The sequence below is a fragment of the Neofelis nebulosa genome, chromosome 5 (genome assembly GCF_028018385.1).
Source record: "Neofelis nebulosa isolate mNeoNeb1 chromosome 5, mNeoNeb1.pri, whole genome shotgun sequence".
In the NCBI taxonomy this organism is placed as follows: domain Eukaryota; kingdom Metazoa; phylum Chordata; class Mammalia; order Carnivora; family Felidae; genus Neofelis; species Neofelis nebulosa.
Genome location: NC_080786.1, coordinates 82510722 through 82582810, shown reverse-complemented (window position 1 = coordinate 82582810; position 72089 = coordinate 82510722).

Below are 72089 nucleotides of genomic sequence, written 5' to 3'. Positions count from 1 at the left end.
GATATCACTTTTTGTCATTATTGTGATTTTGTTATTTTCCTAAAGGAAATTGCATTTATAAACACACACACAGACACACACACACACACACACACACACACACACACAATTGGGTCCAAATAACAATTTATAACTCAGAAAAAATCCTTATGGGCATTTTATAGGAACTTACAGAATTCCAATTTGCTCAAGTAAGGTGGATTATTCTCAACAAAACACTTATATTCTAAGACCATGCAAACAAAGAAGATCAGAAAAAATTCTGCAATATACTAACTATCCATAGGCAGATTAGGTATCTTAAATGTCTTTTGAAATTTACTGATAGTGGCACACAGATACAGAAACACACACACACACACACACACACACACACACACACATTTAAACCTGAACAACAGAGAGAGAAAGAGAGAGAGAGAGAGAGAGAGAGAGAGAGAGAGAGGGTGGGAGGGAGAGAGGGAGAAGCAGGAAGACGAAGAAGAGGAAGGTAGAGAAGAGAGATAAACAATTTTTTTCACAAAATGATACTACCATTATATGTAATGCACCCTGATATTTTCTATTATGTTCCATTTTATTCTCTTTGACTCTATTTTTCAAACTGTTGGTTATGACCTCATAAATTGTTGCATGATCCACAATTTGATCTCAATCTGCAATTTGAAAGAGATATAAAGAATTCTCTCAGGGCACCTAGGGGGCTCAGTCTGTTAAGCCTCTGACTTCAGCTCGGGTCATGATCTCAGTTTGTGAGTTTGAGCTCTGCATCAGGCTCTGTGATGACAGCTTGAAGCCTGGAGCCTGCTTTGGATTCTGTGTCTCCTTCTCTCTCTCTGTCCCTCCCCCTCTTGTTTTCTCAGTCTCTCTCTCTCTCTCTCTCGCTCAAAACTAAACATTAAAAAATAAAAAAAAATTCTTTCAACTAAAACAAATAAAATACTTAATCACATATTAAAGATAAGTACATATTTCTGTATGTGATATTCCTGGAAAAGAAGCAAGTACCAAAGCTGACTTCTACCTTGAGTACATATGTATAACCCCACAGAATTGAGGTTTTATTTATATAAATTTTCAGGGTATAGATATCAGTGAATAATGCCAAGTGCCAGTAACAAGTGACAATAGAAGGTAAAATAAACCAAAAAGAACTTTGGATACTGGGTTGTTTTTTTTTTTCTTTTCAGAGCTGTACTGTAAGGATAAAAATATGATAAAGACATGAAAAGAAAGGTTCAAACCATGACCAGATAAAAGAAGATTTGAAAAATAATAATTTAGAATTTCTGGAAGTTAAATATATACAATAAATGTAATTTTAAAATTTACTGGGTAGATTAACCAGAATATTAGACAAACCTGAAGACAGAATTAGTGAACTAAAAAATAGATCCAAAGAAAGGATTCAGAATGCCAGCAGAGAGTAAAAATTGAGTTGGAAAATATGAAAGATTAAGAGACATAAATGTTAAAATGTAGAGAATGAATATATGTAATCAGAGTTTCATTTGAGAAGATAAATATAGGAATGGGAAAGAGGCAGTATTTGAAAAATTAATAGATGATAATTTTCCATTGATGTAAAGTACCAGTCTACAGACTCAAGAGGCCCAAGAAAAATACATAAAATAAAACCCATCCCTAGACAGAAGAAACTAAAATTTAAAAATAGGAAGACAGGGGGGGAGTAGCCAAGATGGCCAAACAGCATGGAAGTTTTTTGTGTGTCTTGCGTCCATGAAATGCAGCCAGACCAACACTAAATCATCCTACACACCTAGAAAACTGATTGAAGGATTAACACAACAATCTGCACAACCTGAACCACAGAATTCAGCAGGTACGCAGCGAGGATGGGGGGGGAGAGGGGGAGGAGAATACGGGAAAAGCACCCCTCCCCAAAAGCAGCTTGAGAGAAAGTGGAAAATTGGAAACAGCTGCAGGGACTAAACTAAAAAGGGATAAAGGAGAAAGGAGAGAAGAGAGGGTTTAAATTCCATTAAGACTGTAAGCAAGGGGACCGTAAAGTCTGCAACTGCTCAACTCCATAACTGGAGGTGCTCTGGAGGGAAGGGCGAATCCCCAGGAGCAGAGTGGCATCCAGGAGGTTCTTGGGTCATGGGGAAAAGCGGTTCTACTGCTGGAAGGACATTTGGTAGAGATTGTTGAAGCCACCTGGTCCCAGAAGGCCCCAGAGAACGGCCACATTCGCTGGTGCTGGAACAAGGTTGTTGACGGTGAAGCCTGGTGCCAGATGTGTGTTGTGATTTTCCATAATCCCCGAAATGCTGCTGCTACACTATCTCACAAACTTTTTCTGGGGTGGGCTGGTACCTGGCTGCAGTCTTGGGGCACCAGAAGCAGCAGGGTCTAGCAAGCGTTCCTGGGTGCGGCTGACATTCAGCCATAGCTCATTCGGCCATTGCTCGGTGAGACTCTCCCTCAGAGGGGTGGAATGGGTCAAAGCTGCAGTCCTTCAGAAGTAAGGGGCCGGGGAAAACAGCCCCATCTGAGACAAAACTCGGGAGAGAGGTATTGCTTGGGGCCTGATCACGGAGAGTGAAAAAGCGGGAAGTGGACGAAAGCTGAAGATGGAGGACGGGTGTGCAATTGCTGATCAGAGAGAATAGAGTTCCCATACTGGGTAGCTGGGTGACGCCATTTTCACTGCTCCCGCTCATGCACGTACGCACTTAGGAGCTCTACAGCACTCCACCCCAGTAGGCTAGCAGCGCCATATAGTGGAGAACGGAGCCGTTACAGAGCCCACCCAACTGGGCCAACCTTGCTCTTCAAGAACCCAAGTCTCACCACCTGCTTAGTTTATGGACTATAAAGTGCTACATAGTCTGACTTCTAGGGGAAAATGAAGTAATTTCAGTCCTATTTCAATCTGTTAGCAGGTCCATCTATTCAATATTCTTTTTCTTTTTTTTCTCTTTTTCACTTCCTTTCTTTTTCTTGAATACAGAAAGAAAAAATTCATTATTTTCAATATTTATTAAAAATATTTTTCTTTAATTTTTTACTATATTTTTTACTTTTGTGTAAAGTTTTTCAAATTCTATTTTACTTCCATCATTTTATTTTAGTTTACTTCAGTGTATTCACTTTTTCAAATTTTCAAATGATTTCCTTTTTTCTCTTTTTCGTTTTCTTTTTCTTGAATAGAGAAAGAGAAAAACTTCATTTTTATTTTCAATTTCTATTAAAAATATTTTTCTTGGGGCGCCTGGGTGGCTCAGTCGGTTGGGCGTCCAACTTCGGCTCAGGTCGTGATCTCGCGGTCTGTGAGTTCGAGCCCTGCGCTGGGCTCTATGCTGACAGTTCAGAGCGTGGAGCCTGCCTCGGATTCTATGTCTCCCTCTCTCTCTGCCCCTCCCCTGTTTATGCTCTGTCTCTCTCTGTCTCAAAAATAAATAAACATTAAAAAAAATTAAAAAAATATATTTTTCTTTAATTTTTTCACTACATTTTTTACTTTTGTGTAATTTTTTTCAAATTCTATTTTACTCCATCATTTTATTTCAGTCTACTAGAGTGTATTCACTTTTTCAAATTCTCAAATGATTTCCTTTTTTTTTTCTTTTTTCCATTTTTCTTTTTCTTTAATACAGAAAGAGAAAAAAATTCATTTTTATTAAAAATATTTTTCTTTATTTTTTTCTACTATATTCTTTACTTTTTTGTAGTTTTTCAAAATCTATTTTACTCCCATCATTTCATTTTAGTCTACTTCAGTGTATTCATTTGTTCAAATTCTCAAACGATTTCCTCCCTCCCCTTTTTTTTCTGTAATCTATTAAACCACTTTCAACAGTCAGACCAAAACACACCTAGGATCTAGCATCATTTATTCAATTTCTTAATGTGTGTGTTTTTAAAAATAAATTTATTTATTTATTTATTTATTTATTTTATATATGTGAAATTTATTGTCAAATTGGTTTCCATACAACACCCCAGTGCTCATCCCAACAGGTGCCCTCCTCAATACCCAACACCCACCCTCCCCTCCCTCCCACCCCCCATCAGCCCTCAGTTTGTTTTCAGTTTTTAAGAGTCTCTTATGCTTTGGCTCTCTCCCACTCTAACCTCTTTTTTTTCCCTTCCCCTCCCCCATGGGTTCCTGTTAAGTTTCTCAGGATCAACATAAGAGTGAACCATATGGTATCTGTCTTTCTCTGTATGGCTTATTTCACTTAGCATAACACTCTTCAGTTCCATCCACATTGCTACAAAGGGCCATATTTCATTCTTTCTCATTGCCATGTAGTACTCCATTGTGTGATAAGACTCGTGACGGATCTCTCTACTGAAACTTGGCAGGCCAGAAAGGAATGGCAATGAGAAAAATTTTTTTTAATTTTAATATTTTTTAATTAAAATTTTTTTATTTTAGTTTTTCTACCTCATTAATTCCTTTTCTCCCTTGAAAATGATGAAACAAAAGGAATTCACCCAAAAACAAAGAGCACAAAGAAATGACAGCCAGAGATTTAACCAACACAGATACAAGCAAGATGTATGAACCAGAATTTAGAATCACAATAATAAAAATACTAGCTGGAGTCGAAAATAGATTAGTATCCCTTTCTTCAGAGATAAAAGAAGCAAAAACTAGTCAGGATGAAATAAAAAAATGCTATAACTGGGGCGCCTGGGTGGCTCAGTCGGTTAAGCGGTGGACTTCGGCTCAGGTCATGATCTCACGGTCCATGAGTTCGAGCCCCACGTCGGGCTCTGTGCTGACAGCTCAGAGCCTGGAGCCTGCTTCTGATTCTGTGTCTCCCTCTCTCTGACCCTCCCCCATTCATGCTCTGTCTCTCTCTGTCTCAAAAATAAATAAATGTTAAAAAAAATAAATAAAAATAAAAAATAAATAAACCCTAAACTTATTTAAAAAATGCTATAACTGAGCTGCAATCACGGATGGATGGTGCAGTGGCAAGGATGGATGAGGTAGAACAAAGAATCAGCGACATAGAGGACAAACTTATGGAATATAATGAAGAAGAAAAAAAAAGAGTGAGATTAAGGCAAAAGAGCACGATTTAAGAATTAGAGAAATCAGTGACTCATTAAACAGGAACAACATCAGAATCATAGGGGTCCCAGAAGAGGAAGAGAGAGAAATAGGGGTAGAAGGGTTATGTGACCAAATCATAGCGGAAAACTTTCCTAACCTGGGGAAAGACACAGACATCAAAATCCAGGAAGCACAGAGGACCCCCAATTAGATTAAACAAAAACTGAGCATCAACAAGGCATATCATAGTCAAATTCACAAAATACTCAGGCAAGGACAGAATCATGAAAGCAGCATGGGAAAAAAAAAAGTCCCTAAACTACAAGGGAAGACAGATCAGGTTTGCAGCAGACCTAGAAAGGAGTGGCAGGATATATTCAATGTGCTGAATCAGAATATGCAGCCAAGAATTATTTATCCAGCAAGGCTGTCATTCAAAATAGAAGGAGAGATAAAAGTTTCCCAAACAAAAATTAAAGTTTTTGACCACTAAACCAGCCCTAAATGAAAATTTAAGGGGGAGTCTCTGAGGGGAGAAAAGATGAAAATATATATATATAATATATTATTATAAATAATATATAATTTATATTATATATAATATATATAATATATATAAATATATATATTTATATATTATATATATTATATATAATATATATAATATATAAATATATATATTTATATATTATATATTATATATAATAATATATATAATATATAATATAATAATATATATAATATAATATATATAATATATAATAATATATATATATAATATATAATATAGAATATATATATATAATATATATATAATAATATATAAATAATACATATATTATAAAAATATTATGTATATATATATGAATATATAAATAAATACCAAAACCAACAAAGATTAGAAAGCACCAGAGAATACCACCAGAAACTCCAACTCTACAAGCATCATAAGGGCAATAAATTAATATCTTTCAGTACTCACTCTAAACGTCAATGTACTCAATGCTCTAATCAAAAGATATAGGGTAACAGAATGGATAAGAAAACAAGATCCATCTATATGCTGTTTACAAGAGACCCACTTTAGACCTAAAGACACCTTCAGATTGAAAATAAGGGGATGGAGAACCATCTATCATGCTAATGGTCAACAAAAGAAAGCTGGAGTAGCCATACTTATATCAGACAATCTAGACTTTAAAATAAAGTACTTTCTGTAACAAGAGATGCAGAAGGGCATTATATCATAATCAAGGGGTCTATCCACCAAGAAGACCTAACAATTGTAAATATTTATGTGCCAAATGTGCCAGCACCCAAATATATAAATCAATTAATCACAAACATAAAGAAACTCATCAATAGTAATACCATAATAGTAGGAGACTTCAACACCCCACTCACAAGCAATGGACATCATCTAATCAAAAAATCAACAAGGAAACAAGGGCTTTGAATGACACAATGGACCAGATGGACTTAACAGATACATTCAGAACATTTCATCCTAAAGCAGCAGTATATACATTCTTCTCCAGTGCACATGGAATGTTCTCCAGAACAGACCATACACTGGGACACAAATCAGCCCTATGCAAGTACAAAAAGACCATCCATATTTTCAGACCACAACACTATGAAACTTGAAATCAACCACAGGAAAAAACTTGGAAAAGTAACAAATACTTGGAGACTGAAGAACATCCTACTAAAGAATGAATGGGCTAACCAAGAAGTTAAAGAGGAAATTAAAAATTCATGGAAGCCAATGAAAATCATAACACCACAGCCCAAAAATTCTGGGACACAGTAAAGGTAGTCATAAGAGGAGAGTATATAGCAATCCAGGCTTTCCTAAAGAAGGGAAAAAGAGCTCAGATACACAACATAACCTTACGCCTTAAGGAGCTGGAGAAAGAACAGCAAATAAAACCCCAAACAAGCAGAAGACAGGAAATAATAAAGATTAGAGCAGAAATTAATGCTATTAAAACCAAAAAACAGTAGAACAGATCAATGAAACCAGAAGCTGGCTCTTTGAAAGAATTAACAAAATTGATAAACCACTAGCCAGTTTGATCAAAAAGAAAAAGGAAAAGACCCAAATAAATAAAATCAAGAATGAAAGAGGAGACATCACAACCAACACAGCAGAAATAAAAACAAAAATAAGAGAATATTATGAGCAATTATATGCCAGTAAAATGGCAATCTGGAAGGAGTGGACAAATTCCTAGAAACATATACACTACCAAAACTGAAACAGGAAGAAATGGAAAATTTGAACAGACCCATAACCAGTAAGGAAATTGAATTAGTAATCAAAAATCTCCCAAAAAACAAGAGTCCAGGGCCAGATGGCTTTCCAGGGGAATTCTACCAAACATTCAAGGAAGAGTTAACATCTATTCTCTTGAAGGTGTTCCAAAAAATAGAAATGGAAGGAAAACTTCCAAACTCTTTCTTCGAAGCCAGCATTACCTTCATTCTAAAACCAGACAGAGACACCACTAAAAAGGGGAACTATAGACCAATTTCCCTGATAAACATGGATGCAAAAATCCTCAACAAGATATTAGCCAACCGGATCCAACAATACATTAAAAAAAAATAATTCACCACGACCAAGTGGGATTTATACCTGGGAAGCAGGGTTGGTTCAATATCCACAAAACAATTACCATGATTCATCACATCAATAAAAGAAAGGACAAGAACCATATTATACTCTCAGTAGATGCAGAGAAAACATTTGACAAAATACAACATCCTTTCTTGATAAAAACCCTCAAGAAAGTAGGGATAGAAGGAGCATACCTCAAGATCATAAAAGCCATATATGAATGACCCAACATTAATATCCTCAATGGGGAAAAACTGAGAGCTTTCCCCCTAAGGTCAGGAACAAGACAAGGATGTCCAGTCTCACCACTGTTATTCAACATAGTATTGGAAGTCTTAGCCTCTGCAATCAGACAACACAAAGAAATAAAAGGCATGCAAATAGGCCAGGAGGAGGTCAAACTTTCACTCTTCACAGATGACATGATACTTTATATGGAAACCCCTAAAGATTCCACCAAAAACCTGCTAGAGTTGATTCATGAATTCAGCAAAGTTGCAGGATATAAAATCAACACACAGAAATCAGTTGCATTCCTGTACACCAACAATGAAGTGACAGAAAGAGAAATCAAGGAATCGATCCCATTTACAGTTGTACAAAAAACCATAAAATACCTAGGAATAAATCTAACCAAAGAGGTGAAACATCTATACACTGAAAATTATAGAAAGCTTATGAAACAAATTGAAGGAGACACAAAAAAATGGAAAAAGATTCCATGCTCCTGGATAGGAAGAACAACTATTGTTAAAATGTCGATACTACCCAAAGCAATCTACATATTCAATTCAATCCCTATCAAAATAACACCAGAATTCTTCACAGAGCTAGAGCAAATAATCCTAAAATTTGTATGGAACCAGAAAAGACCCCAGATAGCCAAAGCACTCTTGAAAAAGAAAACCAAAGCAGGAGGCATCACAATCCCAGACTTCAAGCTACACTACAAAGCTGTAATCATCAAGTCAGTATGGTACTGGCACAAGAACAGACACTCAGATCAATGGAACAGAATAGAGAACCCAGAAATGGACCCACAGATGTATGGCCAACTAATCTTTGACAAAGCACGAAATAATATCCAATGGAATAAAGGCAGTCTCTTCAGCAAGCAGTGCTGGGGAAACTGGATGGTGACATGCAGAAGAATGAACCTGGACCACTTTCTTACACCATACACAAAAATAAACTCAAAATGGACGAAAGACCTCAATGTAAGACAGGAAGCCATCAAAATTCTCGAGAAGAAAGCAAGCAAAAACCTCTTTGATCTTCCCCGCAGCAACTTCTTACTCAACACGTCTCCAGAGGCAAGGGAAACAAAAGCAAAAATGAACTACTGGGACCTCATCAAAATAAAAAGCTTCTGCACAGCAAGGAAACAATCAGCAAAAATAAAAGGCAACCAACAGAATGGGAGAAGATATCTGGAAATGACATATCAGATAAAGGGTTAGTATCCAAAATCTACAAAGAACTTACCAAACTCAATACCCAAAAAACAAATAATCCAGTGAAGAAATGGGCAAAAGACATAGACACTTCTCCAAAGATGACATCCAGATGGCCAACCGAGACATGAAAAAAATGCTCAACATCACTCATCATCAGGGCAATACAAACCAAAATCACAATGAGATACCACCTGACACCTGTCAGAATGGCTAACGTTAACAACTCAGGCAACAACAGATGTTGGCAAGGATGCAGAGAAAGAGGATCTCTTTTGCATTGCTGATGGGAATGCAAGCTGGTGCAGCCACTCTGGAAAACAGTATGGAGGTTCCTCAAAAAACTAAAAATAGAACTACCCTACGACCCAGCAATTGCACTACTAGGCATTTATCCAAGGAATACAGGTGTGCTGTTTAGATGGGACACATGCACCCCCATGTTTATAGAGGCACTATCAACAATAGCCAAAGTATAGAAAGAGCCCAAATGTCCATCAATGGATGAATGGGTAAAGTGATGTGGTATATATATGTAATGGAGTATTACTCAGCAATTAAAAAGAATGAAATCTTGCCGTTTGCAACTACGTAGATGGAACTGGGGGGTATTATGCTAAATGAAATTAGTCAGTCAGAGAAAGACAAAAATAATGTGACTTCACTCATATGAGGACTTTAAGAGACAAAACAGATGAACATAAGGGACTGGAAACAAAAATAATATAAAAACAGGGAGGGGGACAAAACAGAAGAGACTCATAAGTATGAAGAACAAACAGAGGGTTACTGTAGGGGTTGTGGGAAGGCGGATGGGCTCAATGGGTAAGGGGCACTAAGGAATCTACTCCTGAAATCATTATTGCACTATATGCTAACTAATTTGGATGTAAATTAAAAAAAATAAAAAACAAAATTAAAAAAAGTAAGTAATAAAAAAATAAAAATAAATAAATAAATGTAAAAAGTACATATAAAAATAAAATAGGAAGACAAATGTAATGCTAAATATGGTCATATCTAAAAGAAATAGTAATTTCTAGGCTATACTGAGAAATTAAAAAATCATAAGGGAAGACTTCTAAAAATTTTTTAAAATTTTTTTTAGAGAGAGAGAGAGAGAAGAGAGAGAGAGAGACAGCAAGCAGAGAGAGGCAGAGGGAGAGAAAGAACCTCAAGCAGGCTTCACACTCAGCACAGAGCCCAAAGTGGGACTCGATCTATGACTGTGAGATCATGACCTGAGCCAAAATCAAGAGTCAGATGTTCAACCAACTGAGCCACCCAGGTGTCCCATAAGGCAAGATTTTTAACACAGTTATTTCAGTAATATATACCTCAAGCAGTGAACAATTTAGTAAAGCAACAGAAGATGTGAAAGCACAAAAAAAATAAATTTTATATAATTCACATAGATATAATATTGCACCAAACAACCTGGAAATTTTGCATTATTGTCAAGCTTATATTAAACATAATAAAAATTGGCCATGTGTTAGGCAACAAATTTCAAAACATGGTGAATTTCCGATAGTATTTTCTGACCACAATGCAATTAAGACAGAAATCAACAGCTTAAACATAACTAGGAAAAAATCTAACACATTTGGCCCATCTTATTCATGAACAGAAAGCAAAATCCTTTAAAAAATAGCAAATTAACCCAACAATATACTAAAAAGTTAGTACATTAAGAATGAGCTGGATTTATCACAATACAAACTGGTTTTATGCACTCTCATTCTATTGGGTTAATGTAGCCATTATATAATCTTATTAAAGTGACTTAAAGTCTCTAATCATCTGAAATGTTGAGTTAGCTCTGTTCCACCTCTATCTCAGACGATAAAGATGATCAGATGAAAAGAACTTTAGTGACTGCAAATGTGGTTTGCAAACTGAAAAACACTATAATAATGAGATGTTATTTTATTATGCACAAAAATGTTAATTTTTGCATCTCAGCTCATGTCAAAGTAGTTCATGAGCTATATTAAACACTATTGTTAATAATGTGTTCCTAAAAGAAGTAGGTGAAATGCACATGTAAAAGGGTTTATAGATTTATATGTATAATCTGAAAATAATTATAAACAGCTTTTATGCTCCATCCAGAATAATGTCATCCTCAGAAGCCTACTCTGAAACTTCCTTGATCATACCCCTTTGCCTTCTACCCAAAGTCAATCATAATTCTAAAATGTGTGTTAATTATTTGCTTGGTCTTCTTTATAGTTTTACACCCATGGCTATATTCCCTAAGTGTATGTGTGTGTGTATAGTTTTACTTGTTTTTGAAATCAAAATTTGAGGAATTGTAATACACATATATCTACATGACTTGCTTCTTTTGTTTAACCTCATTTAAGATTTTTCAACTGTGGCATCTATAGGTGCAATTAATTAATATATTCTGGTTTTTAGAGTTCCCTTATATAAATATACTCTTGTGATATCTATTTTAATGGTAACAGACATTTGGGTTATATCAAGTATTTTATTTAATTGTTTCAAACAGTGTTACTGTAAGCATTGCTGTCCATGTCTCAGTGTACAAGGGTAAAACTTTATTTAGATTTTACTTCTAAGAGTGAAATCACTATATTAAAAGTACATACATTTTAAATATACTATGAAATTCTCAGCTAAGGAGCTTGTACCTATTTGCATTCCCATTTGCAGTGGATGTGCCTTTCTGATATATTACATTCTCAAAATTCAAGATAGAATTCATCTTCTCAATTTTTGTTGCTGTGTTTGACTTGAAATGATTTTTTGAAATTTTAGTTTGCATTTCCCTTGTTATCAGTAAGATTAAGTTTATTTCCTTTGTATTTATTGTTTATTTATTTTCTTTTCTGTGAAATGCCTCTTCATGTCTTAAGAATGAAAGAGGAGAGATCACAACCAATACCACAGAAATGCAAACAATTTTAAGAGAACACTATGAAAAATTATATGCCAACAAATTAGGAAGAAATGGACAAATTCCTAGAAACTCACAAACTACCAAAACTGAAACATGAAGAAATAGAAAATTTGAACCCATAACCAGCACAGAAATTAAATCAGTAATCAAAAATCTCCCAACAAATAAGAGTCCTGGGCCAAATGGCTTCCCAGGGGAATTCTACCAGACGTTTAAAGAGTTAACACCTATTCTCTTCAAACTGTTCTCTAAAACAGAAATGGAAGGAAAACTTCCAAGCTCCTTCTAGGAAGCCAACATTACCTTGATTCCAAAACCAGACAAAGACCCTACTAAAAAGGAGAATTACAGGCCAATATCCCTGATGAACATGGATGCAAAAATTCTCAAGAAGATACTACCAAACTGAATTCAACAGCCCATTAAAAGAATTACTCACCATGATCAAGGGACTTATTCCTGGGCTTAAGACAATTTTATTTTTAATCACTTCTTATTAAATACTGATAGATACAAAATAATATTTAAACAATATACCGGAGATATAAAGAATTACAATTCAATGGACACTGATACACTTTAAAGAAAAATAAGTTACCTTTTGTGTGTATCCTTGCTCATCCTATTCCCCTTCCTCACCAATGGATGTACCCACAATACTAAATCATGTACTTATTGGCTTGTTTTTGGTTTATCACTCTTTTGTATAGTTTTACATTGTTTTACTGCATATATGTCAGTTATAAACTTTTCACCTCACCCTCATGCTCAATATTTTCCCAATTAGCATTAGCTGGACTAGTCAGCATGACCCAGGAGAGTGATTCAACTGTATAAAATAAAATGCGGCTAGATTTGCCTTTGTGAGCAGCCACTTAACTGCAAATCATAGCTTGAAATTCAAAACACTAGTCCCTTTGACTTTCAATTTTGGGGTTATGTGTGGACTGACTAGGTGTTTTATTCTCTCCCCTTTGTATTGAAGAGGATATTAAGAATCATGTCTCTCATCTGATTAGTATACTCACAGTTTATCTCAGGTTCATCGAAGCAATACTGAGATAGATGTGTATTCCATTCATGTTATTTTATATTAAGGTTGCCGAAACAATTGTCACAGAACCAATTTACAATGCTACTTCATTAATTTCTATAATGTAAGAACACAGTTTCATAAAATGTATATGTAGCTAACACTTCCTCATCCTTTGGTTTCCTATGATTATTCTGTGATTGTACTTTCATTATTCTGTAATAATTCTGGTTACAGCAAGAGAACTCTTAAAAAAGTCTTCTAGTAGCTTTTATTCACAAAACCGTTTCAGTAAAAGCATCTAAACTTCCAGGAGTTCTATTTTTCTTAAGTTTATTTACTTATTTCTGAGGGGGAGAGAGAGAGAGAGAGAGAGAGAGAGAGAGAGAGAGAGAGAGAGAGAGATTGCAAGCATGAGCTGGGGAGAGGCAGAGAAAGAGGGAGAGAGAGAATCCCAAGCAGGCTCCATGCTGTCAGCACAGAGCCCAACACAGGGCTCGAACTCACGAACCATGAGATCATGACCTGAGCTGAAATTAAGAGTTGGCTTAACCTGACCAAGCCACTCAGGTGCTCCCTAAAGTTCTAGGAGTTCTAGTGCCACTATGGCAGAGTAAGCACCCTATAGCCCATCCTTCTTGCCAAATACAGCCAAAAACTCTAGAAAAATACAAAATTAGCAAAGTGAGGATGAGGAAAAATGAAAACAGGATGACTATAGAATAAAGACAAAATATGAAGTCACTTGCATCAGAAGGACTTTCTTGTCTTGTTTCACTTTGTTTTCCTCTCATGGCTTTGCGCTGAGTTTTGAGTCTGAGACACAGAATTGGTTGGTGGCATTGAAGCAAAACTCAGATAGAAACTTAACTTCTTGGCCAGGGGAATTGGGAAAAGGCATTCCTGTGGGCCAGAGAGTGAGGAGAGAGTCCCAGAGGAAGAGAGCTAGTAAAGGAGAGACCTTAATCCTAGGTATCAACCCTCCCAATTCTCAAACCCCTGAGTCATATGTACATGGGACACTCATAATCCAATGAATCAACAGCTTAAAACTGAACTTGGTTTTGTGCAACAAAAAGGAAAGTAGAAATTATGCCCTCTAAATACCTGGCTAAAATAAAAACAAAACATTCTTCAGAGGATTCTACCCACCACATATTTACAATGTCCACAATTAATCCCAATTATTCAACAAATAACCAGAAAAATATGATCCATTCTCAAGACAAAAGACAATCTACAAATGCCAACAGAGAGATGACCCAGAGATTGAAATGACCAAAGACTTTAAAGCAGCTGTTATAACTATGCTCCAAGAAGTAAGAAAATATACTTGAAATAAATGAAAAGATAGAATAGAATATAGAAGCAGAGAAATAGAAAGTAAATTAAAAAAAAACAAATGGAAATTATAGTACCCGATATAAAAGAATGGATTATCTCACTAGCAGAATGTAGATGAGAAAGAAAAGGGTCATTGAACATGAAAATAAATAAAAATTATCATTTTTTTCTTTCAGAGAACTTTATATAGTTAGATATGCTAGTGATGAGATCTTTCAACTTGTAAATGTCTGAAAATGTCTTTATTTTCTCTACCTTTAACACGTTTTGCTAGCTATAGTTTCAGGTTGATGGCTTTCTTCTTAAGTAGTTTTAAAAGTCAGTGGTCCACAGACTTCTCATTTGCTTTATTTCCGATATGAAATTTGTTATCATCCTTATCATTGTTCTTTTGTAACTAAAGTAACACATGTTTTCTTCTCTAGTGTTTTTTTAAGATTTTTCTCTTCATTAGTGGTTTTGAACAATTAGATTACGAAGTACCATTTTTCCCTCAAGCGTTTGTTGAGCCTCTTGGATTTGTGGGCTTAGAATTTTCATACAATTTTGAAAACTTCTGGCCATTATTTCTTCAATTATTTTTGTCTGTCCCGACTTCTCATTCCTCTCATTCAGAGATTCAAATTAAATGTACATTAGCATGATTGAAGTTATCCAACTGCTGCTCTGTTCTATGATTATTAATATTCTGTGTTTCTGTATATATCTCAATTTGATAGCTTCTATTGCTATTGCTATGTCTTTAAGTTCAATGATACTTTTTTTTTCCAATGTCCAATCAGCTGTTAATTCTCTCCAATGTACTTTTCATCTCTAGAAGTTTGATTTGAGTCATTAAAGAAAAAACTTCCACATTTCTACTTAACTTCTTGAACATGTGGAATAGAGTAATAAAAACCTTTTTAATGTCTTTGTCTTCTAACTCCAACATCTGTGTTCATTCTGAGTGGGTTTCATTTGATTAAGTTTTTCCACATTGGACTAAGTTTTTCCACATTGGCAATTGTTTCCACAATTTTCACATGACATTGTGAATGTCACCTGACTGAGTGGTGATAGTTTTGTATTTCTATAAATATTCTTGATCTTTGTTCTGGGATGCTGTTAAGTTACTTTCAAATTGATTATCCTTTCAGGCCTTTCTTTGATAATATGTGAGGCCTGTCCAAAACAAGGCTCAGTACAAGGTTAATTATTCCCCAATATTGAGGTAAGACCTTCCTCTGCACTCTACCTAATTGCCAAGGAATTATGACTTTGTGGCAAGTGAGAAAAGACATTCTTCCTACTTCGAGTGCTGGGCACTATTCCATCTAATTTTTAATCTAGGCTTTTCCCCAGTCTTGGGTATTTTCCTCACACACATGTGCTAATCAATATTCTACTTCACATTTGAGGGGGACCGTTTTCAGACTTCCAAGATTCTCTATATGTGAGGCATTCTCCTCTCTGGCACTCTGTCCAATAAACTCTAGCAGCCTTGATTTCCTTGGACTCAGCTCTACCTGCTCAACTCAGGGTGTCTGTTGGGTCCCATCTCAGTCTCTTCTCACTGTGCTGTGGTCTGAAAACACTCTCAAGGCAATACATGGGGCAAATTTAGGGCTGATCTCATTTGTTTCCTAACACTTTGTTGCCTGATGTCCAATATATTAAAACATTTTTTAATATACATTGTTTGTGTGTGTGTGTGTGTGTGTGTGTGTGTGTGTGTGTGTGTGTGTTAAATTTGTGGGTAAATTCAGTCCTTGTTATCCTATCTTTACCAGAAGCAAAAATCTTTCTATTCTGTATTTAGATTTTAAATTTGTTTATTTTGAGACACAGAGAGAGCACAAGCCAGGGGGTGCAGAGAGAGAGGGAAAGAGAGAATCCAAAGCAGGATCTGAGCTGTCAGCACACAGCCTGATGTGGGGCTCAAACTCATGAAATGTAGATCATGACCTGCACTGAAATCAAGAGTCAGATGCTTAACTGACTGAGCCAGCCAGGTGCCCCTATATTTTGATTTTAAACATACCTATTTAGAAATCTCTTTCTGACAATTATATTTTCTCCATATCTTACAGTACCATATTATTTTTTTTTACTCAATATTTGTAACTTTCCCTGTTGGTGGTACATTTCTCATATAACCAGTGCTTCTTACTACTGCTTCTTTTTGTTTTAAATAGGGATTCCATATACCTCGAGGTGTGGAAGTGTGGTATTTTAGTAACATACCAATACCTATGTTTCATATGTGCTTCTGCTGAGTTCCTATTAATTTCACTCATGTAGTAGTCATTCCCATTTCTAAGTTTGAAATTCATGTACCTATATGTGAATAGCATGCATTTGTATTTCACCCTCACCTACACTGGAGGCTTGTGCTTCATATTTAACTGATGATTCTTTTCCCATCCAAGTCTCTGTCTTCCGTTTTCTCCTCCCTCTCCATTCTCTTTCTCTAATTCCAAACTACTTGCTTATATACAATAATATAGTAATTCCTGCTTTAATGCAAGTGTTTTCTCTCATGGTGAGAATTAAATGGGTTGCTGAGTTGTAACAGCTCTTTATACATTCTGAATCAGGTCCCTTATTAGATATAGGATTTGCAAATAATCTTTCCCCTTTCTGTGGACTGTCTTTCCACTTTCTTGATGGTGTCATCTAAAAAGACAGATGTTTTTCATTTTGGTATAGCCAAATTTATCTTTTATTTTTTATTTACTTAATTTTTATGTATCATCTGTACTTTTAGAGTCATATCTAAGAAACCACTGTCTAATCCAAAATCACAAAGATATACTCTTTTGTTTTCTTCTAAGAATTTTAGCTTTTATATTTGGGTCTACAGGCCATTTTAAGTTACTTTTTGTATATAGTGTGAGTTAGGGGTCTCATTTCCTTCTTTCAAAAATGTATATCCTATTGTTCTAGCACCATTTGTTGACATGGTTATTTTATCCAAAGTTGAATTGTTGGCACCCTTGCCAAAAACAATTAGCCATAAAATATGACTTTATTTATGGACTTTCAATTATACTCCATTGATCCATAAGTCTGCCCTTATGTCACTACCACATAGTCTTGATTACTGTAGCTTTGTAGTTAAGTTTTCAAATCAGGAAGTGTGAGTCTTTAATGTTCTTTTTCTCTCTCAATAGTGTTTTACAGGGTCCCTTCCATTTCCTTATGAGGTGTGAAGTCAGTGTTTCCTATACCTTTCCTGAGCAGATGATCATGCAAGTGGCCTTCAAGGTTCCCAAGAATATGGCAATTTTTAAAAATATCTTATTTATTTATTTATTTATTTATTTATTTATTTATTTATTTATCTTTATATCTATCTTGAGAGAAAGAGAATGAACACATGAGCAAGCAGGGGAAGGGCAGAGGGAGAACGAGAGAACAAATCTTAACCAGACTCCATGCCCAGGGCAGGCCTGGCAGGGGGTTCCATCTCACAACCGTGAAATCATGACCCGAGTCAAATTCGAGAGTCAGATGCTTAACCAACTGAGCCACTCCGATGCCCCTAGGGCAAAGATTTTCGAAGCACCTTATGGACATCTCATTCCTCAGCTTTTTTCTATTTTCAGTCAACCTCTTGTCATCCCCAATGGACAGTACCACCACAGGCAACTTCAATGTTGAAAAACTGCCAACAGATGTTTCTGAAAAATCCCCTGGGAATAGGGTTGTTCACACAGAGTTAGTTCTGACTAAGGTCAAATAAGGAAAAATACCTGGAAATGAAGCTTTTCAGTGAGCTTCCAGACAGGTCAAAAAGTGACACTTTTTTGGGGATCTTCAAACCTGTTCTGTTCCCTCCAGCAGCTGCTAGGCTGCTGATAATGCTGTTGATTTTCCAGGCTTCCATAGATTTGGGGAAAGGGGATAGAATTAGGGCAAGTTAAAAGCACTGCAAGCTCGGTGTTATTACTGAGATATAGCTTTTTTTATGACACTTTTTGAAATGTATCAAGGATTTGCTTAATTTCCAGAGTTCTGAAACAGTGATTTTGACAGATTTTGTTAGTATAATGATTGCTTTTATAAAGAAGCAGATTTTCTGAGGTCTTTAATCTGCTATTCAGGAGTGCTTCTAACCCTGACATAATGTAAAATCCCCATTTCCAGCTAGTTGTGGTTCTATCTAATCTAGACTCCCCACAGGCTTTTTTCTTTTAGATTCCACCTGCTAATCTTATGCTCCTTCATTCTAGGATTTTCTTCAAGGTAGAGATTTGGTTGGTTGGTTGTTTTCAAGGTAGAGGGTTTTGTTTGTTTGTTTGTTGCCTGTTTGTTTTAATTTATCTTTAATGTGCAAGTCTATGTATTTCAGTTGGGAAAGGTACTTTTCTATGTGAATTCCATACACAATATTGGACAGAAGTGTAAAAACACTTTTTAAAATTATGGCAAGTATTTGGTAACATGAGATGATCTGAAGACCAAAAAATGTAGTTTTTACAAAGACTTAAGTGGTGGTAAGAGATAAAATCCATAACAAAGATGATGACATAAGTCTCAGTCAGGAAAAAAGCCAACCCCTTTCCTAAAATGGAAAGAATTAATAGGAATAGGAATGGCAGCATTCCAGGAAGTGTAGGATTGAGGAGGCAAGTGGATAAAGAAGTTTTTATTGCAGATATATTTTCTCTGTGAATGGAATGTAGAAAGGTTGGCAATGGTAGGATAAGTTCTTAAAAAATATGGAGACATGTTGACAGAACAAACGTGGAGGACGAGGGAGAAATCTAAGGTTTCAGAGAATAATGTTTCTCAGTTTTGAGAACATAGTAAGAGTGAAGATCATAAATCTGTAATGCCAATAATCTGCACCACGATGTGATTCACTATAACACTGGCACTCTACCAGTTAGGGCTTAAGTCATGTGAAATCACTTCCATTTCTACAAATACATCAGCTCTTTCATACCTTCATGCCTTGTTCAATACCCTTCTCCAGTTCTCCATGATATATAGCATCTAGTCTTCATCTGTTGTGTACTTCTCTCCAGGAGATAGATATCTATGCCTTACCTAATTAATAAGTTGGATAAAAAGCCTTTATGCTAACTATATCTCAGGTCACCCTTCTGGTGTAGAACCCTACTCTGGTGAGGCCCATTCATAAGAACAGGTCCTTCCTGACTTGTATGGAAAGAAGCAGTTCTTAGCTTCTTTCTAGAGTACTTCTTAGACTGTGAGTGTTTGAATAAATCAATTCATTTTGCAAGTTGGTAGTTAAGAAGCACATTTTTATATCTGACCCAAGCTCCATTCTCTAATAAATATTTACCAGACATGAAAAGACAGGTTGATTCCCATCTTAGTCAGTTGAAGGTGCTATAACAAATTGCCATTGAGTGGGTGGTTTATTGATAACAGAACTTTATTTCTCACAGTTCTGGAGGCTACAAAGTCCAAGATTAAGGTGCCAGCACATCCAGTGTCTGTTGAGAGCCCATTCCCTGGCTCATAGACCCTGTCTTCTAAGAGTGCTACCCTAACATGAAGTGGAGAACAAAGGAATTCTGTGAGGTCTCTTTTATTAAGGATACAAATCCTATTCATGAGGGCTCCACTCTCATGACCTAATGGCCTTCCAAATGTTCCATGTCCAGATATCATTACATTAGGCATAGGCCATCAACATGTGAATCTGAGGGGGATACCAACATTCAGCCCATAAATATCCTCTTTTGTTTATTTCAGCTGACACATTATTATCATCCTCAAATATGAGCAGGGCTTCTTTAACAGAAATTTTAGCACATCATCAGTCTTTTCTATGAACATATCTGTTGCTCTGTCCTAGACTTTAAGCACTTGGAATGCAGCAAACATGACTGTCACTACTGAATACTTAGCACCTAACCAGGGGACCAAATGTAGAAGACAAACTATAATTATTGATCGAAGTGGAAGGCAATTTCCTTATAACAAAAGGAGGAAGATTGTAGAGATTTCAGAAGCAGGCCTTCCACTTCCTATTTTTTAAATGAGTTTCTGAAAGAAACTGCTGAATAAAGCAGTATATTGTGAAAACAAGCTTAGAGGTAAAAAATAGGTACAGCACAACAATAGATACAGTTTTCTTCCATGACTAAATAAAATGTAAGCCTTTGAAGAGCCTTTAAAAAGCATGCATTCCAGTTTTAAAACATGAATAATATCCTTACATAGTTCTATGCCATGATCTCTCAGATATATTGAAAGCAAATAAATAAGGGAGAGAAAATCTGTGTAATATGCTACTACTTACATAAAAATTGTAAATATGGGGCACCTGGGTGGCTCAATCGGTTAAGTGTCTGACTCCTGATCTCAGCTCAGGTCATGATCTCATGGTTTGTGAGTTCAAGCTCAGGCTCAGACTCCACACTGACATTGCGGAGCCTACTTGGGATTCTGTCTCTCCCTTTCTCTGCCCCACCCTCTCTCTCTTTCTGTCTCTCAAAATACATAAACTTTAAAACAAATTGGTAAATATGCATATATGTCGACATACACTTTTATTAACAGGATACGCAATAAAAACTTGCCAAGTCAACATGTAATCATTATCCAGTTAACTTAATAAAGGATAAGTTTTCCTTACCTACAACCTTTGGTGGCTTTATGTTTTCCCCTCAAATGTACATGCCCCTACAAAAGACATTTGGAAAGAAGTCATCTTTTCTGATCACATTATTATCAACAAGGAATGTGTGATCTTCTCCTTGAAGAGTGCAGGTGTTTGCATGTGAGATTTGACACTTAGGTTGCTAGGGTAACAGTCTGCTCCTTAATAATGAAAAAGAAATCAGCACTAGAGTAAAAAGATGTGCTAATGGACAAGCTAAAAAGTCCATTTGGAAAAAAAAAATAGGGTTTATTCCAATATTGAATTAAACATGGGCAAATCAGGAAATGGGAACTCACACTCATATTTTTCATCTTCTTCCAGCATCTGAGAGAGCTCTCCCAATCTACTTGTCCTATGTTCTTGGTAGCCTCCTGCTTTCTCCCTCTCCCCTCAGATGAAACTCACTCTCTTATTTGCTTAAAGTGTGATTATGTATAGCTTGCAAAGTGTAACATTTCCCCCCAAAATGGTTATCTTCCATATTAAAAAGGGAAAAGGGAATTCACCCTCACACTCCCTCTCCCTCTCTCCATCAACCCAGGACTTTTCAAGAAACACTGAAATGGTATCACTTAGATGCTCCAATACAGACAATTAGTTTATTGGTCCCATAATACTGTTGCCTGAATATTACTATTCCAAAATCATTCTTCCTGAATTTGGAACATACACTCTGAAATGAAGAATATAATTTCAAGAAACATACAAAATTAAGTTAAGAGATGAATCAACAGAGTCCTAATATCCCACATTTACTAATAATGACTCGTTTAATCAAAAGCAACCCAATACTTTTATTTTTTATTATTATTTTTTAATTTTTTTTCAACGTTATTTATTTATTTTTGGGACAGAGAGAGACAGAGCATGAACGGGGGAGGGGCAGAGAGAGAGGGAGACACAGAATCGGAAACAGGCTCCAGGCTCCGAGCCATCAGCCCAGAGCCTGACGCGCGGCTCGAACTCATGGACCGCGAGATCGTGACCTGGTTGAAGTCGGACGCTTAACCAACTGCGCCACCCAGGCGCCTCAAAAGCAACCCAATACTTTTAAAATTCAGTTCAATCTCTGAATTGAGTTAGAAGGTGGAGAAGTTAGATTAAAGGTTGTTCAGTGTGGTGATCACGTGTATTTTCTTGAATACGTTATTTTTAGTCTTCTCAGATTTTCATTCAGACAATGTGAACTTGGTATCTTCTGAGATATTTTTGCTCTAGAATTTTGTAAGTCACTTTTTACAGCAACTTCCTTTTTAATTAAAAAAGAAAAACACTACAGGGCACCTGGGTGGCTCAGTTAGTTAAGTGTCTGACTCTTGATTTCACCTCATGTTATGATCTCAGGGTTCATGAGTTCAAGCCCCGAGTTGGGCTCTGCACCAATAGCACAGAGCCTGCCTGGTATTCAATCTCTCTCTCTGTCTCTCTCTCTCTCTCTCTGCCTCTCCCCTGCTCATGCTTGCTCTCTTTCTCTCAAAAATAAAAAAATAAATAAACATTTAAAAAACAAAAATAAAACCACTATGATGTGATTTGCCCTACATGATATTAAGATATATTTGAAAATCAAATAATTTAGGTATGATATTAGATCATGAAAGTTCTAATGGCCCAAAGCAGCAAAATTTCAATGCAGATGTTGACTTTAGTTAGTGTAGAATTCAGAAACCCACTAATAGGACAGCAACAAAATTAAAAAAGGAAATAAATCCATAAATGGTCTGAGATTAGAAGAGAAGGATACCAGAAATCCAATAATTCTTAGAAATTTTTGGAAGACTTTGGGAGCATAGAATTGTTCTGAGAGGTGAAATGGAATTAATTAGTGAACAATAATGCCTTCTTCAAAGTTAAATATAATTTGAATTAAACTTCTCATTATCAACATTAGACAAAGAAATGGCTTCAAAGCAAGTATTAGAGCATAATGTTTTCAAATGCAATAGCTTAATAAAGCTTCTATATTAAAAGGCAATCTCCCCATCCCCAAATGTTTCTATCATGCAACATTTAGGTAACAATAGTCAATAACTATCATACCTTTTTAAAATGACATGTAGATTCTTACACCATTCTTGTTCAGCATCCTTCCCTCAGCTTTCTTCTTCTGTAATACGCAGTGCACAGTGCAATGAGTGATGCCTAAAATGCATGAGAGATGATGCTATTAACATGACGGATCATGCTCAAATTCTCCAAAGTCTTCCCAATATCTATGAATTAAAGCCTGGACTCCCTAACATGGACTACAAAACCGACATGAACTGGTCACCACTTGGACCTAGCCTTGTCTTTTCCCATTTAACTCCTTTTTCTCCAGTTTCATGCATTGTGCAGTTTCACATTTAGGTCATGCCCCTGGGCCTTTGTACAGATGACTCTCTTTGTCTGAAACCTTTCCCATGTTTCTACCTGCTCCCCATTGCAGCTGGATCAAAACAGAATATAATACAAAATATTCATCCCATGTGAAGGCCCCACAAGAGCTAGTTCCTGCCCAGTCCTGCAGTCTCATCTCAACCTATTCTTCTTGTTCCCTAGTTCCAGCCACATCAGCCCACTTCATACCCCTGTAGGCACCGAGTTCTTTACCACCTCCGGCTCTCCACATATGCTATTCTGCCTGCCTAGAAATATGTTTCTTTTCTCCATTTTTCACCTACTTAACTTCTATACATCTTTCAAGTCTCATTTCACATACCATTGCTTCAGGAAAAATCTCCTCAAATTCATTCCCATAATGGACCAAGGACTCTGTCTAATGTTAGCACAGCACCCTATACTTTTTCTTCATAGTTCTTATTACATTTTCTAATCATATGCATTCATGGGTTTCTTTTTTTTATTTTTTTAATGATTATTTATTTTTGAGAGAGAGAGAGAGAGAGAGAGAGAGAGTGCATGAGCATGAGCAGGGGAGGGGCAGGACACTGGGAGACAGAATCCAAAGCAGACTCCAGGCTCCCACCTGTCAGCACAGAGCCTCATGCCCGGATTGAATTTACAAACTGAAAGGTCATGACCTGAGCCGAAGTCGGATTCTTAACCGACTGAGCCACCCAGGCGCACTGCATTTATGTGGTTCTTAAAAATTAATATTCATCTTCCACTATGAGACTTTAAAATCCATGGAGGCATGGTAATTTTCCTTGACAAGAAATTGAATCTTTCTTCTAGACACTTCAGCAGCTAGCAGAACACCAGATATACCAGCTATTTGATAAACCACTGTTTAAATGAGTTGTACTGGGGCACCTGGGTGGCTCAATCGGTTAAGCGTCCAACTTTGGCTCAGGTCATGATCTCACAGTTTGTGTGTTTAAGCCCTGCATCAGGCTGTCTGCTGACAGCTCAGAGCCTGGAGCCTGCTTCAGATGCTGTGTGTCTCTCTCTCTGCCCCTCCCCCACTCATGTTCTCTCTCTCTCTTTCAAAAATAAAAAAAAATAAAAATAAAAATAAAACATTAAAAAGATAAATATATGAGTTGTACTACTAACTTGTAGTTAAGGAAATTATTACCTGATAAGAAAAACATTGCCATACATTGTACTTTCTCATCACAAAAATATACAGTAGACCAATATGCTGCTTGCTTTCACAAAGCTCATTGGCAGATTAAGTGACTAATACATGTAAACACGTAGACTGGCTCAGTACTCAGCACATGATTGGAATTCACTTCTCATCACTTCTCCTGAGTCATCTGCTTTCACACGATGTAACATAATGAAGATTTTAATAAAACAGTCACTCTTTTCATTGTAATTGTGCATAAAGCGTTGTTGGTAAAGGATTTAGGAAAGGATAATTTAAAACATTCACTTGTCTTACCATAATTTTTCTCCAAAAAAACTAGCCATATTCAGAAAGTGATGAAAATCAGAATTTTGGTCTCCAGAATCACTGAACAACTTTGGCAAACAATTTTTCTATGAATATCAATTCCTACTATATTTGAAGATGATCAGACCCACAGGTTTAACATTTACATTTAATTGTTCTCTATGGAAGTCATGTGCTAAGGAATGCACAGAGCCTCAGGGTTTCATTTATGCAAGTACATGTTTCCCTCTGTGATTTTCTTGGGAAATTGTATATTTGAATGTGCATGCTACAAACACATTCTCTATATTAAATGCAGACAACTACTTTATTTTCATAGAGATAATAGCTCTCCCTCACATCAGTACTGTTTAAGAATATATCTTTTCAGATTCATACCACAGAATTCTGAATATTAATGTTAAGTCTTTAAAGTATTTTGACACTTATCGTTTTGGATCTTCAAAAATTATCAAATATTGTTGGACAGGATACAAATTTCTATCTGACACATGAAGAATTTAAAGTCAGAGGGACTGATTTGCAGAAGGTTGTTTTTGCAATATAGAATATAAAGTTGAGAAGTAGATTCTTATTTTCTGTTCCATGATATGTATCCTAAATTGTGTTACAAATTATAAATATGTGCATATATATTTCAAACAACACAAATTCCCTTCTCTATAGAGTGTGGGTCTTTTAAAAAAATCTTGCTTTCTTCTGAAATATAGGGGGAAAATGATGGTTTGCGGTGGGAGCATTTTCTTTTGTAGCTTTTACAAAACCAAATGTTTATTTCTCCTTCCACTGACATGTAGGCTGTGGTTCATCTGTAGTTTTGCTCAGTCTATAGATATACTTCATCTCTACCCTTCAAGTTTTCTTATTCTGAGTTCCAGGCTAAAGGTTCTTCTCCCTTGCTGGCCAGGTATATTCTCTTGCTAATGGACCAAAGAGCAAAATGATTGGCAGGAACTTGGAATGCCTATAAGAGCTTCTGTTGATCTGTAGAGTACATCATATTTGCTCATAAACCATTGGCCAAAGCAGCTACATGCATAAACTATGTCAATATATTGATTATGTAAACTCCTCCCATACAAGGTATTGGAAATTAACACAGCAATTTGTGAACAAGAATCCTCTTCCAGAGAAGAAGTTAATGATTGGCAAAAATAATGTGATCTATCAAAGACCTCTCTTGATCACAAATATTTTCTTCTTTTTTCTTATTCTATTTATTTCCCCAAAAAAGATACCCTAAAATTTCATCCTATCATGTTCTCAGCCTTGAAGTCCAAGATCTCATGATAGTCTTTAGATCAGATCCTGGTATAAGCCCCTCTTGGTCCTGAGACCTGTGAATTAAAGAGATAAATTTTCTCTTCCCACGTACACTATTGCCCACTGCGTTTTGTAAAGGGGAGAAGGGAAACATCCAGAAATCTTTCCATCTCAAAAATTCTTAAATTCCATTAGGCAAATATTATTAAATGCCTTACCCTGAGGGTTGGTAATGTACCTTGACTGGCCCCAGGTCCTACTTCCTATAACTGACTCCACAGTTCATTATTTCCCATAAGTTTTTACTCTGACCTCTGAGAGTTCCTTTATTTTCCTTGTCCGAACCAAAAGAAAGCAATGAAGAACATGACCTACATAGAAATTGAGCAATTGTCTCAGCCTACTTTATGCCTGTAGATATTTGAAAACTAATTGTTTCACACCACAGTCACAATCTCTTTTAATACAGGTTTGATTTCAGTGAACTGCTTACAGTACTATCCACACACACATCACTTTTCAAACACTGCATCTCCCAACCCCCAAGATTTTCTCTAGGAAAACACTTTTAATCTCTTCTTGAGCCATCATGTCCAACCAAAGAAATGTACTGGGGCCCATTACTAATCTACAGAGATATCTTAACAAAGGGAATCATGGTTGTGTATCTTTGATTTGGTTTATGCCTTGAGATTGAATGTGATTATTTGAATAACTACTCTATTTGCTATTTTATCTATTGGACATGAGTAGGAATTTCACATCTTAGTCCCATAAGATAAAGGATTTCTGGATTCTTTTTTTCCTTATATCTCTGCTTACATATGGGCCAATTCTTTTCTGAGCACATATAGTAGTACTTGTCCTGTTTTATTTGCCTAAGGTAGCTAATAAATACAAGTTGTAGTAAAATTTTGTATCACTTTTGTTTCATAAAACTTACTCTCCTAAATCCACAAGCTTATTAGGTATACTGTTTGCCTTTCAAGTTTTCAATACCTTCAGTGTAGAAATGTTTACCACTGCTGATATTTACTGACTTTTTTCCACTGTCCAATAAAAGTCCCATCATTGGCCTGCTATATATTTTTAACAATATAGCTTGGGGTATTCGTTAGGGCAGCACCCATTTCTAGTACCACTTTATTTGTATACCACTCAACTTTGCTGTGGAATAGCATCAAAACCTCAGTGGCTTACAGTTATAAACTTTCTTAATCATATTACATGTAGGTTGACTCTGGCTGCTATGGTTTTGCTTGTCTTGGCTCCATAAGAGTTTTCATCCCAAGAAATAGGCTATAGAAACAGCTTCTGTCTAGAAGAACATGTCCTCCTTTGGAATTGTGCAGTTGTTTCAACCTACCTTATGTCTGTAGATATTTGAAATACCAGTGATTGTTTCACATCACAAATAGTCACCATGTATCCATTCTCATGGCAGAGGAAAAGAGCAAGAAGTATCATAGCATTTTAAGCAGAAATGAATGTCTTAGTATGCAAGTTAGAGTCCTAGATTTTTTTTGAGCATGTTTTTGTGCTATAACAGAAGTCCTTGTGTTATTACTCTGAGTCCTCTACTGCAGTGAGGATCTGTAGTAAGTGACTGTGAGCTGTTTTGCTGTTATTCATCAAATCTTACATTTGTTGGAGCTCACAGACCCTCAGAGGATAAATAGGCAATCTTATTATTACACAAATGGAGACACCAAAGGCTAAAGAGGTGTCTTTCAAAGGGTAATGGCCATTGAAGAAGGCACTTGTTGGGACAAGCACTGGGTGTTGTATGTAAGGGATGAATCATGGGAATCTACCCCAAAACCAAGAGCACACTGTATACACTGTATGTTAGCCAATTTGACAATACGTCATATTAAAAAAATAAAAACACATGGGACAGAATTTGGCTCTTCTCACTTTTAATATAGAGTTTTGCCCACTACTTTACCCTTCCTTCTTCTGAGGGATCAGGAACTTTAGTGAAACGGGTGGGGTTTTTTTGTTGTTATTGTTCTGTTTTGTTTTGTTTTTGTTATTATTGCTTTTTGTATTATCAACGTATGTAATGAAGGACTATGTCTTCAGCTCCTTTTTTTTTCAGCCTCATATTCACATGTACTATGTCAGCTTACGCTAAATTATGTAGTATGTCTATATCAGTTAATTTAGGTTAAATTATGTCCTAGTAACAAATAACTCCAAAATCATAACCGTAAAGCAACAAGGATGTATTGCTCCCTCACATTCATGTGCATTTCAGGGTGGGCTGTAATTGTTCCATGGCAGTAAGAAAGTTGGCAGAACCATGCAATAGCTCTAATTTTTTCATTGGGAAGTTATCCAAATAACTTTGCCTATGTATCATTGGCTAGGACTGATGTTGATGGGATTGATAAAATAATCTTTGCATAAATTAAGGTTCAGAGCAGAAGGGAGGGCAGGAAATAATTTTTTGACCATGGTACAATTTCCATGCACATACAATACCTCAGAGAAAGTTAATTTGTCTTTCTTCATTGCTTTATTTTATTGGAATAAGAAGTTTTCAAGGATGTTTGATTGGAAAGGGCTGAAATATGTGGAAAATGGAACTCTTTTTGGCTTTATCACAAAATGTATACCAGCATTCTGCTCCTAGTATATATAGAGAGGAGTAAGCTCCTAATAAACCAATCTTCACACAAATAAGAGCTATTGATTCTCAGAAGACAACTACTTGAGGGCCCTGGAGATGGAAGCTAAACAAGCATCCTCAGAAGAGGAATTGAAACTTGGAGCATGTACCCAGCAAGAAGGAAGTACATTGGGTTTTTTTTAGCTGCTCTACACAGAAAGAGATAACAAATCACAGCAGCGGTTACTGGGCATAGGGTGGCTATAACTCTGATACAAGACAAACAAACAAACAAACAAAAAATGCCTCACCCTCTTTTTGTCAAAAGAATCAGGGAGAGAGCCCAGGGAAACTAGGCCTTCTTGAAAGGAAAAATCCAAAGAGGAATACTGAAAACCTGAATCCTCGACCCTAGAAGTATGCATGCATGGGCAAGCTGCAAGAAACTAGGAGCTAAGGTTTAAAGAGCTAAAGTACAGTCTGAGCCTCTGCAACGACAGGTGTGCAGTCTTTACTTTGAACCGAATTTTCTTCTAAACAAAACCATCAACAGTATTTAAATCACCATAACAAAATTAAGAACTTACACAAGATAATATTCATAATGCCCAAATCCACTCCAAAGTCACTTCATTTACGAAGAGCCAGACACAATGGACCTACTTTGAAGGACAAAGAAAATCAACAATTGTCAACCCTGGGAAAACAGATTTTAGAATTATCAGGCAAGAACTTTATTTTTTTTTCAATATATGAAGCTTATTGTCAAATTGGTTTCCATACAACACCCAGTGCTCATCCCAAAAGGTGCCCTCCTCAATACCCATCACACACCCTCCCACCCCCCATCAACCCTCAGTTTGTTCTCAGTTTTTAACAGTCTCTTATGCTTTGGCCCTCTTCCACTCTAACCTCTTTTTTTTTTCCTTCCCCTCCCCCATGGGTTTCTGTTAAGTTTCTCAGGATCCACAGAAGAGTGAAACCATATGGTATCTGTCTTTCTCTGTATGGCTTATTTCACTTAGCATCACACTCTCCAGTTCCATCCATGTTGCTACAAAGGGCCATATTTCATTCTTTCTCATTGCTATGTAGTACTCCATTGTGTATATAAACCACAATTTCTGTATCCATTCATCAGTTGATGGACATTTAGGCTCTTTTCATAATTTGGCTATTGTTGAGAGTACTGCTAGAAACATTGGGGTACAAGTGCCCCTATGCATCAGTACTCCTGTATCCCTTGGGTAAATTCCTAGCAGTGCTATTGCTGGGTCATAGGGTAGGTCTATTTTTGATTTTTTGAGGAACCTCCACACTGTTTTCCAGAGTGGCTGCACCAATTTGCATTCCCACCAACAGTGCAAGAGGGGTCCCGTTTCTCCACATCCTCTCTAGCATCTATAGTCTCCTGATTTGTTCATTTTGGCCACTCTGACTGGCGTGAGGTGATATCTGAGTGTGGTTTTGATTTGTATTTCCCTGATAAGGAGCGACATTGAGCATCTTTTCATGTGCCTGTTGGCCACCCGGATGTCTTCTTTAGAGAAGTGTCTATTCATGTTTTCTGCCCATTTCTTCACTGGGTTATTTGTTTTTCGGGTGTGGAGTTTGGTGAGCTCTTTATAGATTTTGGATACTAGCCCTTTGTCTGATATGTCATTTGCAAATATCTTTTCCCATTCTGTTGGTTGCCTTTTAGTTTTGTTGGTTGTTTCCTTTGCTGTGCAGAAGCTTTTTATCTTCGTAAGGTCCCAGTAATTCATTTTTGCTTTTAATTCCCTTTCAGGAAAGAACTTTAAATACAATTATTATAACTATGCTCATTGAGATAAAAAAATAAAATAAAATACACACTTGCAAGAAATAAAAGATAGGAATTCTCAGCCTAGAAATAGGAAACATGAAAAGAAACAAAATGGAAATATTAGAATCAAACAATACCAGATCTAAAATATGAATTTTTCAGGGGGGATTCAGTAACTGCGATGACAAAAGAATCTATGTGAACCTGAAAACAGATGAATAGTAGCCAACCAGCTTGAAGTGAAGGACTGTGAAAAAATATAACCTGGGCCTTAGAAAGCTGGGGGTAATTTCAAAAGATATTACACATAGGTAATTACAGTCACAGAAAGAAAGGAGCAAGGATGAGGCAGAAAGTTTTTGAAAAAATAATGACCTTAAAGTTCCCCTAAATGGTAAAAGACATACATTTAGAGATTCCAAAAGATCAGCAAACCCCTCAAAAAGACAATTTGAAAATAATCATACCTAGGCACATCATCATAGTCAACTTGCTGAAAGCCAAAGATATGGAGAAACTGGAAAGTATTCACAAAATAAGAACACTTTACATACAGGGTAATAATGATCCAAATAATGGTGGATATGACATTGGAAACCATTAAGGACCAACAACAGAAGAAAAACATATTTGAAGTCTAGAAAGAAAAAAAACAATGGTTAACCAATAATTCTGTATTGGGTAAAAATGGAAGAGTTTTTTTTTAAAAGAACATTTTCAAATAAAATAGAACTATGGAAAATGCAAATAAGATTATTTAGGCTCAAACAGAATTCATATCAGAGGAAAACTCAAATCTTTGGGAATGAATAAGGTTTAAATGAGTAAAGATTAAAAATAGTAAATATAGAAATATAAAAATAATTTTCTCATAATTTCCTTAATACATAAGGTTAATATAGAAAAATCAACTCCATTTTACATACTTGCAGCAAACACATGGAAAATGAAATTTTAAAAATTCATTTGCATTCACCCATAAATCATAAATTTCCTAAATAAAAACTTAACAAAATATGTGTATGAAATTTACACCATAAACTATGGAGAATGAGAGAAATTAATAAAAATTTAAATAAATGGAGCGATATTATACATTTATAAATCGGAATTTATTAAGATGTAAAATCTCTCCAAAGTCATCTATAAATTCAATTAGATGTCAAAAAAAGTCTAGAAATTTTCTTTTACAGATATTTACAAGTTGATTTTAAAATGTATGTAGATCTTGTATTAGTAGGTACCTTTGTTAGAATTAATAAACTAATATTGATACATCAAATAAATAAATAAATAAATAAATAAATAAATAAAATCTATATAGAAATGCAAATGACCTAGAATAGTGAAAGCAATGTTAAACAAAAGAAAACCTGGAAGACCGACACTATGAGACCTTTGAAATTACAATAACACTGTAATAATCAAAACAATGTAGTATTGGCTTGAGGACAGATATATAGATCAATAGAACAGAACAGAGTATCCAGAAATAGATTCAAACATATACGATGAATTATTTTTCCTTTTTTTTTAATGTTTTTATTTTATTTTTGGAGAGAGATAGTGGGGGAGGGGCAGAGACAGAGAGAGACAGAGAGAGACAGAGAGAGAGAGAGAGAGAGAGAGAATCTGAAGCAGGCTCCAGGTTCTGAGCTGTCAGCACAGAGCCCAATGTGGGGCTTGAACTCATGGACTATGAGATCATGACCTGAGCTGAAGTTGGATGCCCAACCGACTGAGCCACCCAGGCACCCCATATGATGAATTCATTTTTAACAAAGGTGGCAAACCAATTCAATGGGGGAAAATGTATTTTCCAAAAATGGCACTGAACAACTTGATGTTAGTTTGAAAAACTGAAATACAAATAATTTCAACCTTAACTCACAAAAGTTAACCCAAATGGGTTACAGACCTAAATGTAAATGCTAAAACTCATAAAACACCTATATTAAACAAACAAAAAAAAACCCCATAATCTTGGAGATTTAAAGGCAGGCAAGCACATCTTAAACAAACATGTATGCATAATTATAGGGGAGATATATACATATATATATATATATATATATATATATATATATATATATATAACATAAAAGACTACATATAGAATATATATGTCAACTTTTATTTAGACAATACAAACAACTCTTACAATTCACAGAAGACAATCCATTTTTTTAATATTCAAAAGATCTGAATAGGTAATTTACAAAAGAAGATATATTACTAGTCAATAAATACACAGAAAGATACTCAACATCATTAGTCGTCAGAAAAAATGCAAATTAAAACACAATGAGTATATGTACCACCGGTTAGAAGGTGGAGGAGGGACAGTAAAGTATCCTCCAGACTGAGAAGACACTTTGAGACTGAAAAACAAAGCAAGCCACTCCATATATCATTTACACAGACTTTTATTCAGGGCAATTTACTGACAGTGAGATCAGGCAGGCAACCATCTGGGTGCTATGCGGCCTTCTTTGCCCCCATCCAGACCTTAATTAACAGCTTTTATAGAGCAAGAAGCATTGTGGTGAGGTCACAGTGTGCCAGAAGATCAGAGGATCTCTACTAGTTACCTAAAGTGGCACCATCTGTGTGCCAGTCATCTCTACTAGTTATCAAAGTGGCACCTTCAGAACAAGCTTCTCTGAATTCTGGGTCAGTGCAAACATTTATCTCCATGTGGCCTGGAACATGCAGCCCAGAGAGAAGTGGCTGTGTCAATATGAACAAGATGGAGTCAGTGTTGTCAGCACTCATACACCACCCATAAAAATAGCTAAAATTAAAAAGACTCACAATACCAACTGTTGGCCAGGATGTGGAGCGACTGACAATCTCATAAATTTCTGATGGAAATGTAAAATGATGCAACTGACAAAAACAGTCTGTCAGCTTCCTATAAAGTTAATAATATGCTGGCCCTATGACTCAACCATTTCACTCCCAGATAGTTACATAAGGCAATAAAATCCAATGTCCATGCAAAGATGTATACATAAGCACTCATAATATCTTCATTTTCAATACCCCAAAATTGAAATAGCCCAAATATTTACCTTTAGGAGAATCAATAAAGTAAAAAGCAAGTGTCATCCATTCAATTGAATAGTACTCAACAATAGGAAGGAATAAACTATTGATACATACAACAGTACAGATGAATCTCAAAATAATTTTGCTGAAATATGCCAGACCCAAAAGGTAATATGATGATTCCCTTTATAAAAATGCAACCTAATCCATGGGGACAAAAATCAGGTAAGTAGCTGCTTGTAGCAGAGGGCTGAGGGAAGGACTGACAGCAAAGGTACAGGAAGGATCTTTTAGGGATGATGAAAATGTTATATATCTTGATGATGACAGCAATTTTATGACTGCATACAGCTATCAATACCCATTGATTATACACTTTAAATGAATCTGATTTCTTGTATGGACATTTTTTCCTCAAGAAAGTTGATATGAAAAATATATTTATAGGTACCACCAATTTTTGCTTTGTTTTGCTACCACAGAGCCTATGAGTAATCATTTCTATTCCTGGTAATGGTAGCCTAGACTAGTGACTATCAACCATTCTTCCAAGAATATCTAGAAAACATGAAAATAATGTTTCAAAAGGTCTACTTGAAGTATAACTGTTATCTCCTAAGTCATTAGACTTGCAGGACCAATATGTTAGAAAGGAGAGAAGCCCAAAAAGTTTGGGCACAGCATTCAGCACACTGACTTTTTTCTTATGGAATTTGTTGATATGAAAGCTCCTCATGGAGGCTGAGGCAGTCTAATGGGATTCACCAGGTTACATACATACATACATGCATAATCAAACCACCAGGTAGGTCTTTAGTAACCACTCTTGGTTTGCTTATTTGGCAAGACAATTAACATGTACAGAGACAGCAAAAATGACAGTATTAATAAAGATACGATAATTCTACTTGGAGAGAAAACCACATATAATAGATGATATTGATGCTAAGCTTTGAATAGGAGTTGTATTTTTCTCACTGGAGTTGTGGAGATGATCTCTCTCTCTCTCTCTTTTTAAATTTATTTATTTATTTTGAGAGAGAGTCAGAGAGCAGAAGTCAGGAAAGGGCAGAGAGAGAGGGGAGAGAGGATCCCAAGCAGGCTCCATGCTGTCAGCGTGGAGCCCAACACAGGGCTTGATCTCATGTTTTGTGAGATCATGACCTGAGCAGAAATCAAGAGTTGGACACTTAACCGATTGAGCCACCTAGGCGCCCTAGAAATGGTATCTCTAAGCAGAAGACATAACAACTAAGTCCTTCATAAAATTCCTCAGAGAGCTTCCTTCTCTCAGCACAGCACACAGCAGGAGGACAGACAACAGGTAGGTTCAGGAGGATACTGAGGAAGTCTCAGCCTTTTTTCAGAAGAGACAATGAATCTCTAATTGATTGGTTTCTTTACCATAGTCAATCTACACTCTTCCAGAAGCAGAGTAAGTCCTAGAGAGACTGCCATTTTCAGTGTGTAATAGCTATTCAATATGTAATTTTAAATACCAAGACAATGAGCATCCCTCTTTCAGAAACTCTTTATACTTAATCTATAGTATACTGCTTTGATACATTTCAAATTGTTTTAACTTAAGTTGTTTTGATCCACTTGTTTATGACAAAGATTAAAAAAATGTTTTTAGAAATAAAGTTCTGATATAAGAATAAAGTAAGCTGTGTCACCATGTCATCTGTTCTCACTGATAAGAACTCAGTATCTCAGCTGCTGAGGGGTCCCACTGGGGGTCTGTCAATAAAAACATATGAAGAAGCCACCAATTACATTCTAAAAGACATTTAGACTATAAATATTGATAGCTTGTGAATACCATCCAAGAGTCAGTCTGGGCAAGGCTCCACTTTGTTGATCTAAATAGCTCTCTGAAAACCTTGAGACAATTAATGCCTGCCACAGTAAAGGCAACCCTTTTACCTACAGTGGCAAAAACCATGCAGTGGTCCTGCAAAGATCATCTTGTCCCTCAACATAGGCATCGTTGTACCCTAGCAACATGCTGTAGCAACAAGGGACTTTTACCTTTGTGCTGGCAGCTAGACATCAGCTCTTGGTTGGCTAAGTTGTCTCTTGTACCAAGTCCTACAAGGATACACCTCAACAAAATTTGGACTTCATTCCTTTCACCTCCCCTTGCCTGGAACAGTACTGTGCACAATCTATCATTGATTTGGAGTATTTTATTTCCTCAATGGTTTATTAAGAGACATTATCATGTATGCTATTGGCTTGTGAAACTCCCACAGTGAACCAGTGTTAAATAAACTATTGGCAAAGACAATCTGAGTCTCTGAGCATCAAACTGCTTTCCCAAAACAAACAAAAACATCATTCTTCAGAATGACCTAATTTTCAGGTAAATATTGAGCAGGAAAAAAGTCATTAGCTGGCTTTTTCCAACCTCAATGCTGAGCTTGCAGGTCAAAAAAATGAGGTTTTGTTCTTGTTCTGCTTCAGGTATGATCTTGACCAGTTATTTCACCTCTCTGAGCTTCAGATTCTGACAAAGTCATCAGACTAGCATATCATGCCATGAATGGAATGCCTAAAATGTCACAAGTAATCTTGATTACAATGCCAATCAATCTATTTGCTCTATACCATGATGAATGCAATAAAAAAAAAAACCTACATTCTGCCTACTGTGTGAAAAGTTCCATCCTAAGCATGCTATTATTAAGGAGTTACCCAGAAACATTGCCTATATCATGATAGTTCCTGCGAATCTTAAAAGACTGAAGGTTTTCTGTATTAAACATTGGGAACATGTACAAAGGGAACAGCTTCTCATTACTTTTCTTCTCAAACTTCATCATTAACCTAGCTCTTTCCTTCCCTGGATATAAAAGCAGCAGAGGCAAAAGGGCCACATTTATGGTACGGTGATGAGTTTTACAGAATCATTTTTTTTTTTTAATTTTTAAAACGTTTAACTTGGAAGGCAAGAGAGGCATGCGATTAAAACAAATTACAACCAATAACAATTATCTACAGGAAAAAACATTCTCCTGGTACTTCCGGTATTGTACATCTCTTGCAAAACCAATTCCAAGTTCCTTTGCATTCACTTGTTATCTATAGATTTTCTGCTGTTAATATCCTCCTACAACAGGGAAGCTTTCCTGAATCCCTTGAATCCCTTGGCAAAGATCAATTTTGTGATATCAATCTTGAGCCATAGGTTACAGTTTGTTCTAATTTCAAGTTTCCAGAATTTTGAGGCATTTCATTAAAAATTTCTAAGTGACAGTCACAAGTACATGTAAACATACACATCCATACAAACATATCCACCAACCACAGATATATCCTTTAGAGTAAGGTAAGAGATGGTGATTGCCATCTCTTCTGTGTGTCTGTGTTTTCAATTCTTTACATTTTAACCCAATACATGATTTCCCTCTTAGTTGCCTCCCGTAAGACATCAACTGCAAATCCTCATTTAAAAGTTGTGGGAGGAAAATGAAAAGAGGTAATTTCTTTCATTAACTCCTTTGCAGGGGGTGGAAAATTGATCCAATGAGAAATAAGGAGCTATCAGTCTGATTGGAGCTTCCTTGGGGGAGATTTTTCGGTCTGATAAAGAAAAGCCCCTGCTTAATTGGCTTGGCCTGCTCATCCTGTCTTGAATACAGGTATGTGAAGTCTTGCTTCCTGAAGCTGATGTAGCCATTAGGCAATAAACTTAAAAAAAAAAAAAGTCAACATTCTTAGTATGGCAAAATAGAAAACCAGTAAAGGTCCAGGCAGTTGCTATCATCGAAGGTAATCCAATCTGGAACCAACTACTTGAAGCTATTTTGTTATATTAAGTTAACAATATATGAATAACAAAGTTGTGACAGCTTATTAGGTTAAGCTATAATATCTCAGGTAGTCTGACACCTACAGTCTAAATGCATTCTAGACACACCCTAGACAAAACATTATTAACCCATTATATGATCTGATGTCTGAAGAGCATTAGACGTATGCCTGGCATACAGTAAGGGCTATATGATTTTTTTCTTGTTTTTTTAAAATTTTTTTCTTAATGTTTATTTATTTACTTTTGAAAGAGAGAGAACAAGCAGGGGAAGGACACAGAGAGAGTGGGAAACATGGAATCCGAAGCAGGCTCCAGGCTCTGAGCTGTCAGTGCAGAGCCTGATGCATGGCTTGAACTCACAAACCAAGAGATCATAACCAGAGCCTGAGTTGGAAGCTTAACTGACTGAGCCACCCAGGCGCCCCTCTTCGTTGTTGTTTTATTACCTGAGATGAAAATACTTATATCCACTCAACCTCTTCATTTGGATATCTAAGCATCTCAAATTTAGTATATACAAACTCAAATTCCTGATTTTCTAACTCCAACCTTACTTCTCCCTGTTTCCCTCACCATTAGCACTGTGGCTTATGCCAAAAACCTGAGACATTTTCTATTACTCCTTTCTCTGAATCCTTACATCCAACAAATCAATATACAATTGTTGGAACTACCCTAAAAATCCATCCAAATCTGATTATTCTCCATTATCTCAACTGCTATCACCCTCATTCACGCCTCTACTATATCTATCCTGACCCCTGCGCTATTATACCTACTTTCACTTTTTTGTACTAAATTGCATGTTCCACAAAGGAGCTAGAATGATCCACTGAAAACAAATCAGATCATATCAGATCATCCCTATTCAGATTCCAATGCCATTTTCACTGCTTTTAGAATATAATTCAAGCACCTCCCATAATCTGAGGGACTACGCAATCAGGCAGCTGCCCATGTCTTTAACTTTCTCTCCTTCCATGTTTTTTCTCTCTCTTTCATCTGACTTCAGAGACATGACACTTACTGGTATTCCTTGAAGACAATTCTTCCCTGACTCAGGGCCTTTGCACTTGTCTCCTCACCCTGACGTGCCCTTTACCCACACCATGGTATGGCTTGCTGCTTCATTTCATTTGGTAATCTGCCAAAATATCATTTCAACAGATGCTGTCCCTCAATGGCCCTATTTAAAATAAGATGGTAGAAGCAGGAAGTAGTAGACTTGGGTTAAAGTACCACAAAATCTTGAGATTTGGTTAGTATTTTTTTTTTTCAGTGAAGAAAGGATTTTACTCTTTTCAATAAATTCACCACCCCCTGAATGTTATGTAACTTAATCAATTTAACCTCTTCCCACTAATGGGACAAAAAATGTCACCTGTTTTTTGCAGATACAAAAGAATAGCAGCAAAGACCACATCTGTGCTTGTACTTTCGGTGAGAATGTTCATAGGATAAGTTCCTGGCAGTGCAAGTATTTGGTCAAGGGCAAATGTATTCGTTTTATTTGTTTCATTTATTGAGGTAAGGGCAAATGTCTTTAATTTTAACAGTTATGCCAACTTGCTCTCCAAAGAGGATGTGCCAATGGATGATCCCATGAGCAAAGGACAAAACTCACATACTCATCATCACTGTTATCAAGCTTTTTAGTCTGACAATCTGACAGGTGAAAATGGACTTTCATTGTTACTCTTACTGTATTTCTTTGACTGAGGCTGAACACTTTTTTTTTTCATATTTGCCATATGATTTTCTTTTTTTCTGTCTTTTTTCTTCCTTTTTTTTTTTTTGTAAGTAATCTACTGGTCAAATTTTCCAAGTCCAAATCTTAGCTTTCTTCATCCTAGCTATGTGACCTTGGGTCATTTACTTAAATTTGTTGTGCTTCCATCTTCTCTGTTAAAATGGGAATGATAGCACACACTGTGCTGAAGAGCTATTGTGAGAACTTCATTGATTAATAGATGCAAGGTGCTTAGGACAGTGGCGGGCACCTGTACAAGAAGTATTCTTCAAACAGTAGCTCATATTATCCATATCCACTGCCCACTTTCCTGCTGCATTATCTTTTTCTTATGGATTCATATATTCAGGAAAGTAGCTTGTTGGCTGCCATTTATGCTGTTTTCTTGTCTTTCACTATTTGACTTAAAAAAGAAACGTATTACATTCCCTGCAGAAATGTTAAATGGTGTTTGTTATGATTACAAACATTTGAATTCCAAGATAATGAAAACAAATCATGTGTTTTTTCTTCTTTAGAAATCAGAGCCCCCTGGGGCACCTGGATGGCTCAGTTGCTTAACCATCAGAACACTGAAAGTTCTGAAAGTGCAGCAGGGAGCCAAAAGAAAGTCTCTTGCACCTCTGGAAATGGGCAGCCAGATCCTCCTGCGGGGACTGTAGGACCTCAGTGTCTGCCCTGAGGACCTAGGTCTGCTTGTTGGTTCAGAGCAGAGGTTCAAGGGTGTGGTAGGATCCCAGCCAATCTGGGGGAGGGCCACTGTGGGTTTGTTTGGTGTGCTGGTGCATCATTGAACACTGCAGAGATGGGGCAAGCACTGGGACAGGAAAAGGACAGCTGGGAAAGGATGTGAGGATTAATTTGTTTTGAGATTCTGCCCAGAATGTCCTAAGGGGATCTCTGTGAGGCCAGCAGAGACATGAGCTGGGGTGGCAGACTGAGTTTACATGACCCTCTGTGCTGTGCACTAGTGCAGGCAGGAATGGAATCCTTGGCTTGTTGGTGTTGATGGGAAGCATGTCATGAAGCCCTCCAGAGGGTGTTTTTGTGCACAGCCTGGCACAGCGGCATGGGCTCCTGGTGCTGGCCAGGGTAAGCCGATCTGCCTGTGCCTAGCAGATAAAAGCAGCTGGCTGGCCAGAGGTCAGCGAGTTTGGCCCCTCGCACCCTCCGCTAGGTCCAGCCCAGTCCAGCCTGCCTGTGCATCCACTTAAGCTCATGGGTCTTCACCTCCTGCTCTGCTGCCTTCCCCGGGTTGCAGAACCTGAGCTCCATGTCCCCACTGCCTTCAGCAGCAGCAGCAGCAGCAGACCCTGTGGAGTCCAGATTTGATTGCTATTATTGAGAAAAATCACTGAAGACTTTTGCATCTCACTTTTCTCATCAGTCAAGTGGGGAAAAATAATGCATGATCATAGGGTGTGGCAAAATTCTGAGGACATATCTGCATGAAAATGGCTCATTAACTGCATAACAGTAAAGATGTAAGATTCTATTTTATGAGGGACTGTAAATAATTGAGAGCAGTATTTGACAGTGCGTCATGGCAAAACCATATATACACCTATATTGGTATGATGCTTTGGATTTTGTAATTTTGCAAATGGATATACAGTGATCCTCAAAACCATTCTATAGTAATGTAAAAGATATAAATATATATAAATAAATTTATATATATTTATATACATAAATATGTATTTTTAAGATATATAAATATGATATATAAAGATATCTATATTTATGTATATAAATATATATTTACATATAAAGATATAAATCTATATTTATGTATATAAATATATAAATATATCTATATTATATAAATATATATTATATATAAATATATAGATTATATATATAAATATATATAAATAAATATATATATTTATATAATATTTACAATATATTTATAAACATATAAAATATAAATATATTTATATAAGTATATATTTATAAATATAAATTATTTTTATCTGAGAAAACTGAGGCCCTCAAGAGCCAAGTAACTTCCATTCACATCCTGCGAGTACTGGATGTTATACTTATTTCAACATTTTTACAACCAATAATTTAGTACATTTTGCATAACACCATACGACAGATTCAAATGCCAAAAGGGAAGATATAAATCTAAACAGTCTATCTAGTTAAGATCCATGCTGATGAATTATCCAGTAATTTCTAATGTGTTGATACAAATACTGAACCATTCCTGCTTACACGAGAGAGAGATCTTTTTTCATTGCTACAGTTATAAAAGCAAAGAAATTGCAAAATACTTTTGAGAGATTTAACAATAAATACTCAGAGTGTCAGAGTTCCTCACCACAAATGAGAAGCTCTAAAAGACCACATTATTAACTTCCTCCATTACCAACTGCCCAGCTGCATGACAAGACAACCTCACATATTTGTTAACTGGATGAAGCAAACTTGCTATGTTTTTCATTCCTCCTCACTAGCAACACAAACTGTGTTAAGCTTTCCAAAGGAAAACCCCCCTTGACAAGATTTGTTCCTGACAAGCTGTCAAAGCAGCATAGGGCTAAGGTTCCAAGGTGTAAATATAAATGAATATTGCCACTTTAAACACAATATGCTATCAGAAGATTTCTCCAGGTCATAAATCCTTAAGGTATATGCTTCAGAGATTTTTTAAAATACATTAGTATTCTAGACATGAGAAACATTGTGGGGCTGCTCAAACCTTATTAACAGTTGTCCAGGAAAAATAATACTTTAAGTACAATGGTTCTAGAATACCCTTTTCATGATCATGAATTCAAAGTTTAGTACATTATAATCAGAGAAATCAGCACACCATGCGAAGTTTTCAGCTCAAAGCTGTATGTCTTGGTTCATTGTTTAAATATTTATTGATTCCTACTATGTGCTAGGTTCTGTATCCGATAATGAGGAAAACACAGAGTGTTGTTTTCTTCTTCGTAGTGGTTATGGTCTAGTAGGAGCGATAAGACATTTATGTAAATAACCATAGCATAAAGATGAAGTAAATCATGTCTGTCAAAGCAGAAGAAAGTATCAAGTTTGGGGAATTTGGAAGAATGATGACTCGTGTCATAGATTCTAGGTTTTAATCTGGAAGATAAAGATTATTTAGTTTATTATCCTCATTTTTGATATGAGGAAATCAGAACTCTGCATGAAAAAGTAACTTATCCTAGTTCACCTAACTAATTAGTAACAGACCCAGGAGAAAAGTAAGTTCTGTAAGTTCCCTGTCTTTTGATACTTAAAGGAATCAATGTTCACAATGGTTAAGAATAACAGCCATGGCAAGGGAAACAAACACAAAATTAAACTACTGGGACTACACCAAAATAAAAAGCTTTTGCACAGCAAAGAAAACCATCAATAAAATGACAAGGCAACCTACTGAATGGGAGAAGATATTTGTAAATTATATATCTGATAAGGGGTTAATATCTAAAATACATAAAGAACTTCTACAACTCAACAAACACACAAAAACAAATAATCCAATTAAAAAGGTGGGGAGAGGTCCTGAATAGACATTTCTACAAAGAAGACATAAAATGGCCAACAGACATGAAAAGATGCTCAACGTCACTAATTGTCGCAGAAATGCAAATCAAAACCACAATAAGATATCATCTTATACCTGTCAGAATAGCTAAAACCAAAAAGGTAAAGAACAACAAATGTCAGCGAGGATGTAGAGAAAAAGGAACTCTGTGCACTGTTGGTGGGAATGCAAATTGGTACAGCCACTAAGGAAAACAGTATGGAAGTTCCTCAAAAAAATTAAAATTAGAATTACAATATGATCCAGTAATTCCACTACTGGGTATTTATCCAAAGGAAATTAAAACATTAATTCAAAAAGATATATGAACCCCTATGTTTATTGCAGCATTATTTACAGTAGCCAAGATATGGAAGCAACCCAAGTTTTCATCCATAGATGAAAGGATAAATAAGATGCAGTGTGTGATATCTATCTATCTATCTATCTATATATTCCATTATATTCATATATGTGTGAAAATATGTAAATATATACACACACACACACACACACACACACACACACACAGGAATATTAATCAGAAATAAGAATGAGATCTTGCCATTCGCAACAACATGAATAAATCTAGAGGTTATAATGCTAAGTGAAATCAGTCAGAAAGACAAATACCATGTTATTTCACTCATATGTGGAATTTAAGAACAAAAACAAATGAACAAAGAAAAAATGAGACAAACAAACAAACAAAAACCCTTAACAGAGAACAAACAAGTGGTTGCCAGAGGGAAGGTGGGTAGGGGGATTAATGGAATAAATAAAGAGGATTAAGACTATACTTACCATAATGAATACTGAGTAATGTATGGAATTGTTGAATCATTACATTGTACACCTGAAACTAATGTAACATTGTGTGTTAATTATACTTCAATTAAAAAAATTATATACACACACACACACATACATACATATACATATATATAACAGCTTGGGGCTCAGAAGAATTGAACACCTGTATGTATTTAATGTCAGGGAGCTAACTAGTTGCCACGTTCACTGTTTAGAGTTTTGGCCAGCCTCTCATGCTGCATCCAACTCTGACTGATCCAGGGGGAGCTCTTCAGTGAAACACACCAGAGCATTAGAAAAAGAGACAAGAACCAGTATCAGCTTTCAATAATCCTTAAAACATCTAACTCTTAAATTGTATCATGGCTCAGGATTCTGCCTCTTCTCAACCTTTAATACCAGAGCTTTGAACTACTGCCATTGTGAGACATAAATCCCAGTATCTTGACCAGTCTTCTCTTCAAGACCCAGGCTCATACTGTCTATGGGTATCTAATTTGTACCTCGGACACAAAACATTTAAAGCTGATTTAATTACTTCTCTTGCTTTGATATGCTTCTCCTGTTTTATTCACTCTCTCAGTGTAATTGAAATCCAAAATTCTAAAATAAATTGTAAATTGAGTTTCTTTATTAATAATTCATTTTCTATCCTTGTATCATCCTCTGTGAAAGATTCCCTGGCTCTTTTTTCTTTTAAGCTCTACCAATTCCTAGATTTGACAAGTTCCTTAAAGTCCGTGGGGGTCAGCATCTTCAGTTATAAAACAGGGATGGTGATTTCACTTATCCTAATAAGATTGTTATGGTGGGATCATGGCTTTTTCTGGTTATTTATCTTCAACTTACTTCCTAAGTTTTCTACAATAGGCATGTATTTACTGAAATTATAACCAAAAAGCTCACAAAATTAATGCAAAAAATACATCATGAGCACTTTTTTATGTAACATTTGTGATTATTATTATGCAAAAATAATGTATGGCATTGTTCTAAATTCACAACAATAATCACTGATTATACAATAAAAAGCCCCTCCATCCATGGCAGAAATCATACGTTCAGCAAAATTCATTTCCCCTTTTCCCTGAACACACAACCAACTTACTATATTTTCAGCCTCACTGACAGGTATAGTCCCATGAGTTTCCTGGCCAATAAGGAAAAGGGTAAGGTGTTCCCTCCAGGCCTTCCCAGAAAAACGTCCCACCTGCAATTTTTCACGATCTTTGCCCTTCTTCCAACTGAATTTCAATATCAAGGAAAGCTTTAAAAGCCACAGGGAGAAGATGCTACAAAGTGGATCACTTTGAGTGACTGTATGAAGAGATGCCATCATTACAATTATTACAGAATCTCCATAGATGAATACATGTGCAAAAAATTGACCTCTGTTGCATTTGAGCTGTGATACAATTTGGAGTCTATATACTAAAGAGTAAGCCAATTTTAAATACATTTGGCTTCTCAAATTAACTGCTTATAGTAATTACAATAGACTAGGTTTGTTTTGTCATAAACAAAACCCCAAATCCACAATGGTTTAAACACAGTAAAATTTTATTTCTTCCTGAAAACTCTTTGCCAGTCCTCATGACCCATGGTCAGCTGTCTTACATGTGACACAGCCATCCAGACAGCCATCCAAAGGTTGTGGCTACACCCCTGCAGCATAAGACCTCCATGAATACAGAGAGAGACTGGGGAGTTTGCTTTTCATTTCTGCCTGCTGCAAACTCACTGCCAGGCACATTTTATTTGCCTGAACTAGTTTCATGTCTTTAGGTAACTGCAAGAAGTTTGGAAAAGATAATCTTCCATATGGCCAAGAGGGAAGAGAGAACCGAATGTAAGTGAATACCAGTCACGTCAACCACACAACTGTTTTCTATTTCTTATGTACCTTACCAAAAAATTGGTAACATGCCAGCATATTCAAAGAATCTTAGAACAGTGAGGGTCTACTGTAAACAGTGTTCTCAACTCTTGCTTATTTTATTTAACATATTTTGCAGATTAGGAAACATTTCTTTTTAACTGTACATTTATTTAATATGTTCCATATTGGTAGACAGTTATGTTTCCACATATTTTTTATTGTAAATAATATTGCAGTGAACATTCTTTGAGTACATAAAAAATATCTAGGGGATATATTCCTAGAAATTAAATAGCTAGGCTATATTTGAATTTTTAATTTTGATATGTATTTTTGTAATTATGAATATATATAAAACCTCTTTCCAATGAGTCTGCATCAATGTACATTCTTACCAACAGTTTACAAGAACAGCTATTTTCCTCAAAATCTCTTCTTGTGGCCAACCACCCCTAACTGTGCCAATTCAGGATCTTACTTTAATTTTGGTAGAACTTGGAGTAAAGAAGTTTTTACTTCCTTTAGGGCTTGCTTAATTGAAAGGAAATCATGCTGGGGCTGCTAGGATCATATCTTATTTAAAATAAGATGAATTGGGGTGCCTGGGTGGCTCAGTCACCTGGGCATCTGACTTCAGCTCAGGTCATGATCTCACAGACCATGAGATCGGGCCCCACGTCGGGCTCTGTGCTGACAGCTCAGAGCCTGGAGCCTGTTTTGGATTCTGTGTTTCTCTCTCTCTCTGCCCCTCCCCTGCTCATGCTCTATCTCTCTCTGTCTCAAAAATAAATAAAAACATAAAAATAAAATAAAATAAGATGAATGAATGAATGAATGAATGAATGAAATCAAGCATAGATAAGGGAGGGGAGGGGGAGAGGGAGAGGAGGTAAAGAGAGAGAGAGAGAGAGAGAGAGAGAGAGAGAGAGAGAGAGAGAATATTCAGCATGCTGAGTGCTTAATCCTGTCCTAGATGTTTCATTTTTCTATAGCTTTTTCTTTTAACTTCCAAACTACCCTATTCTTCCCAGTGAGTTGTTTGTTTTTGTGTAAGTTAGTTTGAGCGAAGTTCCTGCCACATGCAACTGAAAGGATACTATGCACACATGAAAACAGCACACTTAACATCCTTCTCTGATACTTTGCATCCTGATAACCAGAAGGTCACTCAGCCTATTAGAGTACAAGTCTCATTAAATTTTATAAAGAAAGCAGGATTAGATCCACAAGTGCCTCCCAAATAATCAAAGGAAGAGTTCTGCAGAGCAAGGTATGATTTTAATATCATTTATTTGATTGCCATGTATTATTAAAAGTTGGTAATTCTTTGGGGATATAAATGATCATTTAAAATTTGATAAGCCAAAACCTAATAGCCTCTATCATGGCTGGGTAACTGCTTTAGAAGTTTGTTACTTGGTACTTTTTAAGATGAAAATAGAAGTCAACAGACTATCTTATGAGGTAAGCATTAGACTGAGAAGGAGTCTTGCATCTGGACATTTAACCAACCTTTAAGGCTTTACTAATACAAGGTAACTAGTTTAGTAACATTGAGCAAATTGGTTCACTTCAGTTTCCTCATCTATAAAGCACCTCATTTACATTATTTCTAGAGTCTCTCTCAGTTCCCAAATTGTAATTAATATTACTTTGGTAGTAAAGTTAATTTCAAAGTAGCAAGTCTATTGCTAATCTGATACAATGTATGTTATGACAGTAAATACATGCCTTTGATTTATTCCCCAATTTGTATAAAAACAGAAATTTTAGAAATCTTCTATTTTATCTACTTACTTCATTTAAGTCAATGTTGTGTTTCTTAATAGGTCAACTAAAGCACTATATTATTTGACTCTTTTTTTAATGTTTATTTATTTATTTTGTGAGAGAGAGCACAAACAGGGGAGAGGCAGAAAGCAAGAGGGAGAGAGAGAATCCCAAGCAGTCTCCACACTGTCAGCGCAGAGCCTGATGCAGGGGCTCAATCTCACAAATGTGACATCATACCTGAGGGGATGTCAAGTTGGATGCTTAACCGACTGAGCCACCCAGGGGCCCTCACAGTTTACAATCATAAATAAAATAGCTATATTTTTGATGGATTGACTACTGTGATCAGATGACATCTATGCAAAAATCCCATAATTCTATTAAAAATTTGCAATTATATGTTTAGATTTTTTACAAGAGCTCTAGTTTTAAATCTCTTATTTACATAATCTCACCATTTGCTAAATTTCATTTGAATACATAAGGTAATTTTTTAGAAAGGAATTAAATTAAGTTTCATCTGAGATATAATTGCTTTCCCTTGATATGGAGTTTTTAAGTTAGCATACCAAAATTCTGGAGTTCCTTTTTTTTTCATCTATCCAAGTACCCATGAAATGAAGTGATGCTACAACAGAAACCGCATTTTCCAAATACAGTGAGAATAACAGTTCCAATTATCTAGTTAATAGCCACATTAATGCATTTCTACTAAAAAAAATTGAGTATTTATGGTATGCAAGACCATGTGTCAGATATTACATAACATAAAATGATGAAACAGAGGCAAGATTGTTCTCAGGTTAAGGCACTGCCTAGTATAGTGGATAAAACACATACAAAGAGATGAATTCAATCATTGCATATTTATTGAGCATCTGTTGTCTCTAGTCACCATTTTCTTTTTTCTTTTCTTTATTCTTTTCTTTTTTTTTAATTTTTATTTTATTTTTGAGAGAGAGAGAGAGAGAGAGAGAGAGAGAGAGAGACAGCATGTGAGTGGGAGAGGGGCAGAGAGAGGGAGATACAGAATCCCAAGGAGGCTCTAGGCTCTGAGCTGTCAGCACAGAGCCCAATGTGGGGTTCAAACTCATGAACTGTGAGATCATGACCTGAGTGGAAGTCAGATGCTTAACTGGCTGAGCCACCCAGGTGCCCCTCTAGTTACCATTTTAAAGTGCTGTGAATACAGTAGTAAAAGTTGTAGGCAAGGTGTCAGCAGAGAAGGAACATATATTTCAATGAAGGAGACATACAATAACTTCAAAAGATAGTGCTAGAAAGAAAATAAAATATGATGATAAGAATAGACACTGATTGGGAGAGGTTACTCTACTTTGGTGAGAGAAGATCTCTTTGCAGTGGTGGAATGTAAGCTAAAACTTTGATGACAAGAAAGAAACAACCACAGGCGCCTGGGTGGCTCAGTCGGTTGAGCATATGACTTCGGCTCAGGTCATGATCTCACAGTCTGTGAGTTCGAGCCCTGCGTTGGGCTCTGTGCTGACAGCTCACAGACTGGAGCCTGCCTTGGATTCTGTGTCTCCCTCTCTCTCTGCCCCTCCCCTGTTCATGCTCTGTCTCTCTCTGTCTCAAAAATAAATAAAAACATTAATTTTTTTTAAAAAAGAAAGAAACAACCAGAAAGATCTGAAGAGAGTATTCCAGGAAGAGTAAAAGATTGTGCAAGGCCCTATGTATTAACAGAAGAATGTGCCAAGGTGCCCTAGGACATGGGGCTATGGAATTTAGAGTTGGAAGAACATTATGTGGAAGTGGAGATAGGGTATTCCTGAAAAAATTCAAATGAGCCTCAAGATTCAGTAGGTTTTCATCAAATGGACATGTATGTCAAGGTCAAGGAATATAGCCCAGGTTCTAGAGATCTGCTGAATAACACAGAGCCTATAGTTAACAATACAGTGTTGTGCAGTTTAAAAATCAGGAGGGCATATCTCATGATCTCATGCTAAGAGGTCTTAACACACACACACACACACACACACACACACACACACACACACACAAGTACACAAGCACACACATGGCAAAAAAATGTAAGAAATCTTTTGGAGATAATGAGTATGTTTATTACCTTGATTGTGGTAGTGGCATCACAGGGGTATGCATATATCTAAACTCATCAAAATGATATACTAAATATCTAAATTTTTGTTTAAGTATACCTCAGTAAAGCTGAAAAAAAGCATAAATTAAACATCTCTAATACACAATCATAATCTTATGCTACGTCATGTAGTTAGGTTTCATACTAACCAAAACAAAATGGAAGAGTAACATCAGGAGGTCTTACTGGACTTTTTCCCAAAGTATCATAAAAGAACACATGGTCACTTTTTTTCAGAGTTTTAGTGCAAACAGTTCTCTTTAATATCAAGATAATAATTTTAGAAAAGAAATCTAATTTTCATTCTTTTTTTTTTTTTTAAACGTTTTTTATTTATTTTTGGGACAGAGAGAGACAGAGCATGAACGGGGGAGGGGCAGAGAGAGAGGGAGACACAGAATCGGAAACAGGCTCCAGGCTCCGAGCCATCAGCCCAGAGCCTGACGCAGGGCTTGAACTCACGGACCGCGAGATCGTGACCTGGCTGAAGTCGGACGCTCAACCGACTGCGCCACCCAGGCGCCCCTAATTTTCATTCTTAAAACTTGTAATTATATCTCTCTTTCTTTTGCCCTGTGAAAATGATTCTTAATAATCATTTAGAAAATCATACTATCTCTCAGAATGTTCTAGGGAATAACTGGAATTGTTCGAAAATTAGTCATGAAAAATCTGTATAATCAAGAGCAAAAAAGACCCTGAAGATCACCTAGTTCAAAGCCCTCATTTTACATATGAAGAAGAGGTCCAGAGAGGTAGATCTTGCCCAAGACTACAAAAATAACTGCAAAAATAGCCAAGAGTTAAACACTTTCCTCATGATTCCCAATACAAAGCTTTTGTACCTTTCCTCCATCTCCATGCGTGGGGTGCCAAATCAGACTTTCTTACTTTTGGTCTGTCTGAGAAACAAAGATATATCCTCACCACCTGAAACTCTGAAATAATCTGTGAAATGATAAGATATAAGATGTAGTTTGTTAAAATGAAAATTTAAAGCATCCAAATAAATGAATTATTTCATAGTTTGCAGTTAGAGATGATTCAAATTCACTTGTTTAAATATTATCACACTCATTCACTTGTATCCAGATCTGCTGAGAAAAAGGGTCAGAGAAAAAAGTGGAACTTAAAAGATGTGGTGCCACATAGATAGTAATCTATCTAAAACATCATACTGTCCTATAGTTCACTCAGCATTTTTGAAATTTAGATTTAATTCTGCCTAAAAATACAACATAAAAATGTACAAATGCAACTTCTGAATATTTTGTGAAAAAATCCAAAACTCAGTAAGAGTTCAAGGGGAGTTACAAGACCATTTTGTCTCTCTCTACTTTGACTATGATGATTGAAAAAACATATTTTAATTAATTTTTAAAATATCAGGATATTTACATGAAAGCACAACAGATGTTCTCAAAGGAATGATTGATCAGCTTCTATTTTAAAAAATCTATACCTCCTTGGGGCACCTGAGTGGTTCAATCAGTTGAGCGCCTGGCTCTTGATTTTGACTCTGGTCATGATCACAGAGTCATGGGATTGAGCCCTGCATTAGGTTCTGTGCTGAGTGTGGAGCATGCTTAAGATTTTCTCTCTCTCCCTCTGCCCTTCCCAGCTTGCACATGCACACTCTCTCTCTCTAAAAATAAGAAAAAATAAACAAATCTATATCTCTTTTAAAGCTGTTAACATTGTGAAACTTGTACATGACTGCCTAATCTTCATTTCACTGGATGTAAATAGAGGGCAAAAAATATATTTTATTTATTCAGCTTATAAATTGTCTCACAAACTGTGGTTTGTGTATGAGTCATCTCATTCATCACCTAACAATCTTTTGGGTAGAATGCCTAAACCCAACAATGGCAACACCATAAGAACTCAATTTAATGAGAATGCTGTTGTTGGGTGATGAAAAGTAAAGCAAGAACAACAAAAACTTGACCAGGTCCTAAGAATGCATTAATTTCCTTTGAATGCTGGCTGATCGATTTTTAAGTGTTGCCCTAGATGTCTCCTTTTATTCTACTAATCTGATTTTCCATTGCTCTTTCCTCCCTACATTGGATTCTTTTCTCTTGTAAGCATCATCATGGCAACTTTCAAAAGCAGAAGTACTTTCTAGTGAGTTGGGCTGGACTGAGGTTGGTGCTGGTGCTTCAAAATATGGTTCAAAATATGATAACAAAAGACACGAGAAGAGGTGGCTTAGTGAAGTAGAATAACACCATGGGAGGACAGAATAAAAGTCCAACCAGCAACTGTCTGAATATGAAACAGACAATTAAATTTTCTAAAGCTGGCAGTGTTGTAAAATTAGAACCCTGGACTCACCCATTCGCTTCTAACATTGTTTTGATCTTATGATCATGAGCTTTTAGAATTAGAGTGTTAAAGTAATTTACAGATATCTGAGAACCATGGATTTCTAAGTATTCCATAAACGTCCTGAATTGGATGAAAAGTCTTTATGTGTTTATTTCCACAGAGTGGCTCGTTAGAAGCTTCTGCCTCACCCCCCACAGACAAATTTACAAAATCACTCTTAATCTTTCAAGAGTTGGGCAATTAAGGTACACATATGAAAAATGACTCCTCCAATTCCTGTGTTCAGCATGGAGGCCTCAGGAGATTCTTACATTTTTCCAAGAAAATGTAGACTGTTAAGTGTTTCCTCAGTGCCTCCTTTGCCTTCCCTTTAACCTCCCCTTTTTATCAGATCAATTACAAGTTCTCTCTTGTGATTTACAAACATGTTTTGAATTTTTGACCTTAATTATTTTTGCCTCAGAAGCACTGATCAGGTAGAAGAGAAAAAGAGAAAGAAATTAGGGAAAAAGCTTATATCTTTTTTCTAAAGAAAGTAATGTTTGTTGGGGAGGTAACAATTAATATACCTTTCAAATATAGTACTCCTTATTGAGAGAAAAAACAAATAAGTAGTTAACACACCGCTCCCAAAATGAAATAAAATTTTCAAAAATCAAAATATTTATGATGCTTTCTCAATTGTTTGTTTTTAAAGAAAGGAGACAGTATGCTTGGCTCTCCCAGTCAGATGGCGATGTCTCACACACTGTCCTTGCTAAGTTTAATAAATCTGACACTCGTCCTGCTGAGCTGACGTAATCCACATCTCACCTCACTTCAATTTGTCTGAATTTTTTTTATCACAAATGCCATATATCCTGATGTTTTTATTCATAAATAAGAAAAACATTTTGGATGCCACCTTCAGCTTCCTTCCAAAATGCCAAGAAGATGACACATTTTAATTCAACAGCCAACCCTTCTGTGTTTTAATCATTTCAAGTACATTCTGATATTTTATATATTTTAAGTTTCTAACAGCTCTCTATCCTTTAAAAAGCATACTATTTTTCTTCCTGTAATCAAATTGCCTGTCTTTCACTCTGGTAGAAGTTGTTACTCATCCTCTTATAAAGCAAGGAAGTTCAAAGCCAGGAGAGCCAGGGTAGCACTTTGATCATACCACTCTGACATCTGAGATGATTACCACAAAGTGTGGCTTTAAAAGATCCAGATACCTGAGGTAAAATGTTGGGGAAAAGTCCACGAACAACTATTCTGTTTAGGCCACAAGTTTTTTTTCTTAACTTTGTCCTTAAACTTTGAGATAGATATAGGACTTTGACATTCTGTGAGTTTCTGATTGGGATATTAGTTTGCTTTTGGGAGAAAGATGTGTTCATAAATCTCTTCCAGAAGAACATGGCCATTTCAACTGTCAGAACTAGAAACTGTGTGATGTAATTGTAGGAATACATGTTCAACCAGCTTTTCCTTGCATGACCATAAGTAAATCACGTCACCTTTCTCATGCTCATCTGTTTTTTTGCTTATAGAGAGGACATTAAATTATCTCTTTTGTTCTTGCACGGGAGGGATAGCATGAAAGAAACAGCATGCTATGGTACTGCAAGTGACGGCTAAAAAAAGGAGAATGAAATAATAGAGACAGAAGTAAGAACAAGTCAAACCTAAATAGCCTCCAAAAAAGTGCTAAAATGTGGCCAATGGTGTAGGTTTCAACTGACTATAATGTATACCATTATTATCTTTAAAATGAGACAGATCTAGGTCTTTAATTGATGTGGCTGCATTGTTGTAAGAGTCTCCACTCCTAGCTTACAAAACTTTTCATCAGGCATACGTAATTACTATTTCTACTCCAGAAGTCATCAGGTTCCAGGAAAATAAATAAACAAGACATAGACACATCTTAAGACATTCTGAGAAAAATTAAATAGCTTCGTTAAGTCTAATACACAAATGTTATCAACCTTATACCATATTCGACTGGCAAATAAAGTTATATGTGGTGGTTTTCTGTCCTAGCCTTTGTACCATTGGCTGTGTTAGTTATCAGGATAAGATACTAGCCCAGCAAAATTGCTGAAATGTTTTTATTCACTTCAAAAGTAAAACTGAGTAGAGCACATAATAGCCATTGTCACTGTGAAGAAACTTGATAATGGTGTTCTCTATCTTTGAAACAACTAACCTGAGTCATATCACAGTATTTCCTTTGGTTGAAACAAATGACCTCTCCAATGTCAGATATTACAATGCCATCATATAAATGCTTTTATATACTAATATCATTTTTATTGACTAGTGTTAAATAGCACTACATATAGATTAATCTCAACAACTAAAAATTAGTCAGAAATATATAGGGACTTCCATTTTAGCAATATGGCAGACTAAACATTATTTGAAACACCTTGCACAACAGCACAACTAAAGTTGATGATAAAATGCAAAAACAAAAACCCTATCCACCACAAAGAAGAGAATTCTGTGAGCACTGGAGCTTGCATTAACCTGGGGCCAACTGTCCATCACTGACAGCCTACAGCTTCTATTATAATCAGCCAAACGCACTGGAGAGAGGAGACAATCACCAGGGTGCTAGCTGGATAGCAGTTCAGTTAAGAGAAATTCAGAGAAGAACAGGACTTTGGAACAGTCATAATTCAAAGTAGGTTAAAGCCTGACTGGAGAGAGTTAGCAGAAATCTTTACCTGTCTCTATTTGATTCCAAGTGGAGCTGAACAAAAAGGAAAAATAGTCTCCTTTGAGAATTATTAAGAGCAAGCCTGCATTTATATGAGTCTGGGGACAGATTTCCTCCTACCACTTCTGGTGCAGCAATCCCCAAACTGGAAATTTCCTGTAAAGTGGTTCCAGGTTGGTGTTACCTTTAGACTCCTGAAAAAAGTAAAAGTTTTTTTTTTAGTAGAATGCGCTTTAAAACCAAGTCTCAAGGAATTCACACACAATTCTAGTAATACGATGAAGCTAAAATAAAAGGCAATATATATAAACAGTTAAAGGGAAAATATTTCTGTATTTCTCTCCATGAGAAACAATCATCAGGAAAAAAGAACCGAGGTGTCAAGCCCACAAAAGTTGTGGGTATTTTAATTATCCAACAAGAATATAACGTTAGTATGCTTAATATATTTAAAGAAAGAGGATGCCTGAGGTGCCTCGGTGACTCAGTAGGTTAAACATCCATCTTCGGCTCAGGTCATGATCTCACCACTCATGAGTTGGAGCCCCATGTCGGGCTCTAGGCTGACAGGTTAGAGTCTGGAGCCTGCTTGGGATTCTGTGTCTTCCTCTCTCTCTGCCCCTTCCCTGCTCACACTCTGTCTCTGTCTCTGTCTCTCTCCCTAAAACTAAATCAACGTTAAAAAAAAATGAAAACAAAAAAAAAAGAAAGAGGATGCTTTAGAAAGTATGGAAAAGTAGATTTAAAAAGCATAAATATAGGGGCGCCTGGGTGGCGCAGTCGGTTAAGCGTCCGACTTCAGCCAGGTCATGATCTCGCGGTCCGTGAGTTCGAGCCCCGCGTCAGGCTCTGGGCTGATGGCTCGGAGCCTGGAGCCTGTTTCCGATTCTGTGTCTCCCTCTCTCTCTGCCGCTCCCCCGTTCATGCTCTGTCTCTCTCTGTCCCAAAAATAAATAAAAAACGTTGAAAAAAAAAAAAGAATAAATATAAACTCTAGACATGAATGTCATAACTGAATTTATAAAGTTAATAGAAAAATGCAGTACAGCAGGAAGATCTGAAGATTCATCTTATATTAGCAAAATGGAAAATAGAAATGAAGAAATTAAACAAACTGAAGAACATAGAGAAAATATATGAAAAATAAAGAGAAATTATAACCTATGTTGGACAGGGTAAGAAAATCTCACATGACCTAGAATTCCAGAAGGAGGTAACATGAAGGATAGAGAAAAAGCAATGTTTGAAAAAAACAGTCTGAAATTTGTGGATAACTAGATGTAAACCATCACTCCTCACATTTAGTAACATAACTAACCCTAAAAATAATAAATATTTGAAAATTCAAATTAGGAACATCATAGTAAAATACCAAAGACAAAATTAGAAGCAGTCCATAAGAAAATACAGACTAACTATAAAAGATCTATAATTAAATATTGGCAACATTAAAATCCAGGAGACAGTGTGATTACATCTTTACAGAGATGACTTTTTAAAAAAAGTATTCCTAGAAATCTATACCTCATGGAATTCACTTTCAGAAATTAGATAAAATTAAAGTATTTTCAGACAGACACAAACTGAAAACATGTTCTAGACTTTGACTAAAGGTACTTCAAAAGCATATTTTTTACTAAGAAAGAAAAGCAATTCCAAAGTAAAATCTCAGGTGCAAGGATAAATTTTGAGGTAAGAAAATGATACAGGTTAGTAAAATTAAAAACAAATTAATTATACCAAGCAACAATAACAGTATCCAGTTTACAAAATTAATCAATTAAAATATAAATAAATCCTGTCCAACAAGTGGAAAAAATGAGATCATGGTAGTAGAGAATTGGACATAATTCTGTCCGTGTATTTTTTGATAAGAGATTAGCTTTAAGATATATATATGTATATATGTGTATATATACATATATATATGTATGTATATACATACATACACACACATCACATCTTTATCCATTCATCCATCGATGGACATTTGTGCTCTTTCCATATATATACAATGGAGTATTATATGGCAATCAAAAAGAATGAAATCTTACCATTTGCAACTACGTGGATGGAACTGGAGGGTATTATGCTAAGTGAAATTAGTCAGTTAGAGAAAGACAAATATCATATGACTCCACTCATATGAGGACTTTAAGAGACAAAACAGATGAACACAAGGGAAGGGAAACAAAAACAATATAAAAACAGGGAGGGGGACAAAACATAAGAGACTCTTAACTATGGAGAACAAACAGAGGGTTACTGGAGGGGTTGTGGGAGAGGGGATGGGCTAAATGGATAAGGGGAATTAAGGAATCTACTCCTGAAATCATTGTTGCACTATATGCTAACTAATTTGGATGTAAATTAAAAAAAATAAAATTAGGGGCACAGGCACCTGGGTGGCTCAGTTGGTTAAGCGTCCAACTTTGGCTCAGGTCGTGATCTCACAGTTCGTGGTTTTGAGCCCCACGTCCAGCTCTGTGCTGACAGCTCAGAGCTTGGAGCCTGCTTCGGATTCTGTGTCTCCGTCTCTATCTGCACTTCCCTCACTCATGCTCTGTCTCTCTCTCAAAAATAAATACACATTAAAAACAAAAGTTTAAAAAAATAAAATAAAAAAAAATATATATATATGAATTTTACAAATTATAGAAAAACTACCAGATCTAAGATATAGATTATATACAAATTCCAATACAGTATGTAGAAAAATCATGACTGAAAAAACAGAAAAGGATAAAGAAAAAACAATTTTAAATGAACCAACAGAAAGTTATCAATGTAGGGCTAAAATGAAAATTGTCAGACTATATATATATATATTTTTAAATGTATGGAAAACAAAGTATTGAAAGTCTAAGGAGAGAAAAAAGTATACCAGACAAATTGAAGTGAAATAAGTATATTGGTCATATCTACTTTAATATTAGATAAAATACACACTAAAGCAAGAGAATAATAGAGTAATCAGCCATTGAGAAAAGATTCAATTCACCAGAAAGATTATAAATGTGAATGAAGCTAACAACAAGGTTTATTGTAAAAACTTCTGGAAGACAGAAATGTGGAAGTAGCAGAAGAAAGAGAATAGCAGAAGTAACAGGATAAAATATACATAAAGGGAAATGCAAAGGGAGGAAAGGAGATGATTTTCCAGGCAGGAACCCAAAGATGCCCAAATCTGAAAGTCTACACGTGCACAAAAATTCCAGCAGAAAACTGGAAGTTAATTTAAAGGCTACCTGAAAATACCAGGCCCTGAGTTTAAAAACTAATCTTCCATCAGATTTTAAAACTATAATTTATCTCCATTATTAATTTAGGAAAGAATTAACATAATAAAGTACATGCTGGGAAAAAAAGCATACAGTAAATAACACAACGGTGATTTATTTTACTGACATTTCATTAAAATGAGAAACAAGACACACATACTGTTCAGGATACAATAGCTCACAGAACGTATCCTTTACCCTTTCCTAGCGAGATATGCTGAGGCATAAAATAACATTTCTGGCCCTTCCTTGCAGCTAGTATATGAAAGCAAAATAAAATCTGCCAATTAGGTATCCTCCCATAAAGTTTAAAAGATACAAATGATGTGACAGAGACCACCTTTCTTTACCGTTTGGCTTTTATGCAAGCAAATATTGACATAAGAAAGCAAAAATATTCTGCAGCAGTGTTCCAGAGTGTCAAGAGACAGTTACAGTAATGAGAACAGTGGCATTCATGTCAGTGGAAGTTTCCTACTCCGGAATTTTTATCCCTGTATCTCAGCTAAGAAGACCCATGCTTTCTTTCTTGTGTGTGTATTAGAGGTATGGGAAATCCCACTGTAGCTAGTGGAATCTTTTTGCTCAGTTGTGTTCTTAGAAATAGTACTCCTAGTACTCCTAGTACAAAATTGAGGCAATTTTGCATCGTGCTGAGTGCCATTCCAGGAGGCTTAGCCTACAACATAGTCCTTGGGCCCTTCCTGTGATTCTGTAACTGCCACCTTCCTTTCTTTAAGAAAGAAGAAATTTCTTCTTTCTTAAAATACATGGAGTAGTTTCTGTTATTCCTGAAAAAGGTATCCATTATCATTCCTTCTACTTAACTTTTCTTCTGGATATCTTAGCCAATATGATAATATAATAACTAAAAAAATACATGAGAGGGGTGCCTGGATGGCTCAGTCAGTTAAGGGTCTGACTCTTGATTTTGGTTCAGATCATGATCTCATGGTTCCGTGGGATCTAGCCGAGCCCCAAGTCTGGTGACAGTGCAGAGCCTGCTTGGGATTCTCTCTCTGCCCCTCCCCTTCTCAGGCACATTCTCTCTCTCTTAAAATAAATGTTTAAAAAATTAATTAATTAATTAAACTGGTTTGCCTTAAAATTACAGATTAGGCAAAATTTTCAGGATTACAAAATAAGTGGCCTGGCTTGGATTTCATAGGCAGACTGCTAATCATTGTTGATCCTCATCCTTCCTCAGATCAAAATAGGAAGCTTACTTATGATGCATCAATTCTGATTAGCCCCTCTCAATCATTTCTTATTCTTTATATTTTAATTCTATACGTTAAGATCATAGTCATTTTATTACTGTTTTCTCTATCAATATTTGTATAGAAATTATCTACATTCTTATTAATTTTCTTATTTCTTCCTCTACCTCAAATCTTCTAAGATCACTGCAACCCAACAGGAACAATGATTTATGGGAGTCTTTTGGTAAGAAATTCCCTGTTTCTATTTGTCTGATTTTTTTTTAAATAAAAATTAGTTACTCCTGGAATGACACTATAGATTTCTTTTATTCTTTCAACACTTTGAAACTTTTTTCTCCTGTGTTTGGGCTTCTTTTGTTGCTGATGAAAGTCACCTATTTACATAATTATTACTTGATAATAATCTTCTGGGTTTTTTTTTCTGTTATCTGCTTATAAGATCTTTTTCGTTGGAGTTCTTATAGTTTCACTACAAGGTGAACAAGTGAGGATTACTTGGTATGTATCCTACTGAGATTCATTTGGCTTCCTGAATCCAAAAATTGGTATTTTGTAAAAACTTACAGGAAGTTTTTCATTCTTTCTTCAAATATAGATCTCTCCATGTCTCCCACTGTTTCCTTCAGGTGATTCAAGTATGTTAGATTTTTCTCATTTCTTCTTTATTTCCTAATCATTCATACTTTCTTATTTTTCTTTCTATGATCTGATTAGGTTCTTGAATCTAACTCTAATATATTAATTCTCTCACCAGCTGGGTCTAGACTACTGATTATTTCATATAATTGAATTATTATTTTATTTTGTATTTTTAGAAATACTATTTGGATTATTTTTCAAATCTGCTTGGTTATTCTTGCAGTCTTGCTATCCTTTTCATTTTTTTCAAATGCTTTTAACAAATTTGATTTCATACAGCTATAAATTATTTAAAAAGATGTTTTCTCTTTCCATCCAGTGTCAAGTTTTAAGACATAAATCTCCCTTGCAGGTCACTACTGAAGTTGCCACTTATTGCAGATTTGTCCTTGTACTTTTTGAGGCCATAAAACCCAAAGGTTTGTTGTCTTTGATTTGGCAAATGACATCAGGTAAAAGCCAGTGTCAGTCTCCTTTTACGACATGGAGTTCTGTTGTCAGAATTCCCAGCTTTCCTATGAGATTCTCTGCACTTTTAGAAGGGTGGGTTTATCTAGTAAATGCAGTTGATTTCAGTTTTCAAGTCTACACATTATCAAAAATATAACTTGACTTTCATTATTTATTATACTCTCTTCAAATGGAAAAAGGTGTAAGAGGGGCTTGGTGCTTGGCCTGTCTTAATCAGCATTATATCCTGAGCACATAGAACACTGTCTAGAACATAATTAATATTTATTGAGGGAGTAAACAAATTATAAGTATTTCTACTTCATTTATTTTTTGTTTGTATTACAGGATTTTGATCAAATACAGGAAATGTTAACAGTGATTAAAAGTCAGTATATATCTAACATTTTTTCTGTTTTCTAATTTTTCACCAGTGAGCTTGCATTACATTTTAGTAAGAAGATATTTTTAAATTGAGAATTTGAATGTCATAATAAATATACTTAAAAATGTAAAACTATCCAAAGAAAATGACTGACAGGAAGCAAAACTACAATTGAATAGTGGCATCTATTGAGTAGTGGGGTATCATTTGTTGGGGCTTATAACATTTATTCTATCCCTAATTTTTTATACAATTACATATTTTTTTAATAAATTAAATAATTACTTTAAGTCAGTAGATAACCCATATGGTCTAAAAATGTTACTTTCTTAAAGTTTCTATGTAAAATTTAAGCTTGTTATTAAATTAATTTTCAATAAAATATTTCCCATTTCACATAAGAAGAAATTGAGTAAAGCTAAGGAATGGTCCATGGTCATTCATGCTGTTAAAGATCGTAACAGCAGAGAAATGACAGCTGTCAAGTAAGAGATAGAGCTGGAACCCTTAGACATCTTGTGTGATTTCTACCCAAGCTCGAAGTCATATATTTAAACACTGTACTAAAGTGCCTTCTTCCCTTTGTAAAAGCAGGTGTTCCTATCCATAAAACATCAAAGGGACTTTATGGAAGATATAATACTCTGCTTGTATTAGTTTGCTAGGGCTGCCATACAAAATACCACAGACTGGGTGGCATTACAGAAATTTACTTTCTCAAAGTTCAATGCTAGAAATTGGAGTTCAAGGTGTCAGGTTGTTTTTTCTGAGGAATCTCAACTTTGGCTTGTAGACAACTGCATTCTTGCTGTATCTTCATATGGTGTTTCTTTTGTGAAACACCATGTTTCTTTTCTGATGTCTCTCCATTTGTCCTAATTTTATTTTCTTGTAAGGACACTAGTCACATTGGTTTAAAACCTATCCCAATAAACTCTAAAGTTCCTGTCTCCAAATACAGTTACATTTTGAGGTACTAGGGGCTAAGACATAACCATATGAATTTTTAGGAGGAAACAATTCAGTCTATAACACTGCCATAGTAAAAGAAGTAAGCAGAAATGTAGTTCCATATTAATCATAGTTCCTAAGGATACCTTGAGGCTATACAAGACAAAACTTTCACAATTATATAACATATAATCTTTTATTGACATATATGGATATTTCTATCTTGATTATGTTGACATTTTCTCAATCTATATATATAATTTGTTGTTGCCATAAAAATTTGTTAGAATTTGATAGTGTGATGGTTAACTCTTTTTTTTTAATTTTATCTTTTTTAGAATAAAGTTAACAACAAGGAGGAAGATAGAGATTTCCCAAGTAACTTCTGCGCCTACACATGCATTGCCTTCCTTGTTATCAGCATCATTCACCAGAACAGTGCATTAGTTCCCAATGATGAACTTACATTGATACATCATACTAATCCAAAGTCCCTAGTTTACCCTAGGAATCACTGTTGGTGTTGTACATTCTGTGAGCTTGGATGAGTGTAAAATGACATATCAATCATCATAATTTCATATGGAGTATTTTTATTGTCCTAAAAATTCTTTATGCTCTACTTAATTACAATTCTCCTCACCCTCATCTCATCACCCCCTGTCTCCAGCAACCATTAATCCTATTATTGCCTATATAGGTTTGCCTTTCTACAATGTCATATAGTTGGAATCATACAGTATACAGCCTCTTCACATTAGCTTCTCTCACTTTCTAATATGCTTTTTGGGGATGTCCATCTTCTCCTGTCCTTGCTCATTAGAGCTCCTATTTCTCAGGGCTTTTAATAGAGGATTTATATCCCTCCACTCTCCCCATATAGCTGTTCCCCATCCCTTGAGTATTTGGCCTCAGATTTGTAGTTACACCATTGTGTCCCATGGTTCTCAGGTCTTTGGACTCCAAGTGAATTGTACAAATAGCTTTCCTGTTTTTCCAGCTTGCAGACAGCATATCCTGTCACATCTTGGTGTCCATAATGATGTGAAACAATTCTCATAATAAATCTCCTCTTATGTATCTTTATCTCAATCTTCTTGGTTTTGTTTCTCTGAAGACCTCTGACTAATACAAATAGTTAAATTCAACAAGCAGCTATTATGTTTTCAGTTCTGTGGCACATTTAAAATCAGAGTACTTAACTCAGTATTCAAGAAGTTTACCATATAATGAGTGTGGGAAAAGAAACAAAAAAACATGTATATTAAATATTGTAATAGCAGTGAAGTCACTTGATAAATGACAGCTGCCAAGTAAATACGTTTTAAGAGAGATACAAAATACATTGGATATAAGAATAATAAATAGATTTCATTTATTAAGGGAAACATAGTATCAATTCACTTATTGTTTTAATTATGTAGTAGTAGTTCATGTTGACTATGTTTTTTCCCCTGTGATTTAAACAAATGAAGAAACACTAACATACTTTTTGGGCAGGCTATGTTTGTTCAGATGTGATTAAAACTCATGTGAAAACATTTATTGGTTTTATGGTGTCTGACCATTTGACAAGGAAGAAGATACCTTGTAAATTAATATTATAAAATAGAGAGACTAAGGTTTCCTTTAGTACATAATGGAATATGAGGAGGAAAATTATTTAAGTCACATAAATAAATATCAATTGAAAAAATTCAAGGTAAGATGATGCTGTGTTTTTTTAAAGATGTAAAAAATAAGCCATTGAAACTAGAAAATTAAGGTGACTGGAAAAAAACAATATAATAGTGTCAGAAAAGGATTATCAATTAATATTTTTTCACAGGAAATATTGTCTCTTATCTGGATTGTGTGGTGCAAAGTCATTTTTTTCTCTAGCTTTATTGAGATTTATTCGAGATATCAAAATTGTATATACTTGAGGTATACAATGTGATCATTTGAGATACCTATATAATGTAAAATGATTATCACAATCAAGCTAATTAACACATCCATCACCTCACATAGTTTCCTTTTTTTATGTGTGGTAAAAACATTTAAGATCCACTTTCTTGGAAAATTTCAAGAACATAATATATTATTATTAACTATATATATTCTATTTTATAGTATATATAATATATATTATTTATTAATTATATAGTATTATTAACTATATACAGTCACCATGTTGTACATTAGATCTTCAGAACTTATTCACTTTCTGACAAAGTTTGTGTCCTTTGAATAACATCTCCTTATTTTCCCCCACCCTAGCCCCTGGCAATCACCATTCTAATCCTAGCTTCTGTGAGTCTGACTTTTTTAGATTCCATGTACAGGTGAGACCACACAATATTTATCTTTCCCTATCAGGAATATTTACTTACCATAATGTCCTCCAGGTCCATGAATGCTGTCACAAATGGCAGGGTTTCCTTTTTTTATGGCTAATATTACAAATTGTGTGTGTGTGTGTGTGTGTGTGTGTGTGACATTTTTCTATTTCTTCATTATTCAAGATTTAAATTGTTTCTATTACCTTGGCTATTGTAAATACTGCTGTAATAAAAATGTGACACCTCCTGGAGATCCTAATTTCATTTCCTTTGGATACATTCCTAGAAGTGGAATTGCTGAATTATACATTAGTTCTGTTTTTAATTTTTTTAAAGAACCTGTTTGTTTTTCTATAATGACTATATCAATTACATTACCAATAACTGTATACACAGTTCGTTTTTATCTACACCCTCACCAACACTTGTTATCTATGTCTTTTTGATAGTAGCCATCCTAACAGTATGAAGTGATATTTCATTGTAGTTTTGATTCATATTTCCCTAGTGATTATCAATGTTGAGCATCTTTCCACGTATCTATTGGTTGTTTATACGTCTTCTTTGGGAAATATCTATTCAAGTCTTTTGCCTAATTATAAATCAGGTTATTTATTTTCTTATTATTTTCTTCTTCTTTTTTTGGCTATTAAGTGGTATATGTTATTATATATTTTGGATATAATATATCCAATGTTATATATATAATATATATATAGTATATATATATATATATATTATATATATAGTATATATATAATATAATATATATATATACTATATATATAATATTATATATATATATTATATTGGATATATTGCAGGCCATATATATATATATAATATATCCAATAATATATATAATATTATATTGGATATATTATATATATATATGGCCTGCAATTATTTTCTCCCATTCCATAGACTGTTTTTTCATTTTGTTAATTGTTTCCTTTGCTGTGAAGAATCTTTTTTTGAGAGAGAGAGCACATGCATGTGCATATACACAAATGGGGGAGGGGCAGAGGGAGACAGAAAGAGTCCTAAGGAGCCTCCACACCCAGTGAGAGCCCGATGCAGGGCTCGATCTCTCCTATCTGTGAGATCATGACCTGGGCCAAAATGAAGAGTCAGATGCTTAACCCACTGAGTCACCCAAGCACCCCAAAGTTTTTAGTTTGATATAGTCCCACTTGTTTATTTTTTTTTTTTTTTATTTTGTTGTCTGTGATTTTGGTGTCATAGCCAAAAAAAAATCATTGTCAAAAATAATGTAAAGAAGCTTATATCCTATGTTTTCCTCTAACACTTTGCAATTTAAGATCTTGCATTTAGGCCTTCAATCCACTAATTTTTGTGTATGGGATAAGTGACTAATTTCATTATTTTTCTTTTGGGTATCCAGTTTTCTCAACACCATTTATTAAATGTACTGTTTTTCCCATTGTGTATTCTTAATGCCCTTTCCATGGATTAGTCAACCATATATGGGTGGTTTATTTGGGGGCTCTCTATTGTGTTTCACTGGTCTGTAGGTCTAGTTTTATGCCAGTGGCGTAGTCTTTTGATTACTATAGCTTTGTAATATAGTTTGAAATCAAGAAGTATGCCTCTATCTTTGTTTTTCTTTCTTAAGATTACTAAATTAAAAAGGCAGGAAAATTTCCAATTCATTTTATGAGGAAAGCATTACCCTGATACCAAAGTCAGATAAGGACCCTACAAGAAAGTTATAGGTCAGTATACTCAATGAACATAGATGCAAAAACCCTCAACAAAATGCTAGAAAACCAAATTAAGCACCACATTAAAAGGATCATACACTACCATCAATGGGATTTACCCTTGAGATGCAAGGATGTTCAGTATACACAAATCAATAAATGTGATATACCACATTAACAAAATGAAAGATAAAAATTATATAATCATCTCAATGCAGAGAAAGCAGTGACAAAATTGAATCTCATCTTATGATTAAAAACTCTCAACAAATTAGGTATATAAAGAACATAACTTAACATTAAAAAGTTCATATATGGCAAGCTCATAGCTAATATCATATGAATGGTGAAAAGCTAAAAGCTAATCCTGAGAAATCAGAAATAAGACAAGAGTGCCCACTGTTACACTTCCATTTAACCTAGTAGTGGGGTCCTAGTCAGAGTAATCAGGCAAGAGAAAGAAATACAAGGCATCTAAATCACAAAGGAAGAAGTTAAATTGTCTCTATTTGCAGATGGCATGATCTTATGAATAGAAAACAGGAAAGACACTACCCAAAAACTGTTAGAACTAATAAATAAATTCAGTAAAGCTGCAGGATTCAAAATCAACATACGAAAATCAGTTACATTTCTATATACCAGCCACATACTCTCTGTAAAAGAAATTAAGACAGCAATCTCATTCACAATAGCACCAGAAAGAATAAAATACTTAGCAGTAAATTTAACCAAGGAAGTGAAAGTCCTGTACACTGAAAACTATAATAAATTGATGAAAGAAACTGAAGAAGTTACAAATAAATGGAAATATATCTTATGTTCTTGGATTGGAATGATTAATATTATTAAAATGTCTATTCTACCCAAAGCAATCTACAGAATCATTATAATCCTTATCAAAACTCCAATGGCATTTTTTAACAGAAATAGAAAAAGCAATCCTAAAATTTGTATGGAACCACAAAGACCCCACGTAGCCAAAGCAACATCTTCACCCTATAAATACTATACCAGTTCAATGCTAAAGCAATTGAAGATGCTAATAAATTTCACAACTTGGGAAAACCTGAAAAACTACCAGTGAACCTCTCTGGTAATACATGTTATCTGTTTGCAATTCAATCAGTTGATAGAAATCAACTGATAGAGAGAGATTTAATTTGTATGTCTGTTTTCCTATCTTATGACCACCTTTGATTAATGTTACTGTTTTTCATGCTTTGTAACAAAACAGAACAAATCTTTATTTTTCATACTTTAAAAACAGTAGTTCTTAAGTTATAAGTAAAGGTCCCCTTTAAGAATTTAACAAAAGCTTATACTCTTTTCTTAGGAATATTTATTTATTTGTTTAATATTCAATACACATGCATTGAATTTTACTGTCAAGCATTACTTAAAACACTGTAAATATAGCAATAATCTGAAATGACAAGATCCTTCTTATTCCACCAATAGAAGCAAGACCAGTAGAAAAATAACAAAAAGATTATTTCAGATTGTGCTAACTGCTCTGGAGGAAATAAGCAGATTAATGAGATAGAGATAACTATGGGAGAACTACTATTGAAGGCAGTGGTAATTAATCCACAATTAAAATTTACTGGGATAGTGTTAAAAGCTAGTAAGCATAATCCTACCAACATTTAAAAATATATCCATCTCTTTTTGTTGTGTGTGGGGCAAAAGTAGAAGAAAGAAGATTATTTGGTAGGTGATTTTTAATTGATCAGAATGTGAGAAGATTGTGGCCATGGGCTAAGGTGGTAGTTGTAGAAATAAATAGAACTGGAAAGATTTGGGAAGTTAGAGATACCTAGAATTTTTTCTGGAATTATGTGAAAGATGAAACAAAAGAGGAATCGGTTTATTACCTAGATTATTTTCTAAAGTAAATATTTGATGGTAATAGTAGTTCTTTTTACAAAAAGACAGCCTGGTGCAAGAAGGAAAAAAATAGAAATTTCTATTTTGAATTTATATTTATATATATACACATATATATGCATTTTATATATAAATTGAATGTAATATATATAATATATAAATGGAATATGTAATATATACATATATACATATATATATATATATATATATATATATATATATATACTATATGGATAAAAATGAAATGATAGTAAGCCACTGGATGTAAGAGTCTGGAGCTCAAAAAAGGAAATGAAAATTATCATAATCTCATGGAGTAAAAGTTCTCATTTCCGACAGGAAGTTTGATTGTAAAATAAAGGATGCAAGTGATATAATATTTTTTAAAAAGTCATAGAAGGTGAAAATCTCATAAAGCGTTTTTTTAAAAAATTGAACCTACTGAGGTTGAAAAAATAGAGTATGTAACACTATGGATGCCAACAAAAGAATATTTCAAAAATGAGCAAATTGTAGTCTAAAAAAGCAAATTACATATGGAAAACAACACAATAATAGGGATTCCTTGGAAAAAAAAATAAAGTAAAAGAATCAGACCTGAAAAGGATCTTGGATAGTAGAATTTTGAGACCAAAAACATAAAAAACTATAGTTAAAATGATTAGTAAAAGAAATAAAACTTGAAACTAAATTAAAAATCAGTAACAATAAAATATCTTCGAAAACACCAAATATTTGGAATATAAATCATGCACTTATAACTAAATCATAGGTTAAAAAAGAAATCAAAAGGAAAATCAGAAAATATTTTAACCAAATGATAATGAAAACAACATATCAAAAATTAAAATGATAAAAGGATAAACAAGCTATCTGAACATCAGAAAGGGGGAAAAACAATGGGAAGATTAAAAATATAGATAAATAAAACCTGCTTATATTCTGTTCTTGAATTTCTACACTATGTTTAACAATGTAGCAAAATTTATAACACTGTCTGATATGGTTCTCAGTATAAATGGAGAAAATACCTAAGATAATGATATTATAAATGCAGAGAGCAAAGATGTTCAAGGGGAAATATACTTTTTATACTTCACCTGAACTTGTAAAATGTCAACACCAGGAGATTATGATAAATTACGTGTATGTAATATAATAACCTAAAGAAACCACTAAGAAAGCTATACAAAGAGCTATTCTTCCTAGAGTGGTCTAATTCATAGAGACAAAAAGTGGAAAAATGGTTGTCAGGCACTGGATAAGGGGGAGAATGAGGAGTTACTATTTAGCTGGTACTAAGTTATATGTTTGGAAGATGAAAAATTCTGGAGATGGATGATAGTGATACTTGTACTCATAAAAATGTGAATGTACTTAATACCACTGAATTGTACACTTAAAACTGATTAAAACAGTAAGTTTTGTTTTATGTATTTTGTAATAAATAACTATAAATATATATTTTTTATATATGACAAGTATGCTCAAAATAGCTAGAGATAAATCAAAACAATTTGTAAAGATGTTCAAGTAGTCCACAGGAAGGCAGAAAAAGAAAAAAAAAGCGAAAAAACAGAACAAACAGAAAACAAAAGACAATGGCAGACTTAAGCCCTAAAATACCAATTAAACAAAAACCGTGATCCATGAAAGAAAAAAGTTGATAGACTGAACTTATTGAAATTAAAAACCTCTGTCCACAAAAGATACTGTTAACACTGAAAAACAAGCCAAAGAAAGGGAGAATATATATGCAAAACACATATCTGATAAAGGACTTTTACATAAAGTATGTAAAGAACATTTAAAATTCAACAATAAGAAAACAAACAACCCAACTGAAAAACGGGGAAAAGCTCTTAGCAGATACCACACCAAAAAAAAAAAAAAAAAAAAAAAAAAAAAAAAAAAAAAAAATATATATATATATATATATCACACACACATATGTGTATATATATATATATGCAGATGGAAATTAACTCTATGAAAAGATGAAGGTCTATGAAAAGATATATTATTTATCATTAAGGAAACACACATCAAAACAACAATGCAGAATGGCACAGACACTTTGGAAGTTTCACAGTTTGAAAGTTACTTACAAAGCTAAACATAAGCCAGGTATTTATTCAACTGATTTGAAAATTTAATTCCACATACAATGTTTACCCCAGTTTTATGCATAAACGCCAAAAACTGGACGCAATCAAGATTCTCTTGGAAAAATGAAGAAACAAGCTATGGTATATCCATAGGTGGAACATTATTCAGTGGTCAAATGATATCATCTATTAAGCTATACAATAATACAGACGACTTTCTTTTTTGAAAGGTTTATTTATTTATTTTGAGATAGAGAGAGCATATAAAAATATATAAAGGAAGGGGGGGGGGTGGGAAGCAGAGAGAGATGGAAGAGAGAGAATCCCAAGTAGGCTCCACACCATCAGCTCAGAGCCCAATGTGGGGTTCAATCCCATGAACCACGAGATCTCAACCTGAACGGAAATCAAGAGTCAAGATGCTTAAACAACTGAGCTACCCCGGCACCGCAATATAGATTACTCTTAAATGCACACTGCTTAGTAAAAGAAATGAGTCTAGAAAGACAATACAATGTATGGTTCCAATTATAAGACATTCTGGAAAAAGCAAATTTATGGAGATAGTAAAAAGATCAGTGGTGATGAGGATCCAAGGGGCAGTGGAAGACTGATTAGGTGAAGCCCAGGGAATTTTTTTAAGGTGTTGAAACCATTCAGTATGATTTTATAATGGTGTTTATTTGACACTATGCATTTAGACAAAACACATATAATTTTACAAAACAATGCAATTCCCTAATTTATGTAATTAAAAAAAAATCACTTAAGAGTTTAGAGGATCATGAATAGAGTGAAGACCTGTATCAAAATTTATGTAATAACCACATTGAAAAGAGGAGGGGGAAAGATGATACTTTGGAAACGAGTAATTTATAAGACTAAGGTCAAAAAGAACTATACACAAGTACTATACTCTAGTTTATAAAATTGTTTCCATAAAATTCTGAAACCCACTTGCACCTACAATGAAATAGAAATAACTAATATTGGAGGGCAGAGAGTAAGAGCCAGGTGTCTCAATGCTGGAGTATCAGAAAAGTTATACATAAACAGGAATATGAATCTTTACAGTAACTGATTAGAGATGGAGACATCAGTATGAATTTATATTTAGCTAAATATAGATACCCAATGGTTACAAATGGTAATACATAATATACATATGTACACATGTATCTATTATTATATATAGTATACACACACACACACACACACACACACACACAGGTTACTATACGTTCTTGTTCTATTAGCTAAGAGGACCTAGAACAATGACATCCTGGGAGCACTGAGAACACTTAGCACCCAGATCTCGGTTTCTCATATCATTTAGAAGTCAATTTTCTAATGAAAGAAACTAGGTCTCTTTGTATAAATGGTTGCTTCAAGGACTGGGAAAGGAAATCTACAAAATGAGCTTGGCACTCTTGCAATCCAGAATATAAGTGCTTAAAGAAACACAAAGATGGAGATAGGTCAACAGATACAGTGGTCAAGTGAAAAATCTCCCAATAGACAATTCTGGGAAAAGCTGAACAACAAAATTAAGTAGTATTAGATCATAACTAAAATTATAAAGTAAATATCCATGAGTCCATATTGATATAAATGATTAAGTAAATAAATGAAAGAAAATAGACAAGTCTCCTGCACAAAACTCCAAATAATTTATCTGAAAATATATTTATATATAAATAAAATTAAATTATAAATCTTATGGTAGGTGAACCATAACCCCCACTCCTCATGTGTGCACTGCACAAAGTGCTATTTGAAAAGGGGGAAGAGAATAACTGTGCAATGAATAAGCTGGAAAATCACTAATTTAGCCAATTAACAGGATGAATATCAAAAGTGACAAGTCAGGCTGTCAATATACCCATGATATGATGTGATGACAGTGGCATCCTAAGCCATTTTTTATTCTAACTCGTCTTCCTCTCAAAAATTTCTAATTTCAATCTAACCACATGAAACATATCAGACTAATACCAGTGATGGATATTCTTCAAAATAACTGACCAGTACTCCTCAAAACTGTCAAGGTCATCAAAATCAAGGAAAGTCTGAGAAACTGTCACAGCCAAGAGGAGTCAAATGACTAATTGTAAGAAATGATAAGGATGGCATCCTAGAAGAGAAAAAGGACATTAGGTAGAAATCAAGAAAATCAGAATCATTTAAGGACTTTAGAATATATTTTGACTCATTACTTATAAGAAAAGTTCCATACTATGTAAGATTTTATTGATAGGGAAAAGTGGGTATGAAATATATAAGAAACTCTGTACTATGTTTGTAATTTTTCTGTAAATTTACAATTATTCTAAAAGCTCAATGGTAAAACTCCAAGCAATCCACTTAGAAAGGACAAGAATGGATATTTCAATAAAGAGGATACATTGATGTAAAACAAGCATATGAATTCACCATCTCTGGCCATTAGGGAAATATAAAATAAAGTCACAGTGAGATATCCCAACATACCCATCAGAATGACTGAAATGAAATTCACCAAATTCTGGTGATGATTCGGAAAAACCGTATCACTCATACAATGCTGATTAAAATATTAATTGGTACAGCCACTGTGGAAAACAGTTTGGAAATTAAAAATAAACATTCAATTGCTATCTTAGGCATGTATCCCAGAGAAACAAAGATGCACGCACACACACACAAACACACGTGCACGCATAAAGAAATGTGTATAGCAGATTTACTTACAATAGCCAAAA